General features: G+C 51.8%; 5 protein-coding genes across 7 annotated transcripts in view; 3 read left to right on the top strand and 2 right to left on the bottom strand.

Annotated features, from left to right (window-relative positions):
• Positions 1-3,878, top strand: part of RHBDD2 (rhomboid domain containing 2) — a 5,963-nt gene extending 2,085 nt beyond the window's left edge. The window contains exons 3-4 of the mRNA XM_057415509.1: positions 1-96; positions 2,166-3,878. The exon at positions 1-96 is cut by the window's left edge and continues 55 nt beyond it. Of these exons, the coding sequence (XP_057271492.1) occupies positions 1-96; positions 2,166-2,574 (505 nt within the window). The 3' untranslated portion in view covers positions 2,575-3,878. The remainder of the gene's footprint in view (positions 97-2,165) is intronic.
• Positions 3,879-7,959: 4,081 nt separating this feature from the next.
• On the top strand, positions 7,960-35,589 carry LOC130602541 (NADPH--cytochrome P450 reductase). Of its 3 annotated transcripts, XM_057415486.1 has the most exons (17): positions 7,960-7,977; positions 9,748-9,870; positions 19,687-19,878; positions 26,363-26,411; positions 27,162-27,290; positions 27,884-28,033; positions 28,852-28,976; positions 29,786-29,875; positions 30,048-30,146; positions 30,689-30,805; positions 31,321-31,439; positions 32,464-32,645; positions 32,781-32,930; positions 33,451-33,718; positions 34,450-34,595; positions 34,811-34,896; positions 35,077-35,589. In XM_057415486.1, the coding sequence occupies exons 3-17, from the start codon at positions 19,700-19,702 to the stop codon at positions 35,219-35,221; spliced, it is 2,034 nt and encodes a 677-aa protein (XP_057271469.1). In that variant the 5' UTR covers positions 7,960-7,977; positions 9,748-9,870; positions 19,687-19,699; the 3' UTR covers positions 35,222-35,589. The 3 variants fall into 3 exon arrangements, with proteins under 3 accessions (XP_057271469.1, XP_057271470.1, XP_057271471.1); XM_057415487.1 differs by lacking the exon at positions 7,960-7,977 and having other exon boundaries at positions 9,748-9,859; XM_057415488.1 differs by lacking the exons at positions 7,960-7,977; positions 9,748-9,870 and adding an exon at positions 14,685-14,708.
• Positions 35,590-36,611: 1,022 nt separating this feature from the next.
• On the bottom strand, positions 36,612-43,211 carry TMEM120A (transmembrane protein 120A). Its single transcript, XM_057415494.1, has 12 exons — positions 43,095-43,211; positions 41,631-41,749; positions 41,089-41,205; positions 40,118-40,177; positions 39,409-39,504; positions 39,074-39,163; positions 38,718-38,783; positions 38,410-38,471; positions 38,104-38,196; positions 37,712-37,776; positions 36,935-37,003; positions 36,612-36,865 (listed from the first exon to the last, which is right to left on the bottom strand). Exons 1-12 carry the CDS (start codon positions 43,170-43,172, stop codon positions 36,752-36,754), a joined length of 1,029 nt encoding a protein of 342 aa, XP_057271477.1. The 5' UTR covers positions 43,173-43,211; the 3' UTR covers positions 36,612-36,751.
• A 1,207-nt stretch (positions 43,212-44,418) lies between these two features.
• Positions 44,419-54,663, bottom strand: STYXL1 (serine/threonine/tyrosine interacting like 1). Its single transcript, XM_057415495.1, has 9 exons — positions 54,549-54,663; positions 52,660-52,721; positions 52,113-52,230; positions 51,760-51,798; positions 50,682-50,827; positions 49,238-49,383; positions 48,521-48,615; positions 46,679-46,788; positions 44,419-44,591 (listed from the first exon to the last, which is right to left on the bottom strand). Exons 1-9 carry the CDS (start codon positions 54,649-54,651, stop codon positions 44,460-44,462), a joined length of 951 nt encoding a protein of 316 aa, XP_057271478.1. The 5' UTR covers positions 54,652-54,663; the 3' UTR covers positions 44,419-44,459.
• A 155-nt stretch (positions 54,664-54,818) lies between these two features.
• Positions 54,819-63,002, top strand: MDH2 (malate dehydrogenase 2). Its single transcript, XM_057415506.1, has 9 exons — positions 54,819-54,962; positions 56,408-56,576; positions 57,317-57,400; positions 58,376-58,485; positions 58,991-59,116; positions 59,784-59,861; positions 61,002-61,101; positions 61,544-61,695; positions 62,698-63,002. The coding sequence occupies exons 1-9, from the start codon at positions 54,885-54,887 to the stop codon at positions 62,827-62,829; spliced, it is 1,029 nt and encodes a 342-aa protein (XP_057271489.1). The 5' UTR covers positions 54,819-54,884; the 3' UTR covers positions 62,830-63,002.
• Positions 63,003-66,187: the final 3,185 nt, after the last annotated feature.

Below are 66,187 nucleotides of genomic sequence, written 5' to 3'. Positions count from 1 at the left end.
GGACCGGGTGTTCCCTTTCAGCCTGCTGAAGAGGATACCAGGGCTGAAATATATCCCAGGGTCCTCAGCAGAGAGAAGAGCCTTGGAAAGCAGCAAGTAAGTACGGGAGTTACTGTGAAAGATCTTATGATAGAGGAGAAATTTGAAGCCTAAGTAGAAGCATCAAGTTGCCTTTAAGAGCTGTATGCTTGTTGTGCTCATATCTTAGGTGTTAGGAGGAACATACTGATGTTACGCTGCTGACATTACTGTGACAAATACATTATCCCGCATTAATTCAACCAGGTCTTTCAGTGAAAGCTAAACTGAAGTGATCTACCTCTCACCTGCTGCAAGGGCAGTGTGTGCACATGCAAAGGTGTTGCAGCTGGGCTGACATGAAAGCTAAATTGTGTAGTTCTGCCCCAAATTAAGATTTACAGTGGGAGCTGTATGGCTCCCTCAGGCATGATCTTTATCTTTCTTTGCCCCACCTCTCTTCCCAGGAATGCTGCGAGGTGAGTTGTGTCCAAACCTCTGCAAGAGCAGAGCATCATAAATTGAAGATGTCATGAAGTTCAGTGTAAACTTTTCAATGCATTATTTCAGCGTCAAAGCAAGATTGCATTAGCAAAAAGAAACCTTGGGGCCTGTGGCTGACGTTTAGGAATGGTTTTAAGTTGGGTGGATCACAAGCCGTGAGAACACCCTTGTATTCTAAAACAGGTTAGAAATGTAGGTCAATTTTTCCCTATTCTAAGATGTGATTTCAGCTGTCTATTAAAGGTTAAACTCTACATATTGTGTAAGCCATCAGCTCACTGTAAAGCTTTGTGATGGAAACATTCCCAAGTGTTTGCATCTGCCCTCAGCTGTGGGGAGACCATAAAAGAAACCCTTGCCTGCAGGAGGAGGGTACCCCAGATCCAGTGGGGCACTCAGACATGTGAGCGCTTGCAGGGGAGGCCAGGCAGATCCAGCAGCGTTTGTGGTTTCACTCTCTCCCTTCTGTGCAAGGGCTGTTTTTGGGAAGAGGGACTGTCTCACTGCTGTGCGGTGTCTGCATCAGTCTCATGCTTCTGCTGATGATTGTTGCACACAGCACCTCAGCCCTGTGTCTAAACCTGCTTGCCTCAGGTGAGATGACATAAATAGACTGTTCTGCCTCAAAGGTATTTACATAAACATTTACATTCAAGCAGGGTGTGGGAAGGTGTTTCTAGGATCTTTCCATTGTTGCAGCTGAATTTGCATGACTCTGTGTCTTAGACACAAGTTCTAGACGTGCATCTGGGGCTTACTTTGTATTAGTTTGATTCTTATTCCCAAGCAAAAGCTCTTGATGGCTTTTTGTTGGGTTTTTCTCTTTAAATTGTCCTAAGACTTCAGGTATCAACTTGGCACCAGGCAGGAGACACTTCCAGGAGGTCCAGGCTTTGGCATCACAATAAAAATAACCCCAAACCAAACCCACACCTCATATAAAATAGAATCCAAACCCCCAGCATGAGCCACTCTGTTATTCTTGCTGGGAATCTGGCAGTCATGTTCTTCATGAGTATTGTCTTGATTCAGTGGTGAGCGTGGGCTGAGCAGTACTCCTGAAGTCCCAGAGGCTTTGGCTTCCAGGCAGCTCTTGATACTTCCATCGGGATGAGTCATGCCTGCTGTTGGCAAAGGCTGTTTCTAGGCCTTGCTTCTGAATGATTAATGTTACTTGTAACTCTCTCTTCCTTCCCTTTTCACTCTATACCCTGGTCTCTTACTCGCACCAAAGGCCTTTATGGCTTCTTGATAAATAATAGTTGGCAGCTGTGGCTTCTCCTGATTAATAACTGAGCAGATGTGTTGTTCAGTGGAAGGGAGGGAGGATGCATATGCTAATTTTCAAGCACATTGAAGTTTGGCTTGAGTATTCCTTGCACAGAGACCAAGAATCAAGCTCCTTCAGTGGGTGTGGAATTGCTGTGGGTTGGAAGTGGGAACATCTGTCCTGGGAGGCCGGTAAACCTGTTTTTACTTGAGTGCTGCTTATAATTAGAGCTTCTCCTGTAATGAATCCCTCTGATGGATTGCAGTGACCTTTCTAAGCACTGGTCAGGAGGAAATCTGCCCTCAAGGCGATTCCATCACTAGGCAATGCCAGTTCTGAGCACACTGTAACCTTCTGTTTTCTTCCTTCCCAGGATTAACCCTTCACCAGGCACTTACCCAACCCAAAGCTACTACTGCGCTTCGCCTCCGGCTTTTCCTACTTTCCAGATGCAGCATCCCAGTGTTCACAGTCAGGGGTTTCAACACATCTGTGCTCCAGGCTATGGTGAGGGATCTCAGCACAGCCACACTGCAGGGCACAGCCTCATGTCTTCCTCCTACCAAGCCAGAGGTGCCTCTGGAGGGTGCTACATGCAGTCCCACACTGGAGCCTTGCCTGAACAGTGCTGCCAGTTCTCCCCATCATCGCACACGTGCCTGACTGACCCACAGACACTTGCAGGTCCGATGCCCCCGGCTGGTGTTCAGCAAGCACTGGGGTATCCAGCACCCACAAGGGCTCCTGTTCCAGCTGAACTTTCAGGGGTCCAGGTGTACTGATCCTCCAGAAAGCACCAGGACTCTTGTACCATGCAGGACCATTGTGCAGCAGTGCATTGCTGGCATCTTTGCTGTGTCTGGGGTAACTGTGGAGTGGGTTAGTAGGTCCAGCGTAGACCATTCCCCTGCCCCCTGGCCCAGGAGGCTTTATTATATTTCTTTAATAATTATTTTTTTAACTCTTTTGGATATTGCTGGGGGTGGGACTCATTTCTGTGTTTCTCATCCTTTTGGAGTCTTGTTTTCATTGCTGTATTTAGCAGCTGCCTTTTTCCATGCTTCCACTCGAGCTGTAGTGCATCAGCTCCCTGACTCAAGCTAGGAACCCAGTTGCCAAAACACTGGACTAATCTGGGGTTTAACTAGGCTGCAGTGTTACGACGTGCTCCATCTCTTAGCCTTAATCTCCTATCTTGTTTACAGGACCCTAAAGAGGTTTAAATCATGAAAGCCTTGGTTTATAACTCAATATTTGAGTGAAGGACAGATGTCTTTTCTACCAGTGGCTTCTCCACTAAGAGTGTGCCTTGAAGGGGGCTTGTTAAACCGGGGTGGTCAAGAGGGCATAATACAGAGCATCCCTTTCTGCCCCCCAAAACACAGCTCTGAAATGCTGAAGGTCCTTTTTAGCTGCAGTCTGTGCATGCATCAAAATGTTGCCTTCATTTTCTGACAGCCCTGTGCTAGCTCAGCCTGTGTGCCTCTTCAGTAAGGGATTTTTGGCATTTGTGAGGCAAATGTGTATAAATCCAAGGAGCTGGGAGGGACTGTAACAGTGGGTTAGAAGAATTGACTGGAATGTGGCAATGCCATTGGGGGTGTTCACACAGCTCAGCTTTAGATGTTTCACCCACCAATATTAGCACAATCTCTCTCTGTTTTCTTCAGAGCTGATGGAAAGGGATAGGGGAGGTTTCAGCAAGGGATTCAAAGCAGGATGCAGTGTTTGGTGCCTGTGGCAGTAACAAAGGATGTTGGTTGAATAGGTGGGACTTGAGCTTTATTTCCAGCTGTGTGGCTGCTTTACTGTGCCATGCCCAGGAGGAATCCGTGCTCTCTTATTTGGAAGTTAAAAGCATGGTTTTGATGTCAGGAAGGAAATGCTATAGATAACATTAGCATCTTGATACTCCACTCTTAGTGCCTTGGTTTTCCTCCTTGTGAGATCCTTGCCTGCAAACCTAAGAATTTTATCACTGTTCATTCCAGAAACCTGCTGGAAAGGTTGATGAGGACTAGTAGCAATTGCAAATGATGTATACCTCCAAACTGGAAGCTTGAAACACAGTCTGAAAGACAAACTACTACGTCTCTGAGATTGCTTTCAAGTGGGGATGTGTTGTGCGCCCCTCCGGGTGGGATGGGGACCGTGGGTCCCGCTGTGTTGGTCTGATGACTGCTGGGTGCCTGTGAGGCTGGTGACAAAGGACACACACTGGGAGTGAGCGGTACTGCACGTTGGAAAACGCTCCTGGGGCTGCAAACCGGTTGTTTTTCCTTTCTGACTCTTATCAGTTGATCTGATAAGAGATCACTCTCCCTGCAGAGCCAGCAAAGGGATGGCATCTTTCCAGCCAGTAGTGTCACAGCCTTACAGTGATCCAGGGAGCCCTGACCTGTGAGAATCACTATAGCATCACTGGTAGCAGTGAAAACAGCCCCAGGCTTGGCTGCTGTGGGGACCAGACAGAAAACCTTTACATCCCCCTGCAGTGGGAGTATGTGCAGGGAGCAGGCACCAGCCCCTGACCTTTCCGTGCTGGGACAAGGTGAGCCCAGGGGATGGGACACGGTGGGATGGGCACAAAGCCACAGGTTGGGGTTTTCCCTTTGTGAGTTCCTGGTGACCCTGGCAGATCACTTGGGCTCTCTCTGATCTCTTCCACCACATTCCCAAGGCTGTTCCACATCCAGCTGCACAACTGCCGTGGTGCCTGCATGTCACTTGTGATGTTGTACCCGTCCTCTGTGGCCTTCAGATGGATGTTTGCAATGATCCCTTTTTTCCCTGGTGAAGTCTGTTCCCTGCTTTCCCGAGAGCCACCGCACGGTGCAATGCTCTTGTACAATCAGCTGAGGACCTTCTGCTCCTCCAGCAGTGGAGTCCCAGCGAATCCCAGTTTCCCAGTGCTGGTGGCAAACTCGGAACTCCTCACCCAGGGAAGTTGCTGGATGAAAGGAAGAGGTCGGGATGAGACATTTGCAAATGTGTTTAAGGCTGAAAAGAGGAATTTGTAAGAGAGGGAGGTAAAAATCATCAGCTCATTGGGCTTTGGCATTTGCCTAACAGTTCACAGCGCTAGTGGTTGCATGTTGCAGTACCAGGTCATTGCCTTGGAGGGGAGTCAGAGAATCAAAGTTCCTAAAACGGGGGGGAGGAAAAAAGGGTTAAAATAACGGATAAATTCCCAGTTCAGCCTGGACGTGCTGTGCCTGGGGGTTGTTATTGCTGTTATTGCCTGCATTCCCAGGAAAACTGCCACTTCTGTCAATGCCAGGGTTGCATCCACTCTGGAAGCAGGATGAGTCCAGAGAGCCCCTTGTGTTGCCCCTGTGTCCTCACTGCAGAGTGACAGGAGCCTGGGGACAGGCTGCATCCCCTCTGCTCTTCTGCACCCACATGGTGTGAGAGACAAGCAGTCAGGAAGAAGGAAAGCAGAACTGACTTGGACCTGCACCACTGCCCCATGTTGGGAGCACGGGGAAGCCTGGCATTGACGCTGGAGGAAAATCAGGTCTGTATTTGTCAGCTTTCCTGTTGCTCATTCATTTGTGGCGAAGCACACGCATGCAGATGTAGATGCAGATACTTGTGCCGTGGCCAAGACACTGCCAAACATCACCTCTGTGTTGGTCCCATGGGGTCCCACCTCGTTTGCCAGCACTGCGGGAGCTCCATGGGCAAAAGCTCAGCCCCAGCCTGTGCTGGAGATGGAGGAGAGCCAGAGAGGTGTGAGCAGGGCGTGCGGGACAAGTATGCAAGGAGACAAAGCACCCACCAAACAGGTCCCTGCGGGCTTCCCTGCCCTCTGGAGGGTTTGGGCCGGGTGTGATGAGAGCCCAGCCCCTTCCTTGCAGGAAGAGAATGGGATGGGCTGTGCTGTGGTGCCTGTCCCCGCTCCGGGCACTTAATGGGCTGGGATAACCCCAAACCATGGAACAGCTCTGTCCTGCTGTCCTGCCGCAGGTGATCTTTAACCTCCGGCCATTCACCCCATGGGGGAGAGTCACAGACCGGAGTTTGTGACCCCAGAGAGGTTCTGTGGGGTCAGTCCCAGAGCCAATGTACCCCGAGTGGCCCCTGAGCCCTCTTGGATGCTGTCCTGAACGGGCATCGGTGCCGCCCTGGGCATCACTGCCCCAAAGCTGATGCTTTTTGGGTCCAAGCCCCCTCCTCGCCCCGCTCCTTCCCTCCTCGGGTGCCTGCCAGCCCTGGCTCAGCCACCGCAGACTTTGCACCTTCCATGAGGGTTTTATTGACTCGGAAGCCAGCGTCAACACAGCGATAGCGGCAGGACCGCGGCTCTGATGTGCCAGGGAGGGGACCCAGCCCTGGGGTGACCCCATGCACGATGCTGGAGCCTGGTGTGGGGCTGAGCTGGGCGTAGCAGAGCCGTGATCCAGCAGCACAAAGAAAGGGGAGGGGAGAGCCCCAGCCCCGATGTGCCCGCGGGAGCCGGGGTCTGTGCTGCAAAACCCGTCCCGAGGAGCTGCTTGTGCAACCCCCGGCGCTGCAGCGGGAGGAGAGGCTTCCCCGAAGCATCCCACCCGTCCGGTTTGCGGCTCCATCACCGGCGGGCTTGGATCTGCTGCTCTGCCAGGCGGAGCGGCCCCTCCATCCACAGGCAGGGAGGGACGGAGGGAGCTGGTGCCCCAGCCTCCCGTAAGTCCTGCCCCGGGCATTGGGGGTCCCACAGCACTACAGTGTGCAGCCAGGGGTCTGCGGGTCCTGGCTCTGCCTGTACCCAGCGCTGATTCATACCCTGACCCTAAAACCAACCCCAAACCAAACCTGACCTTAAATCAAAAGAGACCTTTAATAAAACCTGCCCCCAAAATAAACCTGACCCTGAAACCAGCCCCAAACCAAGCCTGACCCTAAAACCAGCCCCAAACCAAGCCTGACCCCAAAACTGACCCTAAAACCAGCCCCAAACCAAACCTGACTCCAAACCTGACACTAAAACCAGCCCCAAACCAGATCTGACCCTAAATCTGACCCCAAACCAAACCTCACCTTAAATCAAAACAGACCTTAAATCAAACCTGACCCCAAAATAAACCTGACTTTAAAGCCAGCCACAAACCAAGCCTAACCCTAAAACCAGCCCCAAACCAAACCTGACTGCAAACCTAACCCTACACCTGACCTGACACTAAATCAAAACAGACCTTAAATCAAACCTGACCCCAAAATAAACCTGACCCTAAAACCGGCCCCAAACCAAGCCTGACTCCAAACCTGACCCTAAAACCAGCCCCAAACCCTGACCCCAGACCTAACCCTAAACCTGACTCCAAACCATACCTGACCCTAAATCAAAATAGACCTTAAATCAAACCTGACCTCAAAAGAAACCTGACCCTAAAGCCAGCCCCAAACCAAGCCTAACCCTAAAACCACCCCCAAACCAAACCTGACCCCAAACCAGAGCCGACCCTAAATCAAAATAGACCTTAAACTAAACCTCACCCTAAAATAAACCTGACCCTAAAACCGACCCCAAACCAAGCCTGACTGCAAACCTGACCCTAAAACCAGCCCCATACCAGACCTGACCCTAAATCAAACCTAACCCTAAAACCGACCCCAAACCAAGCCTGACTGCAAACCTGACCCTAAAACCAGCCCCATACCAGACCTGACCCTAAATCAAACCTAACCCTAAAACCGACCCCAAACCAAGCCTGACTCCAAACCTGACCCTAAAACCAGCCCCATACCAGACCTGACCCTAAATCAAACCTAACCCTAAAACCAACCCCAAACCAAGCCTGACTCCAAACCTGACCCTAAAACCAGCCCCATACCAGACCTGACCCTGAATGAAACCTAACTCTAAACCTGACCCCAAACCAAACCTGGCCCTGGCCCCCACCCCATACCATACACACCCTAATCCTATCGCCTCCCCTGGGCCCTGACACCCCTAAACCCGCTCCGTGCCCCCCCGCACGCTGCTCCCTGTCCCTTTAAGACGCCCCATTACCCCGCCCGCCGTGGGGCCGTACCAACCGCAGAGGTGGGAGGGGGGGGACCTCCACGGGCGGGCGCGCTCGCAGCTCATTGGTGGGCGGTGGGGGCGGAGCGTGCTCCCCTTCCCCTTCCGCGCGTGTGCCCGAGTGGTTCGATCCGGGCGCGCCGGGGCTGCGGGCGCCGCCGACAGCTCCGGACGGGCCGCGGTGGGTGCGCAGGGCCTGGGGCCGGCCCTTGTGAACGGGGTGGGGGGGGTCAGGCCTGGGGGTTCCCTGTGGCTGAGGGGGGGTGGGCTCTGGTAGGGAAAAGGGGGGGTCTGGCCTCACTAATGGGGGGCGGTGGGGTGAATGGGCTGCTGTTGCACGGGGTGGGAGCACTGGTGTGTTTGGCCTGTGTTACTGGGGTCCACTGTATGCGGGGCTGGTGCGAGTGGCCCTTGGTTATTTGGGGGGAGGTTAATGTGGCTGGAGCCCTGTTACTGGGGGGGTGGGATGAGGAGAGCCTCTGTTATTGGTGGGGGTCTGGTGTGACTGGTTGCCTGTTACTGGGGGGGACTGGTGTGACTGGGATCCCCTGTATATATATGGGGTGGAGGGGGTGAGCCTGTCTCCTCGGTGGCTATAGGGCAGGAGTTAAGTAGGGCTGAAGAGATGCAAGGCAGGCGTGTGCTCTAGGGTGATGCCCACCCTGCATTGCATCCACAGCACTGCTTGTGCTTGCCGCATTCCAGGCTGCTGCGGGTTAAAAGCCTTACATGAAGTTATTTCTTTGGCACTTCCCTGCAGAATACAATCCCTGGCCTCTCAGTGACACCTTTGCTGCACGCTGGGCTGCTTTGCTGCTGTTTTACCTAACTGCTGGGGTGCTGGGAAGGTTGCCCTGTCTTTTCCTGCTGGAATTGCTTTGCAGTGCAAAGTTATTCCCTTAGGGAATGTGCTTGATGAAGGACATAATGGACACCCCCCCCCCCAGTTTGGGAATACTAAAGCTGGAGGGTGTGGAGACACCTGGATCACATTGTTGGCAGATAGTTATCAGCATGGAATTGGTTCTTAGGAAGTTGTCTTGCTTGTGGGATAAGCAGCTCAGGGCGTGCTTTGCTCTGCATGTGTCTCAACCATGGGTCAGCTTTCAGAGCGTGAGGAGGTACGGTGAAAGCAGGAATACCATCCAGGTTGGAAAAGCACAAAGCAGGATCAGGTCTCTGCTTCCAACTTCTGGAAGTGAAACAGTGCTGGTGTTGGTGGGGACATCCCTTCTTCCACAGTGCTGTGTGCTTTGTGTGGATCATGAGGAGTTTAGTGTTGGTTAGGGCAGAGCTGTGCGGAGTGGGGTGCCCTGCTGTACGCATCCCTTTGGATGGAAGGGGATGTGCTTTCTTCTGGAGTTTCCATAGCTCTCTGAGGAATCCCAATGAGCTGTTGGGCACATGCAGAGCAAACCTGCAGGTTAATCTGCTGCAGGGGAGGAAACTGGTGCTTGGGCTGGTAAGTCAGACCCCTCCTGGAGAGCATGGCATTGTCCCAGTGCAGCTCTCGGTTTTCCTTCAGGTGCATCTTGTGCTGGTTGGTTGCACTGAAACAGGATGTGCATGGCAAAGAGTGGATTTGGAGAACCCTCTGTGTTCCCTGTGGACATGGTGCATAAGAGCTGTATATGAAAAGGCAGGGAAGAAGCAGGGAGAACAGTGGGTGTACAGGGAGAGAAAACCCTGTCACAACTGAGCACTTCCATTTAATCTTCTAGTGTGAAAACCTTGGAGAAGAAAGGGCAGGAAGGATGAGGTAGTGTCAAATAGTTGTTTTCACTCTCTGTTAATTAGCCCTACACTAATTGTGCATTGTAAAACCTCTTGTGTTGTCATTGTTTTGCAGTTACTGTTCAGTTCAGTAACCACTGGGGTGGTTCCTCCTGGGTAGCCAGGGTTGAGCAAGTAAGTGTGTTCTGCAGCTCTGATTTTGTTTCTTCCTAAGCAGCTGGAGGAGCTCAACGGGGCCACACAACCAAAGCTGCTTGTCTTGAGGAGGCTTTCCCTGCTGTCACCACCCTTCGTGCTGGAGCTCACAGCCCCCATCAGCTTGCAGAACCGTAGGTGCAAGGTAACCTCTTTCTTTGGAGCCCTGCAGGTTGTGGAGCATCTGTGGGTGCATCTGAGTTTGGGGAGGGTGGTTGGGAGTGATGGTCTCTTTACCCAGGGCACCCCCAGGATGCGCTCCTGATGGTCTCTTTCCAGTGATGGATTCATGGTCTCTTTCCAATGATGGATTGATGGTCTCTTTCCAGTTCACCCATGGGAAAAGTGTGTGGAACCGTGTCCGAACTGAGATCCCCTTTGATCTTTACTCTCTCCTTTGGTTGTTGTGGTGCAGCCAAGATAAAGTGTTTGTTCAATCCTGGAGCACTATGGAAAAGATTTCCCTGCTTGGATCTGCACTCCTGCCACCTTCTCCCATCCCTTCCTGGGGTATAGAGAAAGCCACCTGGCAGTTACCTCTGCTGACTGGACTTTGTTCAGGTTCCTGATGTGGGCTCTCCTACCTTTAAAACCACAATTCACAGACCTTGCATAAGTTGCTTTCCCAATGTGATCATTTGATCCGAGTGGTGAGATTACTCTCTACATGCGATTGTTGAGGGTGAGTCACGAGCCCTGCAGTGTCAGGCACACCTCTGCCAAGATTGGGGCTTTGTAGTCTGAAATTTCATCTATCAGGACAAATAATTACAGGCTGCTCCTTTCCCCAAGTAAGCATTCAAGTCAGCTGTGGCTGCAGATTGCTTATGGAATCCAGAAGGATTGAAAGAGGAGCACTTGTATGCTTTGCTCCAGTGGCTTCTCCTGGATCACAAGTCCAAAGAGTGGCTGAGTTTGACCTGTGGTGGCAGATTGCCGTAGTATTCTTGTTTAGCCATCAGCCATGTCTGCACCTCATTCCTCTGCAAGGAACAGAGTTATTGACCGATTTTTCCTTTCCTTTCTTGCTGTATGGGGTAGGAGGTGGAGGGGTTCAGAGTTGAAGATGAGGTTGGATTTTTCTCCTTGGCAGATCTGGCCCTGCACTATGTGCAGGCCTTCTGGAAAGGTTTAGTAACCAGCTGAGGGAATTGGTATCTCTCTTTGTGGTAGGGGGCAGGTAATGCTGGATCTTGCTGCGTGGTTGCTTGTGAAACGCATCCATTGACTTGCTTTTGTGGGTCATTGCTAGCATCTCTTCATTTCAGCCAACTCCAAGCTGTGGAAGAGCGAGCTGATAAAGTGCCTGCAAGGATTGTGCAAGCCCTGCTTTTGTAACAGGGCTGTGTGCATAGCTGCTGGAGGTAAGAGGAGCAGAGTGCCTTACAAAGGGAAAGGAAAAGCCTGTGTTGAGTATTGCCTGCCTAGGTTGACCGTACTGGGAGTATGGAGTTGAAGAGCTGTGGCTTTTGCAACTCGAGGTCAGCCTTTCAACCTCTGACCTTGCTTATTTCCTGCTTGACTTCCCTGTTGTCCTGTGGGTGTCCCTTTCTGGCACGGGAGCATCCACTTTGGGTACAGGGCTGATGTTCTGGTGCTCGTGACTGAGTGTGATTGCAGGGGGCTGGGGAGTTGTATGTCACAAATGGTCAAGAAGGTGAAAGGTAGCTCAGGTTGCCTTACCCATAGCAGGCAGGGAGGTTCATAGGTGACTGCACTCTCTTCTAATAGGGTGGGCCAGATGTGGAGCCTGGGTCTGGGACCAAGAGGTCAACTCTCTTACTGAGTTACTACACAATCCTTACATCTCACAGTAACACCTTCTTCCTGCACAGCACCATAGGATACAAGCATGTGATGTCTGAGGAGCTCCTGCATCCTCAGTGGAAAGCTATCTTACAGACACAAAGTGTCCCAGTTTTATACAAACAGTGCTTGGTTTTCTCTAAGTAAATCCCCAAAGCATGCTGTTCTATTTGGAGATCTTTACAGTTAAATACCTTTGCATCTGTATTTAACCATGTGCCTCAGATGCTCTTCCAGGTCTTAGTTTCAAAGAAAACATCCCAAACGAGAGCAGTGTTAGAGGGTTTTGCTGCCCAAACTCCTCCTGGTGGAAGAGGTCGAAGTCTATGGCTACCAACCCTGAGCTGTCCCCTCCCTGTAGTGGCTGCACACGAAGTCACAGCTTGTCACACAAACCCTCAACACATGCATGGCCTTCTGAGTGGTTGGTTTGAGTATTGCCCATGGTAGTTGGCAACAGAGTGGTCTATAAGTCCTGCAGCGTTATCCCAGCTCCTGGATATTGGTGGTGTTGAGACCCCTGTTCCTCTTTCAAGCGATACCTGAAGCATGGAGCTCTTTGTCCCTCCCTGGGACTAGAGGCTGGGAACAGCATTAGTTAGCAGGAGGTTCACTTTACCTGCTCTTCTCAGGTGTTGGTGGTTGTGTAACCCTGAACACTTGTTTTTCAGTGCTGGCTCATGTTGATCTGTGTGAAGAAAGGTGTTCAGATGCCTAAGCTGATGGGATGACCCACCTCCTTGTTTGAAGGTAGAAAGACAGGCTTTTATCTGGTGAAACGAAGTGTGCAAATTCAGTAATTCTAGGTTGCTTTCTTTTAAGGCAGCTTGGTGAGTTTGAATTCATTTTTGTGATGGATAATGCCTTAAGTCCTTTGCTTGAGTGTACTGGGCTCTCTGCAATAGCCCCCCTTTGACATACCCATAGAGCTGCTTTCTGCCTCAGTAAGATATTTCCTTGTTGTTCTCTTCCTTGCTTTTCCAGCTGCTCTGCTGTCCTTGAATCGGACCTACTGGCCAGAAACAAGTCCACGTGTGACGGTGGAAGCTCAAATATGCAATATTTCAAGCTCCAGACTGACTGATGCACGCTCTGCATCTGTCTCCTGCCTAAAATAGACAGTGTGCTGCTGTCTGAGCTGGTGTGTCAAGGTCTGGTTAGGAGAGACCTTGCACAGCAAGAGGGGTTTGTTCTGTTTCACAGCCCCACTGCCCCCAGCTTTTATGTTTCTTACCCTTGTGCTCAAGGTGCTGCTCTGTTTAGACTGGGGGTTCTGAGTTGGTGGAAGCATGGGGTGGAAAGGCACTTTCCCACTGTTGTGTGAGAGAGGCTCTGCTGCTTTCCACCCTTAATTGAGCTGGTTAATGGGAACTTGTGGGATGTGCTTTTAAAGAAAGTGATGGGGAAGTGCGAGGTGTAGTGATCCTTCATCTCTAGTGAAAGCCGAGCCTTGGTGTTGTAGCACTGGTGGAAGTGAGCCCTGGGTCACTGCTTGTTATCACTGTGATGAGGAAAGCGTGCTGTGTGCCATGGCCACCCTGGTTCACAGTGGTTGAACTGAGGCTGATGGGCTGAAGAAGCCCTGAGGTCTCCTTCTATGCCTGCTCTCCCCAGCACAGCCCCTCAGGGGTGAGCCCACCCAAAGCAGGGAGCCTGCATGGACCACACTGAGCACAGCCAGATCTTACTGATGGGGAGTGTGATCTCTCTGCAGAGAAAAGGCTAGTGCAGGGGCTGTTGGAGGCAATGTTAAACAACCTGGATCTGAGCGCCTGCTTCAGTAGTCTGCTTTGGTTTGGAAAGGGCCACTTTTCTTGCCAGGTCTTCTTTTACTAAAAAGGAAGAGAAAAAAGAGGTAATTTGAGACTTGCCAAGGCTTGGCACGAATTGATATAAACAGAATTTTTTATTCCAATCAGTTGCATTCATACTCAAAGAGGAATAAGAGAAGATCTGGTTTTGCTACAAGGATCTCCTGGCTTAATACCACACAGGAAAGTCATCACTGCAGTGGATTAGGAAGAGATGGGGCCCAGGAACCAGGGCAGAAATACCATCTCCACCATCTCTTTGCTGCTGCTGCCTCTCCCCCTTCCTCATGGTCTTGTGGGGCTCCTCTTCCTGACACGTGTCAATAACCTGCCTGCCTTGCATCTTTGGTGGGTTAAAGAAGACAACCCTGTGCTGGTCACAAGACTGAATTCCTCTTTGTAACCAGGGCTCTTCCTTTTCCTGTGCTGCCACTGCTGTGCAGAACGCTGGGGGCTCACTGCACGGCAGGGGGGTTGGAACTGGATGATCTTAAGGTCCTTTCCAACCCTAACTATTCTATGATTCTATGGTGCTGCTGTCTGTGTGAGCTGTCCACAAGCATTGGAGGTGCTGTGAACAGGAGTAGAGACCTGTGAGAGGGCTCAGGAGTGGTTTTCTTTTACCTCCCAGGTGTTTTAGTTCATTTTTATTTACAGTCTTCTCATTTTGCCATGGTTTCTAAAGCTCGGGCTGCAGGTCAGTGCTGTACAAAGAGAAGGAGTTCCTGTTTGCATTGTCTGCTTGTCTCCCCTCTGTCCTGAAGCTGTTTTAAGGGCTGTGCTGTGATGCCATTGAAAAGAACTGACTGCTGGTTTAAAACTGGGCTTTTCTAAGGCTTCTTCTCATGCCCCTGATCTGTGTTGGGCCATGGTCCTGTGCAAGAGCTGTCAGCACAAGAGGAGGGCTGATCCCTGGGGCAGACAAGGCACGTGGTGGGAAGAGAGGTCTGGTTATGTCACCCATGTACACCTAGGGAATTCAGGTTGGTCCTTCTCAATCCAAAAGGTGTCTCTGGCAGATCTCATGGTAATGCTGACATCCCCAACCACACAGAGCTCCCAGTGCCCGAAACTGTAGCAGTGATGCTCCTGCTTTGCTTGCTAATGCTGTGCATGTGCTGAGTCAGTGCCATGAGGGTCATAGTCACGTGGCTGTGGAGAGCAAGAAGAGTGCCCTGCCAAGTCAGCTCTGCCAGCAGTGCCCCTTTGTCTCTTCCCTGGTGCCTTGTGCAGGATACTGCTGGAAGTCTGCACTGGAGAAAGCCTGTCTGAAAGAGCCACTGGCTTTTGGAGGGTGTGTTGCTGTTGGATGTGGTGGTGATGTGCATGGATTCCCATTTACAAGGAACTGGAAAGAGGTCCTTTGGTGTGTGTTGCTGCTGGGTGGGTGGTGAGGGGCTGGGTGCTCTGTGCAGTGTGATGGTGTTGCTGCGAGAGCCAAAGGGAGCTCATTGCTGCAGGCATGGTTTGACTTCACACTGCCTATGTGGTGTCCCTGTAAGTGTTCAGCTGGGACAGGCTGGACCTTGCTGTGGGCTGGGGACAGTTTGGCTGCCAGTGCCCTGCTCAGCTCCCTCTGAGTGGTGCCTGGCAGCAGTGTGAGTGCTGGGCAGAGGGTGACTGATGGCACTGTGTGGGTTTGTGATCAGTTCATCACGGATATTTCCCTGCACATACTGCAAGATAGAGCTTGTGCCTGCAGCTCCTGTGTTTATCTGCAGGTGTCCAAAGGGCGCTGATGCCGCCTGGTTCCTGTTGGGAAAACTCTGGCTGTTTGGATAAGCTCAGGAGCAGAGGACATGGGGGTGCAGCCTCCGTGCTGCCCTGTGCCAGGGCAGGCAGCGTCCATAGGGCACAGTGGGACTCAGGCCTATCTCTGCATGTGTGGGTTCCTCTCAGTTCAACACTGGAGCTTCTTGGTGCTACCGGCTGTGATCAGCTGGAGCTCAGGGATCAGTTAGCAGCCCTGGCTCTGCTTGGTCAGCAGTCTTCCTTCTCCTTTCCTCTCACGAGAGCAGGGTTATGGTGGCACAGGGCAGAGGAGAGTCAAGTGCAGAGCTTGGTCACTGGGTTTTGGAGCAAGAGTCACAGCCCTGGTCTGGAACTGGGAAGTGAAATTGTCCTGAGATGCTTGAAACTCATCACAGACGTGACATAAAGAAGCTACTTCAAGCTCACAAAGTCCCAACTTCATGCCCAGCTTAGCTTCAGAGCCAAGGCTGTTTGGTCAGTACAGTGTGACTGGCAGAGAGGGAGCCCTCCCTGATGCCGTGCTCCAGCATGCTTTTGGGCATATCTGCTGCCCTGTCTCCTGATGCTGCTGTCAGCTGTGTGTGAGAGAGGGGGAAGAATAGATCTCTTCATGTTGCTGACCACTTGGCTGTTGAGGCACTCCTCCTCCTGTCTTGTTTGTTGTAATACTGTATTTCTATTGTAATGTTTTTAACCCTGAGACCTGATAGCACCTATAGGCTATACCCTTTAGGATATAGCTATGGAATTGATGGGGGATTTGAGGATACCTGGCCCCGACAGTGCTTCCAGCCCTTCAGAGATGGGCATGGGAGTTAGAAATACATGTTTTTAGTATGCGAAGGGAGTGCATGTGTTTGGTAGCATGGAGGTGTGCAGAGAGTGTCCCTGTGATTTGAGTGATTGTGAACTGCTGTGTATCGAGCAAATTCACATGAATAAAGGTGCATTCAGAGGGTGAAAAGCTGTGCTAAAATAGAGCGTGGCTTCATTGTCATCTTTCAAAGTGTTGTGACAGGGGATGATGGGTTCAAACTGAAACAGGGCAAGTTCAGGCTGGATATAAGGAAGAAACTCTTTACTGTGAGGGTGGTGAGGCACTGGCACAGGGTGCCCAAAGAAGTGGTAAATGCTCCATCCCTGGCAATGTTCAAGACCAGCTTGGGCAGAGCCTTGAGTGACATGGTCTAGGGTGAGGCATCCCTGCCCATAGCAGGGAACTGGATGATCTTAAAGTCCTTTCCAACCCAAACCATTCTGTGTTTATGTGACTTTTCTGTGTGACATAGAAGCCTCATACCTCATCTGAGACTGATGGCTTTACACCAGGTACTGTGTGCATCAGCAAGGATCTAAGAACTGGAGCCGTGACTTAAAAAGGAAATGGAAACTTGTCTTGCCTTGATTAAAGATAGAATAAACATTAGGGATAAAATAACTACCCTTAAAAGTGATGTCAGGGGAACTTCTGCATCATACATTTGTTTCTTTTCTCCTTTAAAAAGCTCTCTCATTGTGTGGGGGGCTGCAGGAGTTCCAGGATAGCTGTACTCCCAGAAAGAGTCAGGATTCTTTTCACTGGAAGCTAGAAAAGGACATGTATTTGAACTGCAGTGAACTTCAGGCAAATAATTGCTACAGCCAACTAGATAAGGTGAGATAAATTGAGGAATAACCTTCCTATGCTGGGGGAAGCGAGTTAAATAGTCCCTCAGTTATGGCAACCCTTTACAAGAGGAGAGGTGAGGTCTCATTCCATATCCTTTGCCTTTCTCCTGCTGTGTCTGAGCAAACACCTTCCTACCTCTGTAGCTTGGGTATAGGACTTGAATAACTAAATGTCCATGACCAGATGGAGCCCATTGTCAAAACTAAAGCAGTTCTTGTGTCACTGTGTTTAGAGGTTCGTGTATGACCTGTGTGTTATGGAGAAGGCAAGACTCTGGTCCATACACCAGTCCCATAGGCCTGCAGACACAGTGCTCTTCCCTCTGGCTGGAGGGAGCGAGCCACGGGTGGTCTGGCAGCTGTAGGCTTCCCCTTTGAAGTGCTGGAGAGCTGCACCGTGGTGAAGGCCAGGAGACGGTGCAGCTTTCTCCCCTGTGTGTCCACACTGCGTTCCTGGGAGCTGCCTTCCCAAGGCTGCCCCTTCCCAAGGCATCACAGCTTGGGAGGGCAGACCACCTTGTAAAGCAAACCCCCCTCCTGGCTGCTGCTTGTCCCCAGGAGCTCTGCTGCTTTGAGCAGAGCAATGCCCTTCTGATGGGAGATGTAGCCCTTGCCTTGCTCGTGAGCCCATGAACTCCTTCTCTCACCCTGTATAAGGGAATTGCTGTGGGGCCAGGCGTATGCAGCCTGTACCCATTCCACCCCAGTCTGGCTCACTAAAGATGTGTCTAGCGTGAAACTCTCCTCCATGTGCAGTTTGCTACAAGGGATGCTGTTGTGCTCTGTGCAAGGAGCCTTTCCTAGGGCTCGGCTGCTGCCAGTACTGAATTTGGTGCTTGGAAGGGAAGGGATGCAGCTCCTGCCCAAAACCAGCTTAGGGTGGGCTCTGTCAGCCTTGGTATTTTTTCCTATGGCTTTGGGCAAAGGTTTGGTGTAAGAGAAGAGCTTTCAGTTAAAACTTCTGGAGTCTTGCTTGTTGTAATACTGCAATAGGGAATGAAGGCAATAAACCAGCAACACATTTCCCCCCACTGGTGCACTCCTTTGGTGTCAGTTGCTGGACCAGCTCCTTAATGATTTACTGGAACTGAAGAAGGAGGAGGAGAGAGACCCTGCTGGGAGCTGTGCTTTGTTGGCAACGAAGCTCCAGTTGTGGAGGCTTTAACTAACAGTTTAGTCTACAGCTGTACAGAAAGAACACCCAGCTCTTGCTTGGCTCAGAGATGCAGCGTTGGAAAGCGAGGAGGGAGGACAGGGTGACCTGATGGAGAGGAATGGGCAATTTGCTCAGCTACAGTTGCATCACTCCCATTTTTCTTTTAACCCCCCTGCTTCATGTCATCCCTGGGAAGCAAATGGGAAGCTTTGCAGTAGGGTTTTGGTGCCCTTTGTAGTAGTCACTTGCCAAGATACCCACAAAATTAAACCTCATGTTAAGAACTAAACGATGTTAAGAACTAGCTGAGTTGCAGAAGTACCCAGCAGCCCACCCATGATCACTGTAGGTGGTTGTGGGCTTCTCCCTATGCCCCTTAGGGCTGCCTTCTGTAGCTGCTGGCCTGTGGCAGAGTGCTTTATGTTCTCTAGGGCTGGACTTTGGGGGGGTAACAACTTCTTTGCTGAAGATCTTACCTGCTCTCCCGCATTAGCACTCCCTAAGCATCACCTTCCCTTTTCTTCCCTTAGCATCACTTCAGCCAGGTTTATTCCTCAGCACAGGCACAACCTGGAGTTTGCTGCTTCTCTTTGACATCCCCCCCCCCCCCCAGAAGGCTGTCTGGGAGCTTTAATGCAGCAGGCCCAGCTTTGCTGAAGAGGTTAACTCTACCCTCAGCCATGGGACGTGTCCCTTCTCTCTGGTGACAGAGTCACGCTGAGCTCTGAGTCACTTCTCTGTGTGTAAGTTCAAATGTCCATGGTCTTCTGGGCTGGCGGGGTGCCCAAGTACAAGAAGAGAGTCACTTTGCCCTTACAAATCAAGTTTGGAGTTGATTATCTGTTTGCTTGGCCGCGGTGCGTCCTTGTGCGTTGGGAAGATAATCTTCCCATCTGGATGAGGGTCAGGGGAGTTCAGAGCTTTGGCAGAGCAGTGGGAGGGAGGGAATGATGGGTGGCTCCTGGGGGAAGGTCAGGGGCCATCGGCCTAGTGAAGAACTTGAGGACTGGGCGCTCAGCTTTGTGCTACCACGGACTGGGGATGGCCACAAGTCACTTTATCTCTGCCTTGGCAAGTAGAAAGGAGTAATTCAAGGAGGTGTAAGTTAAACTGGGGAAGAGAGTGGAGGGGACTGGGAAGCCAGAGGCCCCAAAAGAGGTGGATAATAAATCCAGTCTGCATGTGGAGGTGGGTAGTAAATCAGAGCTATTCATCACTTGTGTTGTAACAAGGGTTTGCTCACAGAAGTACCATGCCATGGTCCTGCTTTGCAGTTCATAAGCACAGCAGTAAGTCCAGGGCATTGTTTCAGCCTGTGAAAAAGGAGGAAGCCCCAGATGTGTGGGGTGACTTGAAGAGTGGGGTCTTTCCCCACTCACACCCCATGGGCTCTGTGGTGAGTAACGGGTTAGTAAAGGCTGTCTGTTGAGTCCCTCCTGAGTTTTGCTGGTGCATTAGTGGGGGCCAGGTTGGAGTCCCTGGCTGAAATGTGGGGCTGCTGGCCCAGGGAGGGCAGAAGTCACTTCTGACGGGTCAGCATGGATGCACTGGGAAGGAAAAAGCTTGGTGGGACAGGGAAATACCTTGGGATGCAAAATGATCTCACAGTATTGTGGTGGAAGGCCTTGCTCCCAAGAGCGGTTGGGCTGCATTGCACTCCTAGGACTGAATGTATAGTGAGAAAGCATGCTCTGAATGACCCTTCATGCTCTCGTGATCTGTGGCACTGTGTCACTGCTGGTGTTCATTTGGTTTTCCTTGCTTACAGTGCCTTGACCATCATGGGGGATGCCAGCATGGGACCTAACATCTCCCCTCCGGACAGCACTGCGCAGCAGGACTCTCTCTTCAGCATGACAGACGTGTTCCTCATCTCCCTCATCACCGGGCTGCTTACCTACTGGCTGTTCTTCCGCAAGAAAAAGGAGGAAGTGCCAGACCTCCCCAAGATGCAGACAGTGTAAGTAATGATCGTTGGGCAGCATGGGGTGAGCATGGGGCTGTCATCGTGGTGAGGCCTTGGAGGCTCTACAGATGGATTATAGAGGTGCCCCAGTGAGGGGACTTGGTGTCAAAGTGGGTTTCCCTCCCCTCGCGTTCTTGCTGAGCTGTATTTTCACCTCTCAATGCAGAAATCCCTGTGGAGGAGCAGGAGTTCTGCCTTAAGGTAAGGAGTTCTGCCTTACCCCACCGTGTGGGTCCACAGCAGTAATGTGCCTTTCCCAAGCAAGGCAAGGCAGGAGAGCCTCTGGCTGTATTTCAGACCCTGAAGGATTTGCTTTGGCTGTTCTGTGTCTCCTGATAAAAGTCATATTTAAATAAATCTGGAGGAAGGTGGACTTGCTCTTATGCAAGTTTCCTATCAGGAATCTTATCTACTCTTAGCTATGAAGAGAAGAAATAGTTCCTGAGCATGAGCTGCTTGGCAGCTCCTGTGGAACTTGCTCAGCTCAGATGCCAGGTTAGTGCAACAGCAGGAGACTGGATTTGGAGAGAGAGAAGTCCTCTTCCACCCCATCTTCTGCAAAGGGCTTAGGGTCAGGAGCGAGCCATGTTGGTGGAGATCTGGATGCTTTTGGTTCCTTGTCTCTGTAACATACACAACTTAACACCAGTTTTCTGCTGGACTTTTTAGCTCATTCCTTCTGTTTCCTCCTGGAGCATTGATAAGAGCACTACAAGGTTTGAAACTCGCTGTAGGAGCTGGTGTTGTGCAATACCTTTCCATTCAGTCTCATGGGATCTGCTTCCTGTGTGCATGCAGTTTGCCCCAGGGAAAAGCCAGCCTCAGCCCAGCTCTGTGCTTTCCAGCATTTGGCCTTCACAGAAGGTAACCGCACAGCAAAGGTCAAGCCTCTGGGTTTGTAATGCAAGGCTACTCACATGAGGATGTTGGGTGATAAGCCAAGGCTCGTTTCAGGAGGGGATTGATGCTCCTGTTACCATGTGTGTAGGAGATAACAGACCACAACTGCTTGCTATGTTTATCTCAGACCTCAGTGGGTTACGCTGCTTTCAGATTACATGGCTCATCACCCAGTGCTTGTGTTGTAATTCAGGTCAGAACTGGAAAGGAGCAGGTTTGGCCTCATTGTTTCTGCTCTGACCTGCTGTGGTGGCAGAGCCTTCTGCTTGAAGGCAAGCCAGGGATGCCAGGTCTGTTGTGAAGTCCCTGGGTAACAGGAGGGGTAAGACAACTAACTCCCAGGCGGGCTGCACACTGGTGTCACAGGAGGATGGAAAGTACCTGTTCTGGCTTAGGAAGGTTTGAACAGGAAGCAGTGTCCCTGGCTGTGTGAACTTGTGCTGGTGGGTGCACACGAGGCTGGTATTCTGTGTCTGCTCAGCCTTACCTTGGGAGTTTGTTGTGTTGGATCAGTCAGATACCTTCCCTCTTGAGCCTGCAGGAGAGGGCTGTGTGTATCTGTGTGTGCGGTTGCCTCTGGAGCTTGTAATGGGGATGCTTGTGCTGTGCTGAGCTCAGAAGTGGCTCTATCCATCTGAAATTAGATCCTGACAATGGCACAGGGACTTGGAGAGCTCCTGTACTCCCCGTCCTCGGGACTGTTTCCACCCAGCACCCATCACATGCAGCAATTCCAGAGGCTGCTGTGACCTTGCAGAGAAGTTGGGCTGCAGAGAAGCTTTCTGACTCCTTCCTGCGTGTATGTTACCACCTTGTCCTGCTGCAGGACCTCTTCTCATGGGCTTCCATCTGAGACTGGCTGGAGGTCTTGGCTTTGAGCTGACTCTCAGGCATTTTCCCTTTGTTTCCTCCTTGAGGTCCGTGCTGCCTTCTCCATCTGCATGGAAGATGCACTGTGTAACTGCTCCTTGCAGGAGCACCTCAGCTGTGGTCAGCACCTCTGTCCAAGTGGAGCTGCTGTGGTCATTGCAGCAAGCTTGGTCTAAGGGCAGCGTGGACCCATAAGGCAAGGCTGTGTCTGGTGGTACATCCATCCTCTGGGGCAGAGACGGCTACTTCCTCAGCTCTTGCAGTGTTATTTTATGGGATGCTTGGAACCAGGAGGGAAATAAGTAGGGAAAACAAGCTTGTTCAGCCTGGGGTTTCCTTCCCTCCTGTCATCCTTGAGGCTGGGGTGGAGTTTCATTTCTGATGAACAAGCAAATAGGCAAGATACAGGATAGTACTGTGGATATAGCAGGCTGGTCCATGGGCAGGCAGGGAAACAGCTCCAGACCCATGATGACAAAGAGCCCTCGGTGGGGCTTTCTCCAGCTGGAGAACCTTAACCTAAAGAAGTGCTGCTTTCCTTCAGCACATTCTCTGCCGCCCTGCCTTCACTCCAAACTATTCCAGACCTTATCTGATGGTGCTGGGTGATGGTTTCTGTTGTGTCTCTTTGGCCTTCAGCTTCAGCCCTGGAAGGCTGCAGGACAGAAGTGCTGAACAGCAACTCAGGCACATCCCCATGGCTGCTGCTTTGATGGGTTTGCTTGCAGCGTGGGGGAGTGCAAGCAGAGCCTCTGACCTGAGCACTCAGTGCTCTCCTGGGGTTTTGGGAGCTGCTGCTGAGCAGCATGCCTTGATCAAGCCACATTATCTCAGCAGGGTCTGTGAAGGAAATGGTGCTGCTGCTGCAGCTGCCCTTGATTGGAGAAGAATAGATGCATGCTCACAATACCCTGTTCTGTATGGCACCTGGGCTGGATTGGCTCTGCATGGCTCCGTCAGCCTGCACGGCCCAGGAACAGTCATGACCTTGCCCTGACAAAGCCTCTCTGGGTTAAGCCAGAGCTCAGGTGCTTGCTGATCCTTCACTCTTACATCTAAAGCTGGTTTCCTGCCCAGTTACCCAGGGAAGGGGCAGAGTCCATCCCATGCAGAGGTTTCCTGTGTACGAGATGTCCTGTACCTGTGTTGTGTAATACATGTGTGTGTGGGCAGGCAGGGATGCTGCTAACTGAGAGCTGCTTGTGTTGTGACCATTTTCAGGCTTAATTGAAACCACTGGAGCAGCCTCCCTGCAGCCTGCTCTGCAGATGTCATTAGGGCAAGCAGCTCTTGATGGCCACCACATTCCTCACAGAGGCATTGCTGGGGAGTTCTGCTTTATTCTTTGCCTCCTCTGTGTGTTTCTCAATCACAGATTCCTTTCCTTTCTCATGTGCCCACCCTAGAGTTGTGCAGATTGGGGAGACACAGGCCATTGGTATGCTGGGTGTCACCCCTTCCCTTCTCCCCCCATCCTTAACGTTGTTCGGGGCAGAAATTGGCTTATCTCTGTTCCACAGCTATAGAGCAATCCATTCGCTGGTGCTTGTAGGGCTTCCTGTGGCAGGAATTGCTCCAGCTCCTCAGCCTGATTAGCTCTCTTCACTGCCTGCGTGTGGGTTAGAGACAGACCATCTCTAATTTAATTTAATGGGATCCTGAAGAGAAGGAGCTCCTTTGAGCTGCCTCCGCAATGGCACTGCCATAGTTACCCGTGGCGTTGCTCACGCAGCGTCTGGAATCACTTCATTCAGCCACAGCATTGCTTTGCCTTTCTTTTAAAACCAGAATATATCTAAAAGCAGCTGTGATATAAACAGTTCCCAAGGGAACGGGGCAGGGGGAAGGGTTTTGTGTCCCGTCCCCCTGCTCCATGCGGATGGGAGAGGGACGTGCGCTGCGGAGCATCCTGGGAGCTTTCATTCTCCACTCCTAATTCCTTTCTGCCACTGCTGCCAGATGTTGGAGTTTCTCAGGGCTGTGTGGATCCACTCGGTTACTTCCAGAGCCCCACCACGAGGAGCTGAGCGCACAGGACCACTCCTGCTATGACCCGTGCTGGGACCTTTTGTGCCGGCTCTCTTCTCCTTAACAAAAGGCTGACACTTGGCTTTAAAGCCCAGGAGGAGCAGCATGGGAAGGCCTGTGCGTGTGTTGCTCCAGAGCTAAGTTAGATCCGTCCCCCACACCTCCCGTTGCAGACAGACACGGCTGCCCTGCGACTCTTTGTCTGCCTCTTCCCTGCCCTGACCATGGGCTGTGTGTACTCGGCCCCACGAGAAGAGGCTGCTGTGGAGAGGTGAGTTACTGCCCGATGGGAACATTCCAGCTCAGAGGGTGGCTCTTCCCATCCCAGAGCTGGGAGGAATGGGGTGCCTCTCCCTCCTGGGGCAAGAGGAGAAGGAAGGGGAGAGGCTGTGCTGGACCCTGCTGTTGGTGCTTGCTTTCTGTGTGATGGCCAGGCTGTGTTCTCACTTCTGGATGTACGTGTGCTTCCAGGAGGACAGGCACGGGCATGGGAGCTCTCTGAAGGAGAGGTGCTCAGCTGAGGCAGACTTTGATATTGTTGCTAAGCTGTTGGGAACTTCCCTCCTTTCTTTCTGCTGAAATCAGAGTGACAGACAGCCCTGTGCTGGGCCATCTGTACAATGCAATGGAGTTAATCCCCTTTCCTCCACCCCTCACTTCTGACTCTCTTAGTCACTACCCTGAGCTACCTAAGCTGTAACAGCAGTCGCTGTTGAAAACACACATCAAAGTTTTCTTGTCTGTTGTTCGTGTCTTTGGCATCTGTGTGGTTTTGCAGCTCAGAGTTTCAAGCCACTCTGATGAAGCAGTTCCAGGGAGTTGTGTAGCCCTTTATAAAAGCCAGACTCATTATTTCGGCTGTGTCTGAGCCGCAGACTGTTCCACACCACAACACTTCAGTGCGGGGTTGCTCCTTTGAAAAGGGACCAGCTCTGTGTGCTGCACCCTTTTCGCTTCCAAAGGGAGCTGCTGAAAGGATTTAAAACACTTTCTTTCCCTCCTTTAAAAGCAGTTTGTTTAGCAGTTGACCCAGCAGTGGGTTTAATTGGGTCCTGTTTGCAGAGGGCAGTGAACCAAAGATGCTCCCTGGGGAGCCAAAAGCAAAGAGAGAGCTGAGTCTTGTGAGCGTGCTGGGGGGCAGCTCTGCCAAGCCCCCATCCTGGTGGCAGCATTGACAGTGTCGGGGCTGCTCTCAAGATGCTTGTGATCTCCCTGTTCCCAAGAGGGGACAAATGACAGCATGGGGAGACTGGTAACTTCAGAGAGGGCAGACTGGAGGGTGCAAAGCAGCACTCTCCTGTGAGCACATCTGCCTTGGGTGGCCTTTTTGGGTAGGGTCTGCTCATCTTCAGTGTGTGCTGTATGAGGCTGTAGGTGCTTGGAGCTGTCAGGTTATGGAGCTCCTGGATCCGTTTGGGTGAAAAGGGGGTGCTTGAAGGTGTGGTTTGCAGTATCCCCCCCCCTGCTGCTCTCTGTATGTGCCCTGCAAACATCTCTGCGCATCCACAGAGCTCCCTCTCTCTGTACTGCAGTTCAGGAAGCTGTTGGTGAGCTCTGCACATTCTCACGTGGGCCTGAGCCAAAACCCATTTGTTTTTTGCCTGGAGGCTTCTCTCTTCCCACAGGACACCCAGCCTTGCATTCCTGCATTGTGAAAGAGAAACGGGAGCTGGTCCCACGTTCCGCATCCCCACTACTGGAGCTTCAGTAGAGGGGAGAAGACAGCAAATGAGCTCCTGACACTTGTCCTCCTGCCTTGAAAAGACCCAGCACCTAATGTGACTGTAGCTAGAGCCACCTCTGCCTGTGACACTCTCTAGAGCTGGGCTGCTTTCACTCCAGGGCTCTAAAACCCATGGATGTGCTTAGGATAGGAAAGCTCTTCTGGCTCCCTACCTAATAGAGCAGCCATCGCGGTGTGAATCTCTGCCTTGATGTTACTGATGCTGCTATGGGTTATCCCTCTTCCAAGCTAGAGAAAGCTGCCTCCATGCAATAAAGCAAACACTTTGTGCTGGAGATCCATGCTGGAGATGGAAACCCCTGCGTGGGAGCCCTGCAGGACCTCATCGGGCAGCAGCTCCCTTGCTGAGGCTCTGTGGGTCTGATGAGCTATGTCCGTTGCTCCGCAGGGCTCTCCAGCTCTGGGACTTGTGTCTGGCCTGTGGTTTTGGGGTGGAAACAGCTGGATTTTAGCCCTGCCTGACTTCAAGCTTGGGGAATCTGCCCTGGGGGGCACGGCTCAGGACTGAGCTGCTGCAGTGAGGGAAGCAGGGAGCTCTCCATTCCCTTCTCTCCCACCATGGCTTGCCCCCTGAGGTTCATCTGGAGACCTGCTCATGCATCATAGCTCTGTGAGGTCCTTGTAACGTGCTCAGCTGTGAAACCGCTGATGGAGGAGAGGTTTCCTGACACCCAGGGCTGAGTGCCTGTGGATTTACTGATGGAGGTAGGACAGGGGGTCCGCTTTCCCCCCCTGAGACCCTGCTCCATGGTTGTGTATGAAGCAGCTGCCCAGCTGAGTGATGGACGTTCCTGGGTAAATAAGAGCAGATGATGGGGACTCCCACTGCTTTGGGCAGTTGTCCTGAGGTTTTGGGGCTACTTTTCGTCAATTGCTTGTTCCTGACCTTAAAGAATGAATATGTTCATCTCAAAGGATGTTCCTCCTGTCTTTCAGAGCAGCTCCGGTGAGAGACAGCAGCTTCATTGAGAAGATGAAGAAGACGGTAAGCTGCTTGCTCTGGCTCCATGGGGTACTGAGAAGGGAGCTCGTGTTCTTCCTTCCCCTATGTCTAGCTGTCACGGGGGGGACTGGTTTGGATGCAGACCCATGCATCCAAAACTGAACTGACATTTCGGTGCAAAAAGAGAGTAACACGAGATCAAAGTCAGGAGGGAAATGGCAGAGACTTTAAAGTCATTGCTTGGCTGTTGTTCATGTGCGTGCTTGGTTCCCAAACTGGCTCACTCTGGAATGGGAGTTGTTGTACACAGAACTGGCAGCTTTTGGCTGTGCTGGACTGGACACAAGAGGAGGCAGAGGAAGAAGCAAGGGCTGGATGTATTTCCTGTTTCACTTCAAAGCAGCTGGCTTGTGGCAGAGCAGGAGCTCCGGTGCTTAGGCGCTTTGCCAGAGCTTTGGGAGCCTTTCTCATCCAGGGAGTTCCCTGTTACAGGAGTCACGCTGCAGCCTTGAGGCTGAGGGTAGATCTTGAGGGTTTATTCTTTACTTTGGGTGCTAGTTTGATCCAGGTCACCTCTCTGAGGTTGACAAGAGTCATGTTCTTAATACCACTTGCAGCTGTGTGCCACAAACCCAGCGGGGAGTCCTGTGCAAGCGCAGGCTCCTGGTTGCCTTCAGGCTGCAGTGCAGGGCTCCTGGTTCCTAGGTGTTTCCTTTGCCTCTAAGATGTGCTCATCCATGCATTTGCTGAATGAATAATCACCATTTAACAGGGATTTCTCCTTCTCTCCAGGGGCGGAACATAGTGGTTTTCTATGGTTCCCAGACGGGTACAGCAGAGGAGTTTGCCAATCGTCTCTCCAAAGATGCTCATCGCTACGGCCTGCGGGGCATGGCAGCAGATCCAGAAGAGTATGACCTGGTAACTTAACCCTGAACAGCCTCAGCATAGGCAACATCCTTTTAGTGAACCCCAAAAACCCAGCAGGAGGCTGACCAAGGGATAAGTTGCCCTTTTAGTGGTGTCATTTAGAGAAGAAAATCTCAGCCTGAGAGAGGGAGAGATGGGCTTGGTCCTTGCTATGGAATGCTGCAATATGACTGAAAGAGAAAGGTAACCTGGAGTGTCTGGGAGTTGAGTCATCCACTGGCAGCATGAAACTGGCTCTGTTCCTTCAGTGGTTAGCGTTGATCTGCTGCAGTCTTGGACAGAGGTATTGACAGTTTGGTGTCAATGAACAACAATCCTGGTCCCTTTAAGGGAAATCCCATCATTTGGAAAATCCCATCATTTTTTCTGGTGGAGTAGAAGCATTGGCTTGCAGCCAGTGAGGGTGGTTACCTTTATTTCCCCTGCCCTTTTGGGTGGGTTTGGCCTTTCCCAACCCCATTTGTAATCGGCTGCTTGCCATTGCATGCTGCTGTTCTGCACACCAGAGCTGTATGGTAGGAGTAGGCTTGCCCAATAACCACACTGCAGGATCCTTGAGGGTTTATTATTTCCTTTGGCTGTAGTCGGACCTGAGTCGCCTCTCTGAGATTGACAAGTCCTTAGCTGTGTTCTGCATGGCCACATATGGGGAAGGAGACCCCACAGACAATGCCCAAGACTTCTATGACTGGCTGCAGGAGGCTGATGCTGACTTGTCCGGTCTCCGGTTTGCAGTAAGTGGCTCCATTCCAGTTTATGTTGTACTTGGGCAGCAAAGTCAGAAGCCTTCCACTGTGCCTGCACGTGGCTTGTGAAGACACAATGTGATGTCTGTGCCTGTGTCAGGTGCAGTCCCTGTTCATGGACACATGCAAACATCTATCTGGGGGCTTTAAATGCAGATATCAGAGAACTCTCTTCACTCCCTAAATCACAAGGGTTTGCTGGTAATGTCTTGCCACAAACAGGCAGCAGGCCTTGAATACAAGGTCTCTAAATGACTTAGAGGCTGCTGCTGCTGTTCAGGAGCTAACTGAGCAGCCCTGGGCCAGATCTTATCCCACAAATGGGATCACTTGGTGCAGTGTGGAGGGAGCTCTTTTCTCTGCTGAATAATTGGCTGAGACGCAGCCACCTCGCCTAAACCCCAGCCAAATTCCTTAGGCAGCACAATAACTGCAAGTGAGGAGAGAAGCCACTGCTGGAAGACGTTAAGCTGCTCTGTATAAAGCAGTGAGCAAACATTTGCTGAGCTGTTTGTGGGAGGCACGGGGCAGCAATGGGTGTCCAGACTGTTACTGGTCCCTTGAGGAGATGGTGCAGGCAGCTTTTATATGTGCAACCTCTTGACATGCCAGGGGTGCTGGTGCCTACTGATCGCTCTCCAGTGGTAGATCCTTCCTTAAGGCCCACAGAGAGCCAGTGGGGAGCTGGGAGAGGTCTTGCTGTCTGTCTTCAACATCCTTTGCTGGGTGATACTGGTCAGAGGATGCCAACACGGTGGGAGAAGTCAGTCTTCTGCTTCTCCATGCTCATCAGTGTTCCCTTCTAGGTCTTTGGGCTGGGGAACAAGACTTACGAGCACTTCAATGCCATGGGGAAGTATGTGGATAAGAGACTGGAAGAACTTGGAGCCCAGCGTATCTTTGAACTTGGGCTGGGTGATGATGATGGCAAGTGAGTAGCTTGGCTTGGAATGCCAAAGCATATTGGAAGGAACTTTGGCAGGGAGTTGGCTCTACTGCTGAGACAGCAATAAACTCCATAGGGCTAGCTATGGGAGCTGACATGCCTCTGAGTTCGTGTCTGTCTGCTCTCACCCACAATCAGATCCCTGTACACTCTGAGTATCCTAGGGGATCCTGTGTCTGGAAAATCCCACATCACCTTTAAATGACCATAGTTACATACCTGAAGAGGCTTTCCAGTCTGCTTCGCACTGCTGCAGCTCCATTGCTAACCCAGCCAGTATGGATAACCTTACTGTCCCTGTGGTGGAGGGAAACTGTTGGCTTAACGGTGGAAGGCAGCAATTTTCCACCTTGGACAATGCTTTTTCTCTGGGTGCACCCTGTGGGGAGCAGCGTAACCTGGGAAAATCACATCATCCTGTGGCTTTACCTCGAAGGGCAGCGAGATCTGATGGAGGGATGTGCTGTGTGCGGGAGGCTCAGCGTAGAACAATAAGCATTACTATGGTGGAATCTGCCTCTGAGGAGGGTGACCTGATGGCAGGAGTGGGCAAAGGGGAGATGAGTTAAAGATGAACCTGGGTAGCAGAGCCTTCCTTGGTACAGTAGGTGAAGGGAGGGGTGCCTGGTATAGCAACAGTTCCCAAGGAACCTGAAGATGCTCTCCTGTGGGCATGGGGAGGTACCAAACTGCTTGGGTCCAGGGGCAAATGCCTTTTCCCATGGTGAAGGCAGGGAGTCCATAGGGATCTTGGTGAGCCACAGCTCATTGAATCTTTCTTTTGCCTTGGCTAGCCTGGAGGAAGACTTCATCACCTGGAGAGAGCAGTTCTGGCCAGCGGTGTGCGAGCACTTTGGGGTGGAGGCTACAGGAGAAGAGTCCAGGTGGGTATGGGAGCAGGCTCTTTTGGGTGCCAGAAAGATTGGCCACCTCTGACTGTGACTGTGCCACCAGCCCTGAGCTGCTCTTCCCTCTCCAGACTTGTGAAGTGCTGCTTCCAGCTGTACCTTGTGATTTCCAGCTTGACTTAGTCCTCTTTCCCCCTTCCTCCTCCAGCATCCGGCAGTACGAGCTGGTGGTGCACACGGATGTGAACATGAGCAAGGTCTACACTGGTGAGATGGGTCGTCTCAAGAGCTATGAGAACCAGAAGCCGTAAGTGCCAATCCACCCTGGATAGGATCAACCGATGGATCCTTGCTCTTCCCAGCAACATCCGCTCTGCAGGCAGGATCATTCCTGCAGTGCAGCCATGGGGAGGTCTCTGCCCAAGAGAAATGGGCTCTGATCTCCACTGGGGCTCTCAGATTCCCCAGTTATGAACCATAAGTCGTGTGAAGATGGCTGCATTCACATGTGCTGTTAGGGTGGTACAAATGACCTCCTGAGGTCACTCAGAGCCCTTCCTCACCTGGGGTAGCTAAAATACACCACGGGTTCCTGCCCTGTTGCTGTGGGGAGATGAGCTGTATAAATTAAGGCCAACCTGAAGTATTTCTTTGGGGTGTGACAGTCCCTGGGTAGCAGCAGGAGCATCATTTGTTTAGTGCTGTGGTGTGCTTTGAAACACAAACCAGGACAGCCCTGTACTCACGTGCAGGGAGCCTGCTCTGGGGGCAGAGGGAACGTGCCTGGATGCAGCCAGCACTGAGAGCCTGCAGGAGGGTAACACAGATGGTGCTTGTCTTCCCTTCCAGGCCGTTTGATGCCAAGAACCCCTTCCTGGCCCAGGTGACAGAAAACCGCAAGCTGAACGAGGGTGGAGAGCGGCACCTCATGCACCTGGAGCTGGACATCTCCAATTCCAAAATCAGGTAGCTTCCCATGGGAGACTGCACCTCTATGTTGGCAGGAGCAGTCTGCACCAAGAGCAAGGCACTGGCCTCATCCAGCACTTCAGGAGGGGACCTTGTTCTCATAATCCCTTAACACTGCCTCTCTGGGCTTCTGTACCATGTATCAGGTACCCCACATGAGGACTTGCTCCCAGCTCTTGCACTGCAGAGGTTTTGAACTGCTTTGTTCCTTGCCTGTCATGGAATTGGGCTGTGCCTGCTGGAAGTCTGACCTGGTTGAAACCTGTAGCAAAAACTGCTGCTATCTTGGAGGCCCCTTGTGAAAACCCTGGTTCCTAAAACCGTTATTCCACAATGCTCCTTTCTGCTATTGCTGGTGGCTCATTGGGATCCCTGATTGTGCAGGCACTGTGTAGCAGCTCACATCTTGGTGTGGTCCTACTGCCTCTTGCAGCAGCCTGTTTGTCATCCAGCTGAGCAGGTTGGGGTGATGGGAAGCAGTTTCATCTGCTCTCCTCCTGCTCTCATGCCAGGTATGAATCCGGGGACCACGTGGCTGTGTACCCAGCCAACGACTCCTCTCTGGTCAATCAGATTGGTGAGATCCTGGGCACGAATCTGGACACGATCATGTCCCTGAACAACCTGGATGGTGAGTATGGATCACCCTGGATGTCTGCAGTTCTCCTCCTGCAGCTATGCCCTCTGTGCTTCCCACCAGAGCGGAGCCAGGTCACCTGCAGGTCCCATAGGGCAGGCAGAGAGAGATGTCCTGTTGCCACTCGGAATGCCATGGCATTTTAACAGTGGCACGGAGCCTGCTTGCTGCGAGCCAGCTGAAGTGGGTCAGTTGTGAAATGCACTTGTGTGCCATTCAGCAGCACATTATGCAACAGCACGCTCCTAATTACAGAGCATCAGCCCACCAGAGCATCCCTGTGCCGCAGCAGCCCCGGCACTCAACAGGGACCTTAATGTCTGAGATGCTGTTATTCAGCCCTTGGAGGAGGCGCAGCAGGGAGCACTTGTACTGATACAAAGAGCTCTTCTTGGGCAGTGCTTCCAGCAGAGCTGGCCTCTGGCAGGAGGGAGATAGCAGCTGCTACCCATCTTGCTCCTGAAGCAGCCTGACCTGAGGCATCGGATGTGGTCGCCCAGAAGCTTTAAGGGAGCTCCTGTCCCTTATGGACCTCTTAGTTTGTGGAACTGGATGGCTCCAGCCTTGTCTGCTGGTGCTTACCTTTCCCAAGGGGGCTCTGAGCACAACTGGCCATGGCCAAAGGAGACAGAACACTTTTGAGGCCAGATCTGAAGGAGGCATAAATGTGTGAGGCCAAGTTAGCTGTGGCGAACTCCAGACCCTGCTTGGTCTGGAGTTTATTGGGTGCTTCTGTGTATGGGTATCTCGGGGCAGAGAGCCCCACTTGGTGGAGCACAGGGTATACCGTTTTGCTGATAAGCTGCCTGGCAGCATCTGTGGAACACAAAATGGGCTACTGGGAGATGGAGCTGCTTTAATGTGGGATCAGGGCTGACTGAGCCCAGGGCTCCCTCAAGCCTGTTCCCCTGCTCTATCTCCACCTCTCATCTACTGCCTGTATCTGCCGGCACGAAACCAGACATAACAGCGTGTGGTTGCTGACTTCCAGTTTCTTTTTCCTCTCCCTCCTCTCCAGAGGAATCCAATAAGAAGCATCCCTTCCCCTGCCCCACGTCCTACCGCACAGCACTCACGTACTACCTGGACATCACCAACCCACCCCGCACCAACGTGCTCTATGAGCTGGCTCAGTACGCCACGGACCCCAGCGAGCAGGAGCGCCTCCGGAAGATGGCATCGTCTGCTCCCGAGGGCAAGGTGGGAGCTGGGGCCTTCCCAGCATGGCTGCTGGGCTCAGCTGGGTGCTGGGGTGTCCCCAGAAGGGATGCAGAGAGCTGGGGGGTTGCTGCTCTCATAGGGCAGTTGTAATGCGTGCGCCCTCCTTGCCCACAGGCTCTGTACCTCAGCTGGGTGGTGGAAGCCCGCAGGAACATCCTGGCCATCCTGCAGGATATGCCCTCGCTCTGCCCCCCCATTGACCACTTGTGTGAGCTCCTGCCCCGCCTGCAAGCCCGCTACTACTCCATCGCCTCCTCCTCCAAGGTGAGTGTGCAGGGCTGAGGCTGCTGAGGCACCCCTTCAGCTGCAGCCCCATGGTGCCATGGGGGGGGCTGCACATGGGGAACTCACCCTGGCAATGCTTTCTGTGAGAGGGGCACCTTTAGTTCTCTCTATGCATGAGAAGAGGGAATCATCCCAGCTGCCACAGGGGGTGTAAAGGATCCCACACTGCATCCAGTTGTACTTGGATACCACCACCCTCCCCTACAGCCCTGCTCCTCTTTGCCCAAAGGCCTTGTTTTGGGGGCTTGGAAGCAAGATGGCATTTTAGGGGCTGGTCAAAATTCACTCACTGCTTTGTACCTGAAGCCCTTGTGGCTGTTGGCATTACTGAGGGGAGCTCAGTGCTCCTGTGATGAGTTGGGTGCAAAACAGAAGGCCTGTGTGGGGTCTGGTGGGAGGTTTGCTCGGCCTTGGTTTGTTGGGTTAAACTCCTGCCCCCTGAACACACTGAGCTGTGGGGCTGCCTCTGCCTGGCACTGACCCCCCCCCTTCCCTGCAGGTTCACCCCAACTCCATCCACATCTGTGCCGTGACGGTGGAGTACGAAACCAAGACGGGACGGGTGAACAAAGGGGTGGCCACCAACTGGCTCAAGGGCAAGGTGCCCACCGACAACGGGAGCAGCTCCCTGGTGCCCATGTACGTGAGGAAGTCTCAGTTCCGCCTGCCCTTCAAACCCAGCACCCCCGTCATCATGATCGGACCAGGCACTGGCATCGCCCCCTTCATGGGCTTCATTCAGGAGCGGGCCTGGCTCAAGCAGCAGGGTGAGTGCCCTGGGGCCTGGAGCCGCTGCAGGAGGGTGCTTTGTGCAGCTCTGTGCTGCTTGCATCACCTGTGGGGTTAGCCAAGAGCGGGGTGAGCGGCAGCAAAGGGGTTTCGCTCAGTGTGAGGATGCTCTGTGCTCCTATGGGCCATAGAGGGGGGCAGATGATAGACCTGAGTCAGTTCTCTGGCCATGCCCCAACCTGTCTCTAGATAACCACAGCTGTCACTTACACTTATTTCTATGCTTGCTTCTGGGAATCGGTCTCAAGCTTCCCCTCAGGAACAGAAGCAGTCACAGAATCCCAAACTGGTTTGGGTTGAAAGGGACCTTAAAGCTCCTCCAGCTCCAACCCCTGCCACGGGCAGGGACACCTTCCACTAGAGCAGCTTGCTCCAAGCCCCTGTGTCCAACCTGGCCTTGAACACTGCCAGGGATGGGGCAGCCACAGCTTCTCTGGGCACCCTGTGCCAGCGCCTCAGCACCCTCACAGGGAAGAGCTTCTGCCTAAGAGCTCATCTCAGTCTCCCCTCTGGCAGGTTAAAGACATTCCCCTTGGCCTGTCCCTACATCCCTTGTCCAAAGCCCCTCTCCAGCTTTCCTGAAGCCCCTTTAGGCACTGGAGCTGCTCCAAGGTCTCCCTGGAGCATGGTGCAGCTCCGCCTTGGCAGGATAAGGGGAGGGGGAAGGAGAGGGCTGCAGGATGCAGCTGATGGTGCTGTGTGTCTGCAGGCAAAGAGGTGGGTGATACAGTGCTGTACTACGGCTGCCGCCGCGAGCGCGAGGACTACCTGTACCGTGAGGAGCTGGGCCGCTTCCAGCAGGATGGGGTCCTCACCCAGCTCCACATCGCCTTCTCCAGGGACCAGGCTGAGAAGGTACCACCCTGCTCCCCTGCTGCGTGCTCAAGCTGTCCCCCATCAGTGGGGAAAGGCCCCGAGGGCTGGAGCTTTCCCCTTGCAAGCATAGGAGCACCCAGCACCACCGCTGTCTTGTGCAGCCGTGTCCATGGGCTCGGCTTCCCCACCTCCCCACGGGCTGTGATATGGGGGCTCTGCTCCCCTCGCCTCACTCCTGCCTTGTTTTTTACCAGGTTTATGTTCAGCACTTGCTGAAGAAGAACAAGGAAAACATCTGGAAGCTGGTTCATGAGGGGAATGCTCATATCTACGTGTGCGGGTAGGTCCGGTGGCAGGGAAAACACTCCTGGTCTCAGGAAGATGAGGGTGACTCGGTGTTACCGGGGTCACACTGTCCTTGTCCAGGGGAGGGTGATGGGTTGGGGTGGAACTGTCCCTGTTTGGGTGTCAGGAGCTGACAGGGGCTCTGATGCCTCCCTCATGGTGCCCTTGCTTCCAGCGATGCTCGCAACATGGCCCGGGATGTGCAGAACACCTTCTACGAGATCGTGGCCGAGTTTGGGAACATGAGCCAGCCCCAGGCCGTGGACTATATAAAGAAACTGATGACAAAGGGCCGGTATTCCTTGGATGTCTGGAGCTAAGAGCAGGGCCACGGAGGGAACAGGTCCCCAGCCTGGGCCCATGGGAGGTGGGAAGTGCCTGCGCGCCCGCTGCTGCTGTGGGTGATGCTGTCCCCAGCACGCAGCTACCCCGGTGTCACTCCCAACCCCTCCTGGGCCATGGCAGCCCCAGGGCAGGCTGCGTGCCCTGGGGTGGATGGGGTTGAGTGGGGCAGGGGGGTAGCTAGGGCTGTGGTGCTGATGGTACCCAGGGAGCACCTCATGGCACCAGCACTGAGGTAGGGATGCGGCTGATGCGGGGCAGAGGGGATGGATGGTGCTGGGGGAGCTCTGAGGTCCTTCCCTGAACATGAGGTGCTGCCTTATCCTGTGTGGGGCTGGTGTGAGGGCACAGCTCTGCCCTGTGCCACCAGCACCCTGCAGGGACCCTGCTCCAGTCCCTGCTGCCCACCTTTGCTGCAGCAGGGAGGGGATGCCTCGCCTCACCTCCCCTCTGTCTGGGGGGGGGATGTCTCAGCCCTCAGGGGCCCTGCAGCTTGCCTGTGCCCAGCCTCTTCCTCCTGCTGTGCACGGTCATTTTATAAATACTGTTTTTATTTTAACATCTTTTTGTGATTTAATCGGGGGAGGGGGGAGGGGGAGGCACCTTCAGGCTGTCCAATGGCTCTAAATTATTTAAATACATCTGCCCTTGGAATAAAACCCCTCTTTGTGTCATCTGCTTCCTGCGATGGCTCTGCACTGGGGCACAGCACTTGAGAGGGGGCAGAGCTTCTCTTCTCCCATCTCTTGAGGACACTGAGGTCCTGCTGGGCTCAGCTTGGCCAAAGGGAAGGTGTCCACAGCGCCCTTCACCCCAGGGGCACTTGGTGGTGGTCCTTCCCTCCCCTTGATGCTGTGTCAGGGGCCCGCTGCCACAGGAGCCAAAACCACAGGAGCTGTTGTGACACCACCTCAGTGACCCAGGCAGCACCTTCCCTTTATTGTCACAAGTGCATCCCCCAGGGGTGCCAAAGGTGCTGTTTGCACAGCTCCAGGATGAAGCCTGGATCAGGCTCGTGGTGTTCCCACCCCTCTGGTGCTTCAGCTCCTCCACCTCTGCCCTGGGGCTTGATGGTAAAGGAGGAGCTGGGGTAAGAACCAGCACTTCCAGCTGCTTTGGAACATAGAGAGGGCTGCCTATGAGGGCCTTGGAAGGGGTGACCATCGCCCCTGGACGCTGCCTTGTCCCAGTGGTGCATTGGGATGGGGAGCACTTACAGAGCTGGGCTGACCCCAAGGACCAGTAACTGTCTTCAGGGCTGAGGGGAGGGAGCAGCAGCCCCGGGCACGCCGCTCCCCTGCAGGTAAAGGCAGATGGGGCAGGATGCTCCCGATTCCAGGGGAGTGACAGGGACATGGATCCAGCACCGCAGAGAACACACAGTCTGTTCCCATCCCACACCCAAGGGATGGAGTGAGACACCAGAATCTGGACGGCATCGAGGAGATACAGGGATGGGAGATGGAGCTGGGGGGGAGAAACAGTCCTGGCCCCCACACTGCCCCCCTTCAGTCCTGCTTCATGTCCTTATTCTTGTTCTGGAACTTCTGGTGCACGACGCGGAGGGTGGTGAAGAAGTTGCCCAGGAAGAGGATGAGGAAGGGGAGGCCGCACATGAGGACCTATGGAGGGATGGGTGAGCAGGAGCAATGGGCGAGGGGCACCCTCTGTGCAGGGCCCCCCCCCCTTACCTGCCACTCCTTGCATTCTGGGTGCTGGAGCATCCGGAAGAGGGTGATCGCGTTGTAGAGCTGCCAGAACTGCAGGAAGAGAGGAGAGTGAGGGGGGTTTAGGCTCAGCCCCGCGTTGATGCTCACCCACCTGCTCCCTTTGGGCACAAACACCAAGCACCAACACAAGCGGTGGAGGTTGGGGATGCTCTGGAGGGAAGAAAAGGCTCAGTGTTTGCTGAAAGCACTTCCCTGCATCAGCATTGTGCAGCTAAAGCAGCCTGCGGGGGCCATGGGGGAGCTGCGAGGGCTGGAGCAGCTCTGCTCTGGAGCCAGGCTGAGAGAGCTGGGCTGGGTCAGCCTGGAGAAGAGAAGGCTCCTGAAGGGGAGACCTGAGAGCAGCTCCAGTGCCTAAAGGGGCTGCAGGAAAGCTGGAGAGGGGCTTGGGACAAGGGATGTAGGGACAGGCCAAGGGGAATGGCTTTAACCTGCCAGAGGGGAGACTGAGATGAGCTCTTAGGCAGAAGCTCTTCCCTGTGAGGGTGCTGAGGCGCTGGCACAGGGTGCCCAGAGAAGCTGTGGCTGCCCCCTCCCTGGCAGTGTTCAAGGCCAGGTTGGACACAGGGGCTTGGAGCAAGCTGCTCCAGTGGAAGGTGTCCCTGCCCGTGGCAGGGGTTGGAGCTGGGTGAGCTTTAAGGTCCCTTCCAGCCCAAACCATTCCATGACCTGTGCTGCCAGGAACACAGCAGGATCTGCTCCCACCTGAGGCTCTGGCCTCTTGCCTCAGTGTGCACTCACATGCCCGAAGAAGAGGAAGGGAAGCAGGAATGTGAGGCCTCTCCACATCCAGGACTGGAAGCCCTCTGCAAAGGAAGAAGGTTTTGAGGATCCGGGAATGTGCCAGCTGGGGCCTGGTGTAGCCCCCAGGAGAGCAGGAGCAGGGGAGCATCCACCCTATGGGATGCTGCTGCCTCATGGGAGATGCTGCTCTCAGAGCTTTGGCTTCACTTGCAGCTTTCCCTGCTTCTGCCAGCGATAAACCAGAGCCAAACTAACCCCAAAACTAAAGCCACTGTCACCATTGCCTTGACCAGAACCCAGAGCTCCCAGTGAGCCCAGTGCCAGGCTGGGGCTGGGATGGAGGCAGCGGTGGCAGCAGCTCCACTAGGATTGGGAAGATCCCGACTTACCCACGGTCAGGTCCATGTTGTGCCTCTCGCCCAGCGCTCGCAGCCGGTACAAGCACCCGCTCTGGTAGTAGTACTGCAGGAACTGCACGAAGCCTGCAAGGAGGGAATGGCCATGGTCAGCACGGGCCCAGGCATCAGCCTGGCGCTGGGACAGCACCACACTGCCCATCCCAGCACCAGGATGGAGGCCAAGGGAAAACCCAGGTGAGCCCAAGAGCTGGGAGCAGCTACAGCCAGGTCTGCCCGTGCTATGGAGGCAGGCAGGCGTGCCCAGCCCTCTGTCACACCCCCCATGGCAGCACTTACTCTGGTACATGGAGAAGGAGAGGAACTGGTTCCTGAACATCTGGTACATGAGCCCATCTGGCCTGTGGAGAGACAGGTGTGGGGTGAGAGGAGGCCCAGCCAGCCCTACTGAAGTGGGGGGGGACACCCCAGGTTGGGCACTGGGGACCACCTCGTGTTTCCCAGCCCACCCTGCCTGGTGAGGAGCATGTGGAGCTGACTGTTAGATCCACAGAGCAGGATTATGGCCATGGCTCGGGGCAGCAAAGGCACCTGAGCCATCCATTGCCCAAAGCAAGGACCCCCATGGGATGGGGACACAGACCTACCATGTCAGCATGACTCCCGAGAGGAAGGTAGAGATGTAGTGATGGAAAACCCACCAGCCTTTGATTCTGGAAGGCAGACACAGAGAAGGGGAGTCAGGTCCTGAGCACCCAAACACGCACCAGGAGAGCAGGGCCCTTCCCACTGCTGCTCCACCTTCCCACCCCACCTCTGCGTGGGGAGTGACTCCTGCCCCGCTCCTACAGCTCACCCCAAGCTTTGCTACACACCCTGAGTAGGAGGAAGCTGCTCCCTTGGGAAGCACGGAGCTAGGTGATGGGTCCCAGCTCCCAACAACTTCTCCTCACAGAGAAGGACAGTTCGCTGCATGCCCCCTTCCCAAGCCCATGGGACTCACTTGGATCCGTTGTTGATGAGGATGCTCTCCCGGATGGTGAGGGTGCAGTAGTACCACACCAGGAGGAAGTTAAAGACGGCGTCTGTCACCCTGGTGTCACACAAAGCAGGGTGTAAAGGCAGCAGCAAGGCGCTGGGACAGCAGGATGCCCACCAAGGCAGTGAGAGCTGCTTCCCCACCATCACCAAGGCCACAGTGAGACCACAGCAGCCACCCCACCTCTAGGGCAGCAGCCAGATCCTTTGCCAGGGTCTCCTCTGGACCTTTCAGGATGGGACAGGAGGACACAAGGGCTCTGGGAGGAGATCCCTGCCCAGTATCCAAGCCAGACTCACCTGGTATTGACGAGGAACCGACAGGAGGAGGAGATAATGAGTAAGATGATGGTGAGGTAGAGCTTGAACTTCTCATACTCATCTTTATAGGCAAACCTGCAGGGAAACACAAGGACAGGCTTGGAGCAAGGTGGCTGCTGGAAATCCGTGTCCTCCCATCCCACCCGGCTGGGCAAAAGTGTTGTTCCATTAGGGATCACTAGGACATGCTCAGGAAAAGCCCCATCTCCCAGGTATTCCTGAGGAGAGCACCCCAGGCTGCTTTCACAAGGTGAGACACCATCAAGGACTCTGGGCAGATGGATCTGTCTCCAAGGAGAGGCCTGGGGAACATGGGCACCTCTGGCTCTGGTGTCCCACCATGGGGATGCTCTCAGTAGCCAAAACCAGCCCTTGGTGTTTCCCCAAGGGAAGAGGAGGGGTTTGCCAGTGGCTGCACGGGGCTGTCTCTCCTGGAAGTGCCCAACACAGGGGAAACCCAGCACGGCATCGGTGGAGGATCCCATTTAGCTTGTCAGAGCTGCGGGTCCAGCCCAGCCCAGCAGCAAGGATGTAAGGAGATGAGGGTTCAGCTGGTTCTGGATGCAGGAGCTGCACTGGGCAGGCCACGTGTCTGCACATGCAGCAGCTCATCCCGGAGGAGCTGCTGTTGTTCCCTGGTGTCCCGGGGGTCCCCAGCCATGCAAAGCACCGGGTGCAGGAGCCGTACTTGGCCTGCTTGCTGAGCAGCGTCACGTTCACGTTCCCAAGCACCAGACTCAGGTACAACCTGGGGAGAGAGCAGAGGCGTTAGGACAGGCGGTGCTCTGCAGAGCCATGCCATGGCATCCAGGAGCTCCCAGCTGTCTCCCACCTGGGGCTGCCAGGCAGCATGACTGGCACAAATGTGCTGGCATCACCTCCCAAGGGCACGGGGACGGGTGGCTGAGCACACCCCGCTCCTGGTTTGGGCTGGGATAGGGGTTGTTTTCCTCCTAGTAACTGGTGCTGTGCTCTGATTTGGCTTTAGTGTGAGAATAACGCTGATAACACAGCGATGGTTTAGGATAAGCGCTTCCCAGCAACCAGGACTTCCCAGTTTCCTGTGCTCTGCCAGTGAGGAGTTGCACAAGAGGTTGGGAAGGAGAAGAGCCAGGGATGCTGACCTCAACTGGCCAAAGGGGTATTCCGTGGCAGAGATCCTCAGGCTCAGCATAGAAACTGGGGGGAGCTGGGTGGGAGCCACTGGTTGGGGATCAGTCAGCGGGTGGTGAGCAATTGTATTGTGCATCATCTGCCTGCCTCAGGTTTTATTCCTCTCTCTTTTCCCTATTATTATTGTTATTATATTCTACTTTATTTCCATTATTAAACTTAACTCCCAGGTTTCACCTTGTTCCTATTCACCCCATCCCACAAGGGGGGACTGAGCGAGTGGCTGCCTGGTACTTGCCTGCTGGTGTGGTTAAACCCCGATAACACCCCATATGTCCCCCAGGTACAGGGGTTTTACCAGGGCTTCCCCTGGCCCATGGCCACCATTCAAGGGCAGGTGAAGGCCACTGGAGGCAGAGGCTCAGCCTGGCTCCTGCCCAGGCGTCCTCCAGCACGGCTGTGAGGCTGTCACCAGGAGCAGGGTGACAGTCGCAGGGCTGCGGAGGGAGGACGTGGTGTTTCACCCAGGGACAAGGTGCCTCTTACCCGTTCTTCTTTGGCAGGTAGGCCTCCATCTCAAAGAACACGTTCTGCCTCTCCTTTATCAGGCTCTGGGTCTCCTGGATGGTCTCCTGCTGCTCGGGGCTCGCGTGGGCTTTGCATCTGGGGAGGAAACAAGGTGCTGGCGTCAGGACAGCGTCTGAAACACACTCAGCATGTGCTGGAACTCAGTACGTGACTGTCTCAGGCAAAGACACCCCAAGGACAGGGAAGATGGGCCGGAGGCAAGTCCATGCCTCCGTGTGCAGGGCGAGCTCCTGTTGCTCGAGGAAAGGAAGCAGGAATGAGAGTGAGGTGAGGCCGTATGGGGCCTTTCACCCTTTGGGAAGGATGGGGAGAGCTCTGTGCAGCTCAGGTTCCCTGCAAAGCCCTTGCAAGCTCTGAGCTGCAAATGGGGGCAGAGGAAAGGGGAGCTGATGCGGATCCAGCCTCCACAGCTCTTTGCTACCAGCGAGGCTGCAGGAGGGGCTGTGCTGGGGACAGAGCTGAGGTCTGACAGTCCCATCCTTCGCAGGACAAGCACTTACTTCTTGAAGGACAACGCCAGCTCCTTCAGCCGCTTCTTCTGCCGTGCGATGGAGCTGGAGATCCCGTCCTGCAGCTTGGTTAACTCCTCGAGCTTCTGCTTGTACAGCCTGTGGTTGTCCTGGGAAGCAGAGAACACCATGCACTACAGCTGCCTGCCCTCTGTGCGGGCATCTGCTGTCCTTAATTCACGTGCACAGCACTGGTACCCAGAGCTGTCTGCATAAGGACAGGCGTGTCTGGGGACAGCCTGAGGGCAGAATCAGCCCCTGGGGATGCCCATCCCCAATCCCAAGGGATTTATCTACAGGTGCAGGCACATCCACATGGCACAGCCTGCTCCTGCCTTGCCTATGGCTTGGGTTTGCCCCCCTTGTGAAAGCTTGTGTCCTTGTGTCCCACTGCAAGGATGCTCCCATCTTCGGGAATCCATTGATTGTGGCACAGGGGAATGGAAAGAGGAGGAAAACACACTGCTGGTGGCAGGGATATAACTGAGAGCCACACGGGAGCAGTGGCTTTAGCTGCAGGGATGGGATGAGCGGCATTCTCTGCCTGGAGGTTTGTGCACCACCGGCTCATGGCTCCATCCCAAGCACCCGAAAGGAGCTGGGACAAGGGAGGCTGGAGCCAGCTCCGGGGCAGCGGTAACCCAACCATACCTGGGTCAGGCCAGATCCCATTCCTCACTATATTTAGAAGGGGAAGGCGAGAGCACGCTGGATCAATGCTGCTGCTTGTCCAGGTCAGCTGGAGCACAGCCTCAGCACCACCTCCCCCCCGGGCACCCAGTGCTGCTCACACCAACCCTTGGACCAGACCTTGACACACACACACACACGTTCCAGCTGCCGTGGCTCTTATCAAGCACTTCATCAGCAGCTCTCAAAGGTGAAAGGGATGCAGAGGAGGCAGGGGACCCCTTCTCCTCCTGGTGACAACGAGCGGCAGGGTGGGAATGGAGCCCAGAGTGCCGCGGCAGTGATTTACGTCCCAGGCTCTCAATGGACGTTCCCATCGAGCTTTCCTGCTCCCCACCTGGAATCCCCTCCTTCCTGCTCTGGAGTTAACCGAGCGCAAGCGGCTCTTGTGCTGGCACCTTCAGCCGTGCTCAGGACCCATCCCAGGCGCAGGGGCTGAGCCGGGACATCCCCGCCACCCTGATGGAGCAAGAGGAGGTTTCTCAAAGCCTCCCTTGTCCCAGATCCGGGCCCGGCCGCGACGCAGCCGCTCCCGGGAGGGAAGGAGGGGGCACGGGGACTGGCGCACCCGCGGCACGGTTCCCTTGCCCGAGCTTCCCCTTGGGTGACCGCTGAGCCCTGCGCGCTCCGTGACAGGCACCGGGCGGTCCCACATTGCTCCCCGCCGGTACCGGCGGCTGTGTCCCGGCCGCAGCGCCGCTCCTGCACCCGGCTTGGTGCTGAGGGGAGCCGGAGCCCCGCTGCCGCTCCCGTTCCGCACGGTACCTGGATGCGCTGGAAGCCGTCCTGCAGCTCCTCCCACTCCCGCAGGCACTCGGCAGCCGAGCCCGCCATGGCCGACATGGCGGCGGCTTCAGCCCGCGGCCCGCCCGCTTCCGGCACGCCCCGAGGGCGGGGACAGCGGCAGGGCCGGGCCGGAGCCGGGGGTGATGGAGCCGTGGGTGCAGGGGATGGGGTGGGATGGAGGGGGCTGAAAGCTCATCCAGCTCCAACCCCTGCCATGGGCAGGGACACCTCACATCAAACCAGGGCACCCAAGGCTCTGTCCAACCTGGCCTTGAACACCGCCAGGGATGGAGCATTCACAACTTCCCTGGGCAACCCATTCCAGTGCCTCAGCACCCTCACACTAAAGAACTTCCTCCTGAGATCCAATCTAAACTTCCCCTGTTTCAGTTTGAACCCATTACCCCTTGTCCTATCACTATACTCCCTAATGAAGAGTCCCTCTCCAGCATCCCTATAGCCCCCCTTCACACTGGAAGCTGCTCTGAGGTCTCCATCAGCTTCTCTTCTCCAGGCTGAACAGCCCCAATGTTCTCAGCCTGGCTCCATACAGGAGGTGCTCCAGCCCCTGAGCATCCTCCTCTGGACTTGTTCCAACAGTTCCATGTCCTTTTTATGTTGAGGACACCAGAACTGCACACAATGCTCTAGGTGAGGTCTCACAAGAGCAGAGTAGAGGGGCAGGATCACCTCCCTCGCCCTGCTGGTCACGCTCCTGTTGATGCAGCCCAGGATGCGGTTGGTTTCTGGGCTGTGAGCTGTGTTCTGGTTTTCCTTACAAACAGCAGCCTGGCCCAAGGAAACCAGGAGGGACCAAAAGCAGAATCACAGCCCTCTCCCAGTGCACAGGGCTCTTGGCAGCTCAAAGGGCTGTCCTGCTGTCAGCACAGGCGGGTCTGGGTGTGGGTTCACATGCAGAAGGCTGGGACTTCCAGCTTCCACTGGGACTGGAACAGGGAAATCCTGTCGTCGCCCCTCCGGGCTGGAGGCGGGCGCAGTCAGACTGAATTCACCATCCCAGGCTGTGGACTGACAGACCTTTCCAGGGACAACCCTAATGACTGCCCCGTACCTGGGGTAATGAGTGTGCCCAATAGCCTGGTTACCATCCCCTTAGCTTACAAGAGAGATGAGCAGCACGTAACGGGCCGCATCCCGCAGGGTTTGCTTTCCCAACCTGCTGCCTTCAACAGCACAGCTGAGTTCCCCAAATGGCTTCAAAACTTGATCCCAAAACCATGGAGCTAAAGAGGAAAGCCGTTCTATTTTACTTAAAGCTCAAGTAGCTTTCAGCCAGCACAGGGGCGCCGATGGGGAAATGCCATTCCCTGCTCGGTGTTCCCTTCAGTAGTCGAGTTCAGAGATGTCTGTGACCGTGGTCTTGTACATTTTGGTCTCCCAGTCTAAGAGCTGTTTCACAAAGCCTTGGTGCGGTCTCATGTTCGTTTTGCACTTCAGGACATAGCTCCAGGCGCCCTGTGAACGGAAGGGAAGCAGGACAGCATTAGGAACCTCAGGGATTTACACGGAACAGCTGCACTTGTAGCCAGCACAGCTTTGTATTTACCCTGTGTTGGGTGTAAGAACCTGCAGGTAAGACCTTGGCTACTAACGCAGGGACACACAGATTCAGGGCTGAGCTTCAGCCAAGCCTGTCACCTTCACACACTGCTCTCCTGGGTACAGGACAGCTCAGGCTGCTTTCACTCCCCAGCAGGTATCTCCCATGAGTTTACACTGATGGAACGTTGCACTCCTGGATTTTCTGCCCTAAAACTCTCTTTCTTCCACAGATGATAAGCAAAGCAGTGAACTATCAGCTATTCACAAGCAAGCCACAAAGGTTATCATGTGTCTGGACTGGTCTGATCTGATGTGATAGAGCAGCTATGCCACTCCAGTTACCCCGCTGCACTGCTTACAGCCACCTTATCTGTGAGTTCCAAGTGATCAGCTCAGAGCTCTGCTACACACAGGGTAGATCCACCAGGATCCAGCTGCATCCTTGGGTTTATCCATCCCTTTCCTGCTTTTAAAACAGACTGCCCCCCACACTTGGAGGGTTGCTTAAGCCTAATGAGACCAAAGGTTAGCAGATAGTGCTCCATTGGTTTGCTTTTCTAATCTCAGTGATTCTGCAGGCTCCAAGGCTGATACAGTGCAATATTGTCCCCTGTGAGCCCACAGCGTGGATGTCTCCAGTTCCCCTGAACTCAACAGATCGATTACTGATCGAATAAGGGGCCGCACATCCCAAATCTCTCCGTCTTTTGCGACATCTGCATCTTTGGAAGCTTTCAAAGCTCTTTGGCTGGACCGGCTGCAGGATCCCATGGGAATCTATTGCACTGCTTTCGTCTGCAAGAAACGAACTTGTCTGCCAGGGGAATCCCTCAGGAAAGCTTTTCCCAGCCAAGCAGCACCCCAGGTCAGCCTTTCCTCCTCCTCCTTTTTGGCACTTGGGGAAATGCTGACTCCAACCTGTTGATACCAATGGAGGGAAATCTGCAAGGGTCAGCCTTTGACTTTGGCACCGCGGTAAGATAGCACGCGAAGGGTTATCAGTGTGCAGGAGCAATCCCACCCCACGATATCAGCAGTGTCTGCAGCCCGGCGGGCATGCTCAGCCTGAAATCATCCCTTGGCACCCAGCAATGGTGAAAGATTTCCCCTTATGTTTGCACAAGCCCCATTAAATGATTAGATATAGGCCCAGCTTCAGGGGAGTTTGGATCAATCCTTTCAGGCTCCCAAAGGAGGAAACATCTTCCAAACAAGGATAAGGCTTTTAAGGAGATGCTCTTCAGTTCCCATGGGAACTAGCTGGCTCTGTGTTAAGCAGGCACCATTTGGATGGTGCCTATGGGAGCACGATGCCCAAGCGTTGCATGCAAAGGGAAGAAGGACCTGGCACCAGGGGCGAGGCCATCAGGCCAAAGCACAGCCAGGTCACTCTCAGCCATCATTCATTATTGTTCTTCTGTTATCCAGAGCTGTGGAACAGCAGGTACTGGCCTTCTAACCTGTATATCCCTCCGGAGCTAGTATTGTCCCATTCCTGTTCTCTCTACAGTAGTTTCTGTGTGAGGGGATTGCTTCTGGAGAAATAAAACAGGATTTTGGAAGAAGTCAGTGCTGGCACTGAAGTCAGTGGTGAACCAGAGCCCTGCAAGCACTGGGTTCCAAATTTCCCTGTAACCCCCATGGTATTAAGAGATGGGATTAACTCCAGCAGCTTCCAGATTCTGTCTTTCTCGGATCCAGGAGAGCAGAAATACTAAGTTCTGTAACCACAGCTTTATTTTTATAGCCCCATAGTTAAGTAGGGAAACGTAAGAATATCAGAGGTGCCAGGATAAGGACCCACAGCTCCAAAAATCGCACCTGAGCCACCTCCCTAACTCTATAAAGAAGATGCAATCTCATGTAATATCATCTGTTGCATTATCAGGTGCATGAAAGCACAGACAATGTCTCTCTTATTACTGCAGTAATGAGGCTACAGAAGCAGAAATAAACTGCAGACCCAGCCAGTACCTCTGGGAAATAGAGCAAGGATGTACCTTCAGGGAAAACATGCAGGAATGAATAAGATAGGCCATGACTCCTGTGCTGCTCCGGCTTATCCCCAGGCTGGAGAACACCAGCACCGCTCCGTGATCCAGCTGAGCATCTGGGGAAAGAAATGCCAATCATGGATTAGGGATCTGGGAAATGAAGCTTCCAGCAGCCAAGCACTAAGGCAGTGACAGCCGACAGCTCCCAGCCTGAGCAACAGGACCCTCATGAGCCCTGGCAGCAAGAGATGGGCACTGCCAGCTCCTGGTGCTGGAAGCCTGAGTTAAGACATGGCTGTGGAGACCAGAACTAGATGGCAATGACCAGTGAATGCTTTATTACACATCAGTGCCACCTTTCCATCAGGTAGCTGAAGAAGAGTGGTCCACCACGAGCAGTCAGCTTGGTCAGCACCACATCACCTCCTCAAACTCTTCCCAGACAGGTTTAAAGGCATTGAAATTGCTGATGAATGCAAGCCTGTTGTCCACTCAAGTTGGAGGAATCAGCTCTCAGTCTGGAGGGGACTTAGACTTCAAATCCCTTACTTTTCTATAGGGATTACTAGTAAGAAGTGTGCATATGCCAGCTAAGGCACAGGTTTTATGATGTTTTGACGATGGATAATTTGCAGTGGAATTTGCTAAGATGAGCAAACTCATTTTCTCCAAAAACTAAGCCCAAGGATGCTGTCAGTCACTCCTAACCACGGTAACTCTGCTACTTATGCCTGACAGGCTGCATGTTTTATTCATAGCCTTTTGATTGCTTTCCTTCCCTCTCCAGAGCAGGCAGCATGGCATGTTTTTATCAGCAACTGAACTCCAGCGTTCATAGGGCAAAGGTTCTTCTTTTACTGCTGTGAAGAGGTTGTGAGGTTTTGATTCTTTTTTAAGCACTAGAACAGTGTTTTATAACTTATTTCTACCATGAGATATTAGTTCTGTTCTAAGACCTGAGTAGAAATGGCCCCACTCCAACATACACCTGGCGTGATGATACCCACACTCCTCTCAGAGTATGGGGAAAGCCTTAGCGTAGTGTTCACCCATAACCATTCCAGCTTAAGTGATTTACTTTAGACTATCAAGTGAGCAGTTTGACCATCAAGTAAACAGCACACACTAATACAAGAGCTACAGCTCATAAACTCTTACAGTCTTTCTTCTGCAACACTACTGGGAAAAAACCCAGGGCAAAACGAAAGGCAAGGAAGTAGATTTTGCTCTTTGGGTTTCGATGCATGTGAATAGGTTCAGGGCCATTAGATCCTCAAATGTCATTTCCTTCTTTCTCTCTTTGTGCCCAGTTGTCATTTCTCATATTGGATGATAAGGTCTGTGGGGACAAAGTGGTCTTTTGCTTCTGGGTCGCTCCAGCGCTCAGCTCAGCAGGGCCTTGGTGTTGTGAGTGTGATAAGAGATAATGATGGGGTTGGACACAATGACAGGATGGAGCTGTGGGAGCTGTGTCTGCTGTGGGCACTGAGCTGGAGAGCATGTCTTTTCTTGCTTTCTCTGATGCAATCAGTTGAAGGCAGGTTTGTGCCGTCCAACCTGAAAGTCTTCCCAGGCTCTACAGTGGGTCTGCACTGCCCATCACAAAGACTGTGGGGAGTTCTCTAGCGTGTGTCACTCTCTGGTTCAAATAAAGCTCTGGTGGCTGAAGATTTGGACTGGTAAGAGCCAAAGGTGTCCACTGGGGTGTGGGCTGGCTTGGGAGCATACTGATTTTGACAGCTCCCGTCCCTTCTGTCTGAGCTTCCTGTTCAAGTGACTCACAGCTGCTCCCACCTAATATCCTACAGTGAGCAAGGTCTTGGGGATCGCAGAGCAGGAACAACTCACCTATGAAATGACAAATGGTGGGAAAGGAAGAAAAAAGGTCTGCTTCAAGTGTATCTGGAACAGACACATGGAGGTATCTGTCGCTGTCTGCAAACCTGGAAAAAGAGCACATTGTGTGATAGGAACCAGAGAAGCAGCTTTGAGAAACATGGTTGTTGGAGGCAAGCTGGCAACTGCCTTTGCTGGGACATGTGTGAGCTTTACAGCATCATCATCATTAGCATTATGATAAGGGATTTGTTACAGTAAGACACCGAGACACTTGTAATACAGAACCAGTTTAATTACTGGTTTTCCATTCCACATGGTATCAGTGTTGGTATCATAACTTCATCTACAGCTTCCTTATCTGAGAAACATCAGTAATTCAGCTTTTACACCAATGTGTTTGTAAGATTTTCTCTGAGAGCTGTTCAGAGATGTAGGTTCTTTGTGAAGGAGGGCAGAATGTGACAGATTCAAAATGCCAAGGGCTTCCCAGTCCTCCTGTCACCCAACCCACCCATGTCATGGTGGAGGGCTGCAGGACTGCATTGCTGCTGTGCCAGCTCTGGAGTGCAGATCAGAAACAAGAGCATGAAACAGCACTCAAATCTGCAGCAAACAACAGGGGCTTCCCTGCAAGTCCCCAGGCCCTGACTCCTCTGTGGATGGGCTCTGGTGCTGCACCACCTCCCTCCTTCCACACTGGTGAGGGTAATGCACTATTGAACGTACGGTGTTGCGCGCTGTTCGGAGATGTTCACTTGCGCTTGGATCTTCAGGTCTTTCTGTATTTGTTGGTCAATGGCCTGCTTGAAATTGCCCATATATAACTTTGCAGGTAGTATTTCTACAGGGTATGTCTGGAGGTTGGCCAGTTCCTGCCGGAGGGAAACCATCGGCTCAGTTTAGAGAGGGTATTTGCTTCCATTTGCCTCATAAGTTCTTAAAGGTAAGTCATGCGAAGAGCTGAACACACGCTCAGTCAACAGCCCATGACACGTTCTACTCCAATGACTCATTCAGTCACCTGGACTTTGTGTATATCAAAGTCTTTGTTAGATGTACTGAGAGTCAGTAACAGCATTGCTGTCACTGTGGCCTTACTTGAAACAAACCCTAACTAAACAGGAGTCTTTCCATTTCTGGGGTACTGCAGCACAACGGACGCATTCGATGTTCTCCCTGGTTACTCTTCACAAGGCTGAATGGCATCAAATGCCACCTGCAGAGCTGCACAACACAAGTGTGCAACTGCATCCTGTGTCTGTGTGTGAAGGCTGGGTTGCCAGCAGTGCCTCTGCATCCCTGATACTCAGCTGATGCTACAGCAGAACAAAGCAGCAGCCTCGCAATTTAAAGCAGCAGAGAGCAACAGCTTAAACTGAGAGCTCAGTCTGATGGGGAAGTTCAGCAGTTTGCTGCTCTTCGCAGAGGAGCACAAAGCAAGCTGGTTTTCAGCGCTGTGCTGCAGCATCCCACAGGTTAGCACTGTATCATGGCCACTTCATGTGAATCAGAAGTGACTAGGAACCACAGAAACAAAAGACATGTTGCAATGAGATGCTCTCTGCTCTACAGCACCCTCTGAATCTGCCTCAGGTCCTCAGATGTGAAAAAAGGGTAATTGTTTCTCATAAGCTAAATAGATCAATGTTCCTAGGTGAAACCAAACAATGAGGACACCAGCGCTGCAGTACATGGCTGTTTTGTTTCTGGGCCTCTTGAAGCAATGCAGCAGCACCTGGTTTGTGATCCTTTCCAATGAAAAGCTTTATAGACATGGAACATGGTGCTTGATAGGGTTTGTACTTCTGTCTGAAAACATTTCCTGTGTTTATGTGGTATTTACATGGTAACCCCATGTGAGAGAGGAGCCTGCCTCTTTTCATCATTTACTACTGTTTGCTCAGTTGTCTGTACTCTCCAGTAGGCCAGTTTCAGGGTTGTCAGAGAAACCCTCCCATGTTGTTCTCATTAGCAATAGAAGAGGAAAGAAAGACCAAGTACGGCTGTCAAAGAATTAGTGGTGAGACTCAGGGCAAGCACGGCCACCCAAATGACATTGGGTGTCTCTGTTTAAAATGACTCTGATGTGAGGTTTAGGCCACCATCATTAGCCATCATCAGCTGAATATGAATACTGATGTGTTCTATTTGCAAGTTAGTCTCGTCTTACCCAGGGCATCCACAGAGTCCTCTGAGTCCTCAGGAAATGATAGCAAGCTGAAAACTTCTTGTATCCTCCCTGCAGGATGAGCACGGGGTGGCTGGTGAACTGCTCCAAGACTTTAGCATAGTGGATGGCAGTTCCTTTCTTGGCTTCTAAATGAGATCAAAAAGCTCTTTGGCAGGGTCAGAGTGGCTCCATCAGTGCTGGGGGTTACCTCTGCCCCACTGACACCCACAGCAAATTCCTTCTCATTTCATCTAATGCTCTGGAGAAAGCCTTGCTGAGAGCTAGACTTACTCTTTAACTGTTGCTGCACGTCAGTAACGTGGCATGCTGCTTGTCACTTCTTGTCCTGAGCTTTTATTCCTCTCCTGGTTTCTTCTGTAGGTCTAGATAAAAGCTATTTTTCCTCCTCCCTGTTATGCATTAGGAAATGCTTGTAATAAGTTCCCATAACGGGGAAGTATTATCAAATTAGATCTATTAATCTTAGTTTTATGGAGGCTCTTGTCTTTAGTCTGCTTTAGGCAAAGGGGGAGAGAAGGAGGTATATTGAATACATTCTTCATGTTTTAAACACTCCTCTCAGTGAAGTTAATTATGTGAGATGACTGCTCCCACTCCTTCTCCCAGGGGATCCATCCCCCTTGCTTCTAGCTATGTCTGATTTGGAAACAGATCAGCACAATAGAAACCCACTTCTGACTCTTCACACCTTCCCTTGCTCCTGTCTCATCACTGTTTCGCAGTGATGAACACGCTTGCTTTATTCATTCCCCTTACACTCCCATGCTTTTTTGTCTTTAAAATCTTGGCTAAAACTACAGTAGCCTTTATACAGTTAAATAGGAGCCAAACAAACACACACGAGTGGCTCTGCACACAGCAGAACTCCTTGCCAAAGGATGTGTGCGAGCTAAACATTTCCATGGTTCAAGGAAGGCCGAACAATTGCATGGCAAAGTTTCCAGCTCTTCACATTTCGCAGTGAACTCCACCAAATCACTACCCCCGTTAAAGCAAAGTCCTTTTAAACAGGATGATGGGAAAGCCTTTTGTAACCGTCCGAGAAGGAAGTACTCACGCTGTGAAGACGTGGAACTTGAGTCAGAAAACCTGCTTCCTGAAAGGCAAGGAGAAGCCCAATCTCAGTGAAATGTAGGGGAAAAAAGAACCCATTCCTCGCATGGGATAAGAGGCTTCAGAGGGATCAGTCTACAGCTAGGAAATCAGGCCTGCCAGGATGCTTTGGAAGAAAATCTGGGGTTTTGAGCCTAAGAACATATGCAAGACAGTCAGAGGCATAGCACAGATGTTCGTTTCTCAAATAAAACTGGGTAAATTCGTCTCTCTTCCAATAAGCTCATAAAATGAAATGAAGAATGGAAAGAATATCTATCTGACAGCAAGGTCTTGGCTACCACGGGTCACACGTACCTCCTTCTTCATCGGAGTCACAGCAATCCAACGAGCTGGTCTCGTAGTCATACACCACGCAGTATCTGACGCACGCCAGCTCCTCTGAATCTGGGACCAGATACTTCCCCGTAGGACTCTGCCAAAATCACAGAGGAATTCTATCAGGAGCACAGCTCCACTCTTGTGGCATCAACACTATTGACATTTTGCAAGATGCTACTGTATAGCTATGGGACAGATTTGGGTCTGTGCCTGTACTTGACATCGAAAGACCCAGATAGAAGTGATGCAAACTACACCAGATTGCTTCATCAGCAACAGCAGCAAAGATGCCAGCACTTTGTCCTTCGTGAGGCAAGGGTACAATAAGTTAGTTCTTGTGCAATGTTCCTCCTGACACACAACTCCTGGTGCCAGTCCTTTGGGCTACTGGAGCTGCCTTTGCTCTGTGACAGAATACAACCCCCCAGTGGCAGAAGTGGAATATGGCTGGAACAGGCTGGGACAATTCCCATGGGGTTTAAGGCAATTTTGGCTCACTGCTAATTGCTAAACCCAGACTGACCTGTGCAATCCTGCGGGCGGTAAGAATATGGCTCTCATCGTATTCACGTTGAGTGCGGACATCTGAAAAACAAACCCAAACAGCCGAGGGAGAGCAATTGGTTTATTTGATGCTTAAAGGTAGTTCCCTCTTTGTAATTCAGCCAGTGGGAATTCAGGCACTGACATCAGCCAGAGAAAGAGGTACAGGTTTTTAGGGGCTGAGAGTTTCTATGTGGATATAACGAACACCAGCACTGGTGTGAGTCTACGTGCAATGCCACATGTCACATTCAGGTCATGAGCATCCCAGAAATGAGGAGAGTGGCATCCAACCCCACTCCCAAACTGGCTGATTCCCTCAACAAAGCATTTAATATTGCAGTATCAGGCACCCTTTGGGGGGTATTTGCACCGTGTAAGATGCAAATGCTTATGGGCAATCTTAGTGCAATGGTCAAGAAATCCACCTCTACAACCCCTGGGAGCTGCAGAGTGTACCCGTGTATCCCTGGGACGGATCGGAGCAGCAAGAGCTGTATGTGATGGAAACCAGAGAGTACCATGTCATGGCACCTGAAACACCCCACCTGCAACCCCTAGTAACAGCAAGAAGCAACATCTGCTCTTGCCCATAGCTGGAGTCCACAAACCCCATTGCCTTGGGATGCCGGTCCAGGCTGGCGTGTGGTGCCTGGCTGCAGGCATGGTCAGACAGTGTCCGTGTGTCAGTGTGTCAGTGTCAGTGTGTCAATGTCCGTGTCTCAGTGTCAATGTGTCAGCATCAGTGTCAGTGTGTCAGTGTCAGTGTGTCAGTGTCCATGTGTCAGTGTCAGTGTCAATGTGTCAGTGTCAATGTGTCAATGTGTCAGTGTCCATGTGTCAGTGTCAGTGTCAATGTGTCAGTGTCAATGTGTCAATGTGTCAGTGTCCATGTGTCAGTGTCCATGTGTCAGTGTCAGTGTCCATGTGTCAGTGTCCGTGTGTCCGTGTGTCAGTGTCAATGTGTCAGTGTCCATGTGTCAGTGTCAATGTGTCAGTGTCCATGTGTCAGTGTCCGTGTGTCCGTGTGTCAGTGTCAATGTGTCAGTGTCAGTGTCAATGTGTCAGTGTCCATGTGTCAGCGTCCGTGTGTCCATGTGTCAGTGTCCATGTGTCAGTGTCAATGTGTCAGTGTCCATGTGTCAGTGTCCGTGTGTCCGTGTGTCAGTGTCAATGTGTCAGTGTCCGTGTGTCAGTGTCCATGTGTCAGTGTCAATGTGTCAGTGTCCGTGTGTCAGTGTCCATGTGTCAGTGTCCGTGTGTCAGTGTCAATGTGTCAGTGTCCGTGTGTCAGTGTCCATGTGTCAGTGTCAATGTGTCAGTGTCCGTGTGTCAGTGTCCATGTGTCAGTGTCCGTGTGTCCGTGTGTCAGTGTCAATGTGTCAGTGTCCATGTGTCAGTGTCCATGTGTCAGTGTCAATGTGTCAGTGTCCATGTGTCAGTGTCAATGTGTCAGTGTCCGTGTGTCAGTGTCCATGTGTCAGTGTCCATGTGTCAGTGTCAATGTGTCAGTGTCCATGTGTCAGTGTCCATGTGTCAGTGTCCATGTGTCAGTGTCAGTGTCCGTGTGTCCGTGTGTCAGTGTCAATGTGTCAGTGTCCATGTGTCAGTGTCCATGTGTCAGTGTCAGTGTCCGTGTGTCCGTGTGTCAGTGTCAATGCGTCAGTGTCCATGTGTCAGTGTCAGTGTCCGTGTGTCCGTGTGTCAGTGTCAATGTGTCAGTGTCCATGTGTCAGTGTCCATGTGTCAGTGTCAGTGTCCGTGTGTCCGTGTGTCAGTGTCAATGTGTCAGTGTCCATGTGTCAGTGTCAGTGTCCGTGTGTCCGTGTGTCAGTGCCCGTGTTGCAGTCAGCAGTCCCCCTGGCTCACCCAGCAGGCACAGGTAGTTGTGCTCTGCCCGCCGCGGCAGCACCCAGTGCTGGTTGAGGATGTTGTAGAGGTCCCTCGGCTCGCACAGCTCCATCCCCGCCATCCCATCGCGAACCCCAACTGTCGCCGACCGCTCGCAACCCGCCCGGCTTCGTTGCCGTGGCAACGGCCCTGCTGGCTTACCGCGGAGGCCCGGCGGTCGCTAGGGGAGGTATCAGATCCCGCGAGATTTCCGGCCAAGGAAGGGGGGGGGGGAGCCCGGAAGTCTCGCGAGAGTAGCGGCAGTTCCGCGCAGGCGCTGCGCTGTGGAGGTCGTTGGAGTCACGGAGCTGCGCCATGCTGTCCCGCATCGCCCGTCCCGCAGCCGCTGCCGGTACCGCTGCCCTGCGCCGCGGCATCGCCACCTCCGCGCAGGTACGGGCGGGACCGAGCACCCCCGGAGACGGATAAAGCGTCCTGAGGCGGCCGCGGGTGTCCGAGTGCTGAGGGAAGGGAGGGGAGGGGAGGGCAGGGGAGCGCGGCTGAGGGGAGCGGTGAGGTCTGGCCCTGACGGGACAGGATGGGATGGGCCGTACTGAGGCTTGTCTGGTGCTGCCTTCGTGCCCTTTAAGCGCTAAAAGGTTTAACAATAAATCCTTCATGTTCCGAAACCTTAATATTCTGAATCTTTACTATATTCTGAAAGTGTGTGATTTAATTACCAGCAGAGGACTGTGGCTGTGTACATAGAGACCAGCCTCTGTCTTCTAATGTGAGCAGCGCCCAGTGGCACATCACAGAATGGTTAAGGATGTGCTTTGCAAGAGAGGCTGCTGTGATTGCTTTGCTAGGAGTTCTCTTCATTATCAGTGAGGTTTTGGCCTCACGGTATCAGCTCAGCCATAAATACTGGGCATTGCAGTGACTAGCGTTAGACCATGCTTTCCTTTGGGGAGCTTTGTGCTAACCCACGTTTGTTGCAATAGCAAGAGAACCAAGCAGAGGTTAGGCTGATTTAGCTCCTGGGTCAATTAGTTCTCGTCAGAGTATAATAATTAAGAGCTGTTATGGCTTTATCTGGTAAGGCAGTGTGATAGAGAACATCCTTATCACCGGTAACTGCATTACCATGTCACATCTGTGTGTTAGCCCCTGGTTCTCGGTCACTGTGGCGGAGTGTTGCAGTTTCGGGTTCTTCTGGACTTTGAAAGTTGGTTTCCTCTCATCTACAAATAGGAGAAGAGGTGTTTTTGAAAGGATTAACCTCCTCCCAGTGAGCATGTTAGAGTTCAGATTGCTTCACCAGGGCAGCAAACCAATGTTTCTGTTACTGGCTTCAGCCACCGTTTATCAAAGCTGGAAATTACAGTCACTTAATGCTCTCACGCCTCAGTCCTTAGGCAGCCGGAGCTACTGTTTTGAATCTATTTCAGGCATACACATTTTCTTCATATATACAATGGTTATTGCATTTATTGTGGTCCATCAAGTGTATTGATTTGCCAAATGGGCATGTGTACTTTCTTCTTATAGTAGCAGTGAAAACTAGAACCAGATTTTGCCCCAAGTCAGACCTAGGCCCACAAGGTAGCAGGTATTAGTCTCAGGCAGACATTTCCATCTTCTGGGTTACTTTGCCTAGTTTTGCTTCCCTTCAGATCACAAAAGAACATTTGCCCTACCAGTAAACCTCAAGGTTCTTCGGGAAGCTGTCCTGATGGTCACTTTCTGTGGGCTTAGGCAATTGAGTTTGTGTGGTGCCGCGTAAAAACATGGGGAAATAGAACTAAATGCAAAGAGAGCATGGTGAAATCCCCAAGGTCACCGATGCAGCTACATCTGCAGTAACCAGAATGGTGTTTGTCATCTTTTGTCCTCAGAACAATGCCAAGGTAGCAGTGCTTGGGGCCTCCGGGGGCATTGGGCAGCCTCTCTCCCTTCTGCTGAAGAACAGCCCGCTGGTGAGCAAGCTCAGCCTCTATGATATTGCTCACACTCCAGGCGTGGCAGCTGACCTCAGCCACATCGAGACAAAAGCGAATGTGAAAGGTACTGTGCGCTGCTGGAAGTGATTCTGAAGGGTGTTGTCTCATACTTGAAGATGCCCATTGCTTGTGAAGGGGAATCTTCACATGATCTTGAAGCCTACTGTCAATTTAAGTAGCTTTTACTCAAGCAGTGTGTGATGAGTGAAGGCTTAGCTGATTAGATGAAGATGGGCTGTGGTTGCACTGTTGAAGGGGAATTCGGAATAACTGGCAGGAAACATTCAGTAAAATCATCTTTGGGAGCGGGGGGGGAAGCCTGAGCGTTGAATTCTACAGATAGACTGAAGCTCCCTGGGCATCTGTGTGAGTTCTGTGTGCTGCTGTTCTGAAGGGAGAGCTGTCAAGTTCTGATGAAACCAAAACGTAATCTACTGATATTCATTTTATCCAAGGATCACCAAGAGACTGCATTTGACTTGAATGCAATCTCTGCAATTCTCTGGGGGTACTGACTAATGCAAGCTAGGGGGGTTGGAGGGTTCAGTACATATAGCAGGAGGAGCTGAGGGGTTTTGAAACAGGTGAATGTGAGATTCTCAGCACTTACTCTGTAAGTTTTGAAACGATATAAGATCAAATGGAATCCATCCATAGTTGTATTGCTTTGCTTTTCAGCATAAGGCTGAGTTGAAGGCTCAGTTAAATAAGGAATTGGGTGCTTCTGGGCATAATCTTGCATTTCAAAGTGTTGGGTATTGAATAGCTGGCAAAAACGTAATGCCTGAATGTCTTCCATTTCAGGCTTCATGGGACCTGAGCAGCTGCCAGAATGTCTGAAGGGCTGTAATGTTGTAGTTATTCCTGCAGGAGTACCTAGAAAACCAGGTATGTTCTCTTTGTTAAAAAGCCCTAGGGCTTCATTGAAGTGTGTGTCTGCAGTAGTGTTATTCAAATAGAGCTGTATCTGGTGCTTTGTGGTACTGTTGGCTTGGGATATAAGTGTCTATTAATGACACTGACCTAGAGTTTGCTTGTTGTCATATCAGATACCTCATTTGGCCTGTCTCTTGGATTGTCCCTCCTAAAGTGGGCAGGATTGATTTCTGGGGTTCCTGTGTAGGGGTGAGGTGCAAAGACCTCTCATGCAAGTGATCCTGAATCTCCCTTCGTGTTTTTTTGCCCAGAGCAATGCTCTAGTGAAAAACCTGGTTCTTTGTTTAATTTCTCAGCAGAATAGAAATAATCTATTTGTTTTGCATTAACTGTTCTGTAACTTCTCTGGGCATCTCTGAATGAATGCTACTAAGGCTTCCTGGAATGTCTCTGACCTGCTCCATTTCTGCTCTGTTTTTCAGTTCCCTGTTGGGAGTGTAAGAAAATCCTAGACTTGATAGCCTAGCTCTTTCTAATTCATAATTTTTCATGGTTAAAGTAGCTGCTGCACCAGAAATAAGAGGTGGCACTTGCAGCAAGCAGCAGTATTGTACACAGAGCAGTTGGCATTCAGACTGTAGCTGTGGAGGTGACTGCAGAGGAGAAGGAGAACTCATCTTAGGAGCAGTTATGCAGCGGTACAGTGGTGTCAGTGTGGGCACACTGTGCTTCAAGCTGCCTGGGTGACATAGATCCTGCTGGTTGACACTTGGGTGGGCTGCTCCATCTGAAAGGCCAGAAATCTTTTATTAGTGAGAGGAGTTCTGTTTGGAGCCAATTCATTGCTGCAGCTGCAGAGAGTTTCCTCTTGACGCATGAATCCAGAAGCTGATGTTCCTGTCTCCAGAGCAGAGTTTTGACTGGGATGCTTGCCCATTAGTTAGTAGACTATGAGTAACTTAAAATACTGTATGGGATGTATTTTAGGTATGACCCGTGATGACCTGTTCAACACCAATGCTAGCATTGTTGCTACTTTGACATCTGCCTGTGCAAAGCACTGTCCAGAAGCCATGATCTGTATCATTTCTAACCCGGTAAGCATCTTGTGGGGACCTTGAAAATTTAGAGGTGAGGGGGGGAAAACCCCACCCCAGACTGAGAATACTGCAGTAATCTGAGTTCCTGTTAGTTTTGACCAGTATCTTCAAGGCCTACAGTGTTATGTACAGAAAAGGAGTAAAAGCCTGATTCTACTAACCTATTTTTCTTGGCTGTATTTAAGTCAGAGGAGACTTGGATGTGAAAGTGCGTAGTATCTCTACATTGGTATGCCAGTGGTTCTAGTACAAGCTGGTGTTTTAGCTGGAATAAATATCTTGGCTCCCTAAGGGTACAGCCTTTGTAATGTGAATGAGCAAATTTATTGTCTTAATGGTTATTTAAAATGGATGAGTTCCTGACTGTAAATTGCTCTTCAATTTAGGAATTAAAGTAATTGGCTGCAGTTGACTTCAGGTTGTTTAGTGGCCTGTTCAGTTCATGCACTGGGCTTCGTTATTACACTGGTTTCAACAAATGCTTGCCTTTTCTTGCTTATAGGTAAATTCGACCATCCCAATCACTTCTGAAGTCTTCAAGAAGCATGGAGTGTATAATCCCAAGAAAATCTTTGGTGTTACAACGCTGGACATTGTCAGAGCGAATACTTTTGTGGCTGAACTAAAGGTAGTTTATAGTGACAGATGCTGGGGGAAGGATGCTGCCTGTTTCTGTCATCAGATCTATCAACAGTGTGTTTAAAATCACTGCAGAGGGCCGAAGGAGCTCAGATTTCTGTAGAGCTAGAGGTGAAGGCAGTGATTCCCTGCTCTCTTCTCTAGAGCAGCCTGGGATAGGGTTTCTTGCAATATGTGATTCAAGAGTCTTTGACCTTTCCTTTTGATAGCTGTCCCTTGTGAGCAAGCTACTTGTTCATCTTCATTCTGTTGGCATTTGTAGGTGCAACTGGAGGAGAGGGTTGAATTTTGTAGTGTGTATTTGCAAGTCAAACTATCAATGCTGCGTGTTACAGGATATTCTGCAATTATCAGGAGGTGTAACAGGTTCCTGCTCGTAATATCTCTGGTGAACTTTGCACAAGCACTGCTGTTTATCTGAACTTGCACTAATAATATCCTGTACCTGTCTAAAGTTATCAGAGTAAGCTGGAGTTCAGCTCCATAGATCTGGCTTTGTTCCTGGAGTACAGCTGCCTCTGAAACTCTTGCCCTGTGTTGCACTGGGTTATCAATGTGTCTGAATACCCAGGGCAGAAAATGAAGCAGGGTGGTTTTACATGTTTTTTCTTGCCAATACACTTCAGAAGCTGGAAGTGTATTCATGTTTCCCTTAGGGCTTAGATCCAGCTCGAGTAAGTGTTCCAGTTATCGGTGGTCATGCTGGGAAGACTATCATCCCTCTGATCTCTCAGGTAAGTCATAGTTACTGATGTGGGTGGCATTACACTCATCAGTGTGTTAAAGTTGATGTAAAGTGTCTTTGTGATGGCGTGTAATGTGCTAAGATACAGCAGAGACAGTCTCCCCTGCTCTTGTGGCAGCCCTCATTCTAAGATGAGGAACAGGATACTGGAAGGCAGCGAGCTCATTTGGGTGGTTTAAACAGTTCCAGCTTTTCTCCTCTAAAGGAGTTTGGGATAAGAACTGAGGTGTAGTGCAGGTGTTCAGATGTCTCAGCACTGGTTGGTTTGGTTCTTACTGTCTGTGACAGGTGTTTCATGATGTCTGTGCCTGTCTTCAGCAGGAAAATGAAACAGATTTTGCCCTGGTGGGCTAGTGTGGACACTTTCACACACAGCATTGAAATGAGGAGTCATAGCTCAGGCTGTGTGGGGAAGCCTGCTTCAGCAGTTACTGGTAGTCAGGGAGAGGCTCCCTTCAGGGATCTAAGCCAGAAGGAAATGCAGTTCTAAAGCAGGCTGCAGCTTCATGAGGAAATAACTAGGATATGGCCAATTAATCTGTAAGAAGGGGGAGAAAAGAGCTTTGCTCTAAGTGGGGAGTAAAGTATGCTTCACAGAAGGATGTTGTTAGGGAATAAAAGCATGAGCTTTGGAGCAGCTGAATCCTGAGAGGATGCTCCTGTTAGTCAATTGGGACCTACACAGCTGTGCTTAACATACTTTGTATCTGGAGGTTCAGTAACTTCCTAAATACTGCTGGCAGACTGGATCCTTCATAAGGCTCTTGACTACCATAATGCCACAGTGACCCAAATATTTACAAGGTGGCTTTTTAAAATTCCTAAGGCCTTTTACCTGCTTGGAGGGCATCTGTCTGGTGCAAAGGACTACACCGTAGTGAGTAATCATGGCAGGCTGTGGTTTTGCTGGCAGGCTGTGGTTTGCCCTTTAGCTGGCCATGGCTGCATGTTTCCTGTTCGAGTCCATGCAATAACTAGCAGCCTCAGTGTTACACAATCTGGGGTGATTTTCCCAGTTGAGAACTGTTGGTAACAACTGTAACAGTACAGAAAGCATCGTGTGGTTGGCCTTATGCTGAATCTGGAGGGGTCCTGGTCTTTGATAGTAACTTCTCTTTTTCCAATGTAGTGCACACCAAAAGTGGACTTTCCTCAAGATCAGCTGGTAAAGCTTACAGGGAGAATTCAAGAAGCTGGCACTGAAGTTGTTCAAGCTAAAGCAGGAGCAGGTTGGTTCTTGACTACAGCTTCCAAGTGATTCTTGTTGGCTAGCTGAATGGATGCACTCTTCTTCAGTTTAATATCGTTTACGACTGTGGTGCAGAATTGGGAGCTGCTGATTACAAATCTAGCTCCTCTGCCGTGTCAGTGACTGCCTGAACTGTGGCACTAGAAGCAGCTCAGTTTGTAGGTAAGACTAAACATTAACTGATCCTATGTCATGTATGGCTTTAGAAAGAATGTATTCTGACAAATTAAGCTGTTTCTTCCTATCAATCTGGTCAACTGAATACTGTGTTGCTGGCCAAAAGCTGCTGCTTTATCTGGCTGGCTGGGAGCTTGAAGTCTGACACTGCAGCTCTGTGAACATACTAGTGTGGAAGCCTTTGAAGCTGAAGAAAATATCCAATTCCAACACGACCTGTTCTAAAAGTGATTTAACTTTTACAGGCTCTGCCACCTTGTCTATGGCCTATGCTGGTGCTCGGTTTGTGTTCTCTCTGGTGAATGCAATAAATGGCAAGGAAGGGGTCATCGAATGTGCCTTTGTTCGATCGGACGAGACGGAGAGCCCCTACTTCTCTACACCTCTGCTCCTGGGAGTATGTACTTTAAGTGATGAGGCTTACAAACAGCAGCTACAGGCTTGTGGCTTTTACTCAGTGATTTCAGTTTAGTCTAATGTTAGGTATCACTGAAGTTAACAGCTGAGCCCACCTTTAACAGTCCTTGAACGTTTGGGTATTGTGCTTAGGCAGATACCTCCTGCTTGACAGGGATGAAGCTGCTTTTATCTGCTTGGAGTCTGCGCTGAGTAACCCGAGATTCAGGCTCAGCTTAAGAGGTCATGCTTGCCTCAAGCCACTGCCTGTTTGTGGGGGGCTTTCATATGATTAACCAGAGTCAGCAAGCCTGTCTCCTCAGCTCAATCTGCTACAAGCAGATCTGTCAGAAACTGAGGCACATGGGGAACTATAGCATGGATTAGGATTAATAGATTGCTTTTGGGACCTCTGCTGAACTCTGAAAGCAGCGTTCCTTTTGTCTCATTTACCCTGTGGGTGGAGTGAAAAACAAGGATGCTGCAGCCCTGTCGTGGCTGCTGGAATGCAAAGGGTGGTGTAATGCTGTCTTAGGTGCTGGCTGGTGAAGGAATGGAAGTAAAGGGGTAGTAAAGTAGAAGGGTTAGATGTAGGCATGGGATCTTGGAATCCTAGGAGTGCAACTCTGAAGCAGTTTTGGATTGCAAGCCAATGGCAAGTGAAGGGCATGCACCAGGAGAGAGGTTCTCTTGGCACATGGTGGGTTTGAAGGTAGGAAGAGGTGTGAAGGAGCAGTTAGTGTCAGTCTCCTGAAGGAGCTGATGGACTGGCTTCAAGTTTCACACTTCTGAGCAGTGAATGAGAAGTTTGAAGGCTGTAGAAGCTGCTATAGATAGTAAGAGGCTTCTGAGCTCTGCCAGGAAGCACAGGGTTGGCAGACTGGAGATGACAGAGATCCTGGGCTGGGTCTTCATCTCAGCTTGGTAATACCTAATCAGAGCTGTTAAGTTACTCTGTAGGTCATTTGATTAATGGTTAATCCTTAAATCCTCTTTCCCTCAGAAAAATGGAATTGAGAAGAACCTAGGCATTGGCAAGATCACCCCCTTTGAACAGAAGATGGTTGCTGATGCTATGTCTGAGCTGAAGGCTTCTATTAAGAAAGGAGAGGAGTTTGCAAAGAACTTCAAGTGAAGAGTTGATGACGGAGAGGAATGAACAGCTTCCTTAATTTATTAAGGCATCATGTCACTTTATGACTTCTGATTCAAAGCTCTTGCTTTGATTGAAGTCTGTCTGTATTAGATTAATGATTGTTGCCAGTGCTGAGTCTGATCATCAATAAAACGGCCTCATTTTTTCAGTGTCCCATCTGGAATTGTCCTGGTGTGCTGGTCTTTTGAAGGTTGAAGTTGTAGGTCTCAAGTTACCAGTTTCAGGAGGCATGAAACAGCCTCTTAAAGTGGGTGAACTGATGAAGTTCAACTCTGCTGCTGCCTGGGTTTTGGCTTGGGCTGCTTGTTGAGTGCAGGAGCTGGGAACTCAGGCATGAAGAAGTAAGATCAAGATGGACAGAGGAGGCTTGTGAAAGGGATAACTGAGTGATCCAGGAGGTGTTTTTCAGGAGATGCTGTTTCCTCTGTTAACCTCGCATTGCGTTAGTCTCTTACGTAATTTGATTTCAAAGGAGTTAGTACAGAGCTGAGACATCAGTCCTGCTCCGGGAGAAGAATTAAAATGCTGAAAGTGACTTTCTAGTTAGGAACAAAAGCCTTGATTTAGTGTCTGCATAAACTTCTTTCCCATTCATCCTCTGGTGGATATAAAAACAAATGTCTGCAAGGAGATGGTGATGATGAGTTCTGCACTGACTTCTTTGAAGGTAAGCTTTAAGGAAAGAAGCTATTAATTCCCTCTTCCTCCATGTGCTGCTCACCCCATTGCTTTGAATTGCTTTAATCCATGTAGGTCAACTTCCAAGTTGAACAGGCTTTATTTTGATTAGATGAAGGAAACTCCAAAGCCCAGCCCTTCTGGAGGAGCTGAGGTGAGCAAGAGAACCTGCTGTAGAAGCTTCTAAGGAAGATACCTAAAGGTAGTAGGTGCTCATTGGTCACTGCCTTTTTATTCCTCCCACTTCTGCTTTAACTCTCTTCTGAACTGGGTTTTAATTTATTTATTTGATTTTAACTAGTTTGTCATTGAATTGGATCACACAGTTGTGACACCGTTGGAGACCAAAGGGCTTGGCTCTTTCCCTGCCCTGTGGAACACGGAGGCAGAGAGGATAGCAAGCACAGTTCCTGTCACTCCTGCAGAAATTCACTGTATTAAAGCATGGGTTCTTTACAAGAATAGTACGTAATAGAAGCGTTGGCAGTCATTACTCAGCAGGCTTGGAACAAAGTAATTATTAGGTGGTATTAATAGAATGAAATACATGTTGGAGGGGTGCAGAGGAGGATGTGGGAACTGGAGGACACAGAGGAGTGGTGACTAGCCAGACCTTGGCCAGCTATGACACCAAGCTAATGGCTGCAGGGAGAGCCTTGCCTTACAACCAGGAGGAAAAACACATACACTTATTGTAGTCCTGCTGTAAGACAGCAGCTCGAGCATATTTGGGGGTTGGAGATGTTTTAGAACTTGAGGTTCCTGGTGTGGCTTAGGTGGTTCCACCTTTTTCTTGTGTCAGCAGTCCAAGCCCAGTGAAATCTGTGGGAATTGCATGGACAAGCAGAAAGCTTTGCTTAATACCAGTAGGGACTTGGGGGAAGCATGGGTAAGTGGAGCTGAGGTAGAAGAGGATTATTTCCCAGCACCTGCTGACTCACAGATCTTCAGGGTCTCCTTCAAATCCCCTTAATGTTTACAACCTCCCTTCCCTTTCTGCATTTTTGGGGTTGCTTGGGCTTTTCTTCCTCCCAGTCCTATGCCTCATGCTTGGAGTTGTGGCTATTCCCTGTGCCTGTGTGGGAAATGTGCTGTCCTTTTGGAAAGGGAAATGAGACACCCTTGTGGCTTTCTGCAGTGAAGATGGAGACCAGAAGGACATTGGGTGAAGGTGAGAAATGCACCTGTGTAGGTGTTCCCTGCTTGGTCAGACATGCTGTTCCCCTGGCTGAACACTGCTGTGGCGGATAACTTAATCACTGTGAGGACAGATGGTTGGCAAAGGTAAGTGTGGGACATCCCACCCCTTCTCTCTGAACAGGTTCCCCAGAGGAGGAAAGGAACTGGGGTATACCCATAGGAATTAGAAGCAGGAATTAGCTAGGTTTACCTGGCTTTTGCCTGGTGTTTTCAGAGACACACGACCTTCATCCTCTGTCCTGTGGGCTGCGGCTGCAGCACGGCCACCTTGCTGAGTCACAGCACTAACTCTGGTGGGTTTACCTCCTGTGGAGGTGAGTGACCAGGTCTGGAGGAGGTGAAGAACCTGCCCTGCTCAGTGCTCATGTGTCTCATCCTGTTTTCCTGAGCAGGCTTTTGTCTTTAGGGTCTTGAAGCATCTGACCTCTTCCATCGCAGCATCACTTATGCATGGAGCAGGTGCCTCCTTGCTCAGCCCAGCTCTGCGCCGGAGCCCAGATGTCGAGATACAGAGGAGATGCGTAGTAAGAGTAATAAATAAAGCTACTCCAGATGGCCAGATGCCAGGCCACTTGCTCCCACCTGCCACTCCTGCGCTGCTGGGGCCACGTGGTAAAGTGCAGGGAAGGATAGAACAAGGAGAAAAGCAGAGGGTGAGCGTTGCAACTTGAGTCTTTAAACCTGATCAAGCTCGAGGTGCCAGGGGTGCTTCAGGTGGGATGGCTGCAGGGCAGGGTGCCAGGCGGGCAGCCCTGTGTCCCTCATGCTTGGGAACACTGTTTTCCTGGCTCTGATTAAAGGCTGGTGCCTTGGATGGGGATCCAGATCTGCCACCTCTGAGCTCCATCCTACCCATCCCCTGAGATCCAGCCAGCCAGGGTTGCTGCCCTGGTACACCTGCAGCAGGCAGAGCCAAGCCTGGGGAGGATCACTGGCATTTTGGTGATGCTTAAGAGAATCGGGGCAAACAACAGGAAGAGAATTGCAGCCTCTGCCTTGCCAAAGCTTGGCTGCCTTCCCAGCTCCTGGAAAGCAGCAAAACCCAGGGGCTGGAGGTACCACGCAAAGATGCTGGTGCCCTGTCACTGCAGTCAGCCTCAGTTCATTGGGGCTGGTGGTTTACAACAGGCTTTATGTGGCTGATTCCCTGTTGGAGGTTTCATGCTTTGCTCAGCAGGCAAAGCGAGTTCTTCACTGGCTGGCAGAGCCAGGTCTCACTAGACTTCACCAGGACACATCCAACATCCTACACGTGTGGCTGTGCAGAGCCCCTCCTGTGCACCGAGCACTGCTTATGAGCAAGGTCAGCGTGCAAAACCTCCCTCTGATGGAGCAACCCAGGCTGCATCCTGAGAGCATCCTGCCCAGGGTGATGGTGGGTGAATAGGGAGAGAGGGAAATGCACCCTAATGTGGTGGATTTCCTCCCCCCTGCAGTTTCCCCCTTCCTTACAGGGTGA

Source organism: Pezoporus wallicus, unplaced genomic scaffold (assembly GCF_028554395.1).
Source record: "Pezoporus wallicus isolate ANWC-B61680 ecotype Strahan unplaced genomic scaffold, APGP_CSIRO_Pwel_v1 contig_7856, whole genome shotgun sequence".
In the NCBI taxonomy this organism is placed as follows: Eukaryota; Metazoa; Chordata; class Aves; order Psittaciformes; family Psittacidae; genus Pezoporus; species Pezoporus wallicus.
Note: the sequence above shows the minus strand (reverse complement) of the source record. Positions and strands in the feature narration are given on the sequence as shown.

Excerpts from the sequence above, each read along its gene's own strand:
- MDH2 (XM_057415506.1), top strand. The coding sequence starts at position 54,885 with ATGCTGTCCCGCATCGCCCGTCCCGCAGCCGCTGCCGGTACCGCTGCC. Across the intron at positions 56,577-57,316 it reads GACAAAAGCGAATGTGAAAG|GCTTCATGGGACCTGAGCAG; the intron begins GTACTGTGCGCT and ends CTTCCATTTCAG. Across the intron at positions 61,696-62,697 it reads CTACACCTCTGCTCCTGGGA|AAAAATGGAATTGAGAAGAA; the intron begins GTATGTACTTTA and ends TCTTTCCCTCAG.
- TMEM120A (XM_057415494.1), bottom strand. The coding sequence starts at position 43,172 with ATGTCGGCCATGGCGGGCTCGGCTGCCGAGTGCCTGCGGGAGTGGGAG. Across the intron at positions 38,472-38,717 it reads TCGGGAGTCATGCTGACATG|GCCAGATGGGCTCATGTACC; the intron begins GTAGGTCTGTGT and ends GTCTCTCCACAG. Across the intron at positions 38,197-38,409 it reads CTCCTTCTCCATGTACCAGA|GCTTCGTGCAGTTCCTGCAG; the intron begins GTAAGTGCTGCC and ends CCCTCCTTGCAG.
- LOC130602541 (XM_057415486.1), top strand. The coding sequence starts at position 19,700 with ATGGGGGATGCCAGCATGGGACCTAACATCTCCCCTCCGGACAGCACT. Across the intron at positions 19,879-26,362 it reads CTCCCCAAGATGCAGACAGT|AGCAGCTCCGGTGAGAGACA; the intron begins GTAAGTAATGAT and ends CCTGTCTTTCAG. Across the intron at positions 29,876-30,047 it reads GCTACAGGAGAAGAGTCCAG|CATCCGGCAGTACGAGCTGG; the intron begins GTGGGTATGGGA and ends TTCCTCCTCCAG.
- STYXL1 (XM_057415495.1), bottom strand. The coding sequence starts at position 54,651 with ATGGCGGGGATGGAGCTGTGCGAGCCGAGGGACCTCTACAACATCCTC. Across the intron at positions 52,722-54,548 it reads CAACTACCTGTGCCTGCTGG|ATGTCCGCACTCAACGTGAA; the intron begins GTGAGCCAGGGG and ends TTTGTTTTTCAG. Across the intron at positions 50,828-51,759 it reads AAGTTCCACGTCTTCACAGC|AAGCCAAGAAAGGAACTGCC; the intron begins GTGAGTACTTCC and ends GATCTCATTTAG.